This window comes from Microchirus variegatus, assembly GCF_963457635.1.
Source record: "Microchirus variegatus genome assembly, chromosome: 18".
Classification (NCBI taxonomy): Eukaryota; Metazoa; Chordata; class Actinopteri; order Pleuronectiformes; family Soleidae; genus Microchirus; species Microchirus variegatus.
Window position 1 is genome coordinate 13,930,938 of NC_139819.1, and position 72,089 is coordinate 14,003,026.

The 72,089-nt window shown below is 38.9% G+C and overlaps 1 protein-coding gene across 1 annotated transcript; it reads right to left on the reverse strand.

Annotated features, from left to right (window-relative positions):
• Positions 1-1,127: 1,127 nt before the first annotated feature.
• On the reverse strand, positions 1,128-29,986 carry gpat2 (glycerol-3-phosphate acyltransferase 2, mitochondrial; the record flags this gene model as incomplete). The annotated part of the gene is made up of 22 exons (XM_083904593.1): positions 1,128-1,244; positions 4,297-4,352; positions 4,706-4,774; positions 5,761-5,881; positions 10,262-10,384; positions 10,636-10,713; positions 11,188-11,375; positions 13,110-13,213; positions 13,333-13,493; positions 13,743-13,813; positions 13,916-14,046; positions 15,556-15,638; positions 15,860-15,958; positions 17,373-17,552; positions 19,828-19,927; positions 20,406-20,539; positions 22,501-22,600; positions 24,316-24,438; positions 24,849-24,959; positions 25,055-25,125; positions 27,380-27,490; positions 29,915-29,986. 22 exons carry the CDS (start codon positions 29,984-29,986, stop codon positions 1,128-1,130), a joined length of 2,403 nt encoding a protein of 800 aa, XP_083760719.1.
• Positions 29,987-72,089: the final 42,103 nt, after the last annotated feature.

Consider the following 72,089-nt stretch of genomic DNA (forward strand, 5'->3'; position numbering starts at 1 on the left):
TGACCAAATGTCTTATTATTACTGTTATAATAAACATTGTTAGCAAACATATATTATATTATATTCTATCACCTCGCTGGCAGCTGTGCCTCAGCTACACATTGTTTAAAAGACGGTGACGGTGGGGGGCCGCATGTGGCCCCTGCAGCCAGTTTGAAACCCCTGCCCTAGAATATAGTAAGTACAGCATGTGTTCATTGAGTTGCATCTCAAAAGAAGAGTAGCATGAATCCTCAGATGCTGCATCTCAAAACAATGAAAAGATGATGAAAGATCTAACTTCTTTATATAATCCCTTCATCACCTCTTCAGTCTGAACTCACAAACTCAAAGCCTTTGTATTAAAACACTACGGACTCCTGTGCAACTATCATCAATAACATCCTTTCAACACTGGGTGGCAGTAAAGTTTCACTGTCAGGAGGAGATCTTTTGCAGTGAGAGGAAAATTCCCCTCCGATTCTTTACTGTACAGCCATTTGACTGTGAACTGTGAAATCGTTACGAGCTACCGGAGGCTCTGTGTCCCGACATCGATTGGTCTCTGTGTGTTGGCGTCACGAGGTCCGTTGAATAGAGAGACTCCAGAGGAATGAGTCAGCACATGCAAGAGGGGACAAATGCAGAGTGATTTGTTTACAAGAAATGAGATCTATGAGAATGCAAATGTAATAACAACAACTGAAACACACTTGACTTTTTTTGTGTTGGATTTATAAAGAAACATGAACACTTGTGAACACACAGTTAAAGGTGTCAATTTGTAAAAAAAAACAAAAAGCACAACTAAGACGTTTCCACAAATAACAAACGTAACAACTTTAACCTCCGTTATAACAAACACAAGCCGCCACTGAGCGTCATTATCCTACAGCAAAACCTCACAACTGATTACAGAGACCTCATAATCTTTGTCTCCTGTGGCTTTATGCTAATGCTACGACTAAAGATAAACTTAAAATCAATGTCTCATCACTGAAAAATCAAAATGCAATTAACCTGAAGGGAAGAGCGTCCCAGCTCAGCGTGAGTCTTTCTCCTTTTTAACACTAAACACAAGCTTTTCTGACACAAACAGAAAAAAAAAGAGGTCACGCTCTGAAAGACAAACGCGTTGAGTCAACATTTTAATTGTAGAGGTACTGTTTGATGAAGTGCTGCAGCTTCTGCCTGTTTTCCAGCGACTGGAACAAAGGACTGACGAGCAGGAAGACGCCTCCATCCTGACGTTCCTCTGCAATGACCTGAAGAGGAGATAAACACAGGCGCCATCAGAACCCCAGCACTTTTTTTTTTAATTCTCTAACCTTTGTTTGGACATTGTGAGCACGCAGCTTCTCTTATCTTTAGAGGTGGGCTTTTTATACAAGGCCAAATAAACAACGCTGAATTAATAGAAGACCTTTCAAAACAAGAACACTTCAACAAATTTCAAAGAAAAACACAAGTGAAGAAGTTACATAAATAAGACTTAGCTTGGCAAGGTCTGGAATAATGAGAGTGGAGCTTCAGCCCGAGTTGTCCTTTGTTTTGTCCCACAGTTGCATAAACATTAGAAATTTGTCTTGACATCAGGAATTGCAATTATCCAAGAAAATGCCAGATAATAGCCATTTGTGACTGACAATTTTAATAAGAAAGCCACGTTATTTTATTCTTAAAGGCAGTGAATTCCAGCGTACAGACTGATCGGTGCTGCCTTCAAACAAAGTTAAAAGGGCTGAATGGTGGAATGTTACAGGAGGCAATTTATGCAGAAACTTTAATATATCATAGATATAGAAAAATGCAAGATTTATGAAGGAGCTTTTCCATTTTTATGACTGCAGGTCAGTCTCTCTCTATTTCTTCTTGAGTTTTTTCAAGTTTGTGTCAATCAGTGAGGTCCTCGTCCTCCTTATCATTATTCCTTACTGTCGCCTACGACGACAATAAGATAACGAGATGCTCATATTGCTCTCTGCAGGACAGACCATTTGTTACCTCCCTTTCTTCACAGTGTGGAAAATGACTCACAAATGTGAGCATTGCCGCATGATAATCCATCACAATAATCCTCAGTTTATTGTGCCACAGTGGAGTGTTTTCATCACAATGCACAGGAAGAGAAGAACAATATGTATATAACCCGACTCTGTCCTTTGGTGAAAAATAGCAAAACCTCACTGCAAAAATAATATACTACAATTAAAGTCTCTACTTGGGTACAGGCTGTAAAACTCCCTTTGGTCAACTGAAATAAAAGCACTGATGTTTTTAGTAGTCACTGAAGTGGAGCAAGAGATAATTACTTTATATTATGCTTGGCACATCTACAACAACAAATCATACTTGAAAACAGATGATTGTATTTTGTTTATCATATTTATTGCAATAAAAAAAGCAAAATTTTTGCCTCAGAAATATAATTAAGCGGCAACAGAAAAAGTATAAATGGAAGTACAAACACACACACTTGTCCCAGGAAGGTGTTTTGTTATTCTGCACAGCTGTTTAACTTGATAAAAGTTTATTACAGATCATTTATTTTCTGTTTTTAAACTAAAGTCTTTTATACAAATTCAGTGGCACTCAGAAAAGTAATAATGTAGATACAATAGACAATTGTATAATAAATACAATAATGATAGTAATAATATAATATAATGTAATAATAGACAAGTGCTGAATGGAGATAACGCTTCACCATGGACATTAAAGGCATAGTTCCAAGTGTTAAGATTGGAAGTGTGGTTATGTTCGAGCAACTCTTATCAATCCTTTCTCAGGAGCTCTTGGAATTTATCTGTGTTTCATTTCATTGTTTCAAGTCTTGACCAAGACGACAAGAGGAAATTGTTTCTCCTTATCTCATTTTCTTGTTAATGACCATCTGAACTTTGTTTTACTAACACAGCAGACGGGGAAGCTGCATCTTTGTTTATGTAAATGCCAAAAGGTGGAATGACTGTCATTGTGTCCGTCTGTGTTTGGACAGAATAGCAATAGGACGAATTTGCCACATGTTGATAACAGTTGTTGACTCAGAGCAGCTCTGTGTGGAGGCATGTCTGTTTCATTCTAGAAACACTGACAAACCGATGTGTTTCTGAATTCTGCCCAATAGAGCTGGATATAAAGACTTGTTTAATAAATTTTTAAGAACAATTTGATCTTGACTGACTGCAACAAACTAGCTTGAGACACGGGTTTGTAGATTGTATCTCATCCAATGAAATGTACACCTGCTAAGTTTACTGCTTTAATCCGCCATTGACAGCCTTGTCCAATTGGAAACATGTCACTTTGTAAACTATTTACTCCTCACATCAAATTCCATACCGCGCCTATCACCCTCCATCAGCTGAGACTGGCACAGCACAACCCTGTGACCCTTGTGTGGAGGATGAAGCGGTAGAAGATGGATGGATGGAAATCAGTCATTTTATATCACAGCACGTTGGAGTTGTTGATCCTCTGCTGCCTCCATCATTAAGTTCAAATGTGTTGTTTATTTTACTTTTGTTTTTGAAATCCTTCCTTTGGATTGACCAAAAATGACCCAATCTTAGCAACTGCAGCAGCTTCTTTGTCCCCATGAGATGCTGATTCTCTCTTTGTACTTTTTGTGGGCAGAAGAGTGAGCAGTTTACAAACTTCAGTTTCCATTTGTAAAAGCAAGATCAAGCATCATCATCATGTCATAGATCTTATTAGGTGAGCCTTTTGTTAAGTGGCTGAAATCTTCTCTGGCAATGAGAGTGAGCATCTGTGTCTCAAGCTGGTTATTTCCCCTGGTGCCTGGTTCAGTTAATGCTGACTCGTAACAGAACAACATACAACCACACTTTAAAAGACCTGAACTATCACTTACTGACACACTACATCTGTCGGTATCTTGATTCTGTTTACTTCCATATTTCCATATTTGTTATGGGCTAAGAGCCAGGTCCTGACATTCTCTTACTCATTTTCTACTCTGAAATGACTTATACCTTTGGCCCAATGAATCCTGTTTATAGAGTGGAATAACATTTCTGACTCAACGTGACTGGACAGAGTTCACAGAGACCTGTTTTAATAATCATATCATAATCATGTTGCATTCATGCTGACAGTTAAAACTTGCTTCCACAGATTGACATATAGCAATTTTGTGTTGTTGTTGTTTCGTGTTCAGGTTCACTTAACAGAGGAATGCTAGAACTCAACTTTTTGGGTTTAGTTCAACTGTGCTTTAAGAGTCAAGCCTTAATTCTTGGCAGAAAGAGAGATTTAGACAAACACACACACACAAATAGAGAGGCTGTCACTCACCCCCAGGTCTATTAGTGTTCTAACTGCAGTGTGTGCAGCCTCCTCTGAGCAGCTCTCTGTGAGATACGACACAAAGGCACACATGAATCTAAAGAACAGACAGATATCTAATACAGAAAAACCAGGTCAGGATGACAGAACAAAGCCCAAACCAGTGAGACTGATGGGATTTTTCACTGTGTATTACTGAAGGGTGTCATTTGGGTAGTTCCTGATTGTCTTGTATGTTTATAAAAAGAAGAGAACAGGAGGTTGTGATGCGAGTGAGGAAGGCAGGGTGTTTTCTATGATCGACGCTGACTTTTGAGTCAGTGGCACAAGAAAGTTCAGAAGCTTTTAAGGATCCGAGTGTGTACATGTGGATTTGAGGGTGTGTGCCTATGGGAGGGAGATGTCAGTTTGAGCTCACCATAGTGCTGTTTCTTCTTATTTGCTGTGTCACACAGATAGGAGTGTATCTGAGCCACAAACGTCGACTCTGAGGCAAGAAAGACATGAAAAGTGAGGCAATTATTCCAGACACTGTACAGATAAAATCACAGTTAAGTGATGTGCTATTATACACATGGACAACACCACTAGCATTCATTTTGAACAATCATTTTAATGAGGAATCTTTTATGTGTTACAGTATAATATGTAATGTACTAAAATAAGTAAAGACGAGACTAATGTTATATATTTTGTTGAGTTGTGTACGTACATTAGCCAGAATGTTTCCAACATTCTTGAAAATAAAGTAAACATTCAGTACTAACAGGTTAGCCAGTGCGTTGTCTTTTATTTTATTGTGTGTATTTCACTAATGGAACATGACTACTCATTATTGTTGGAAGCGGTTTCTGTAAAGTGGAAAAGCACAGGGGAATCAAATAGTTCCCATGATCCCACACTATTTCGTGATGTCCTGTTACTGAGAGACCCCTAGTAGACATCGCACACAGTGACTTTAACTAGTGCTAATATTGTAGTGTAAACACACAGCTGCCTTTTTGCTTGCTGACCTATGATCTTTGATGACAACGGACTGACTGAAATGATTCAGAGCATTGGGAGAGACATCTTACAGTGACCACACTATATGAAGAAGAAAGAGGATGAAGATACTTGACCAAGCAATGGATGCTGCTATTATAGGAGACCACTGGAGTTCTGTGAGTAATGACAGTTACTTGGCCGTCACAGCACACTTTGCTGTTGAAGAGTGGAAACTGCAGTCATCTGCACTTACACAAACTGAAGGGCAGCACAATGCTGAGGTACTGTATGTGCTCAGCAACAGTGCTTGTGATATGAATGTGGGCGCATGGCTGCTTCCATCAATTATTGCAAGCATTACTATTCAACTAATCATGATTAATTAGAGCAAATTATTTCATTAATTCTTTGATTAATTGTTTTTAGACTGGATGAGAGCCCCGGTGCTGACTCAAACACAGTTTCATAAAGACACTGAAAATATACCCGGCAGAGGTGTGTCAATGAAGTCCAGTGCTGTCGTGGCCCAGCACAGCGCCCTCAGATGTCCGGCCAGCAAACTGCAGAGGAAAAAGAGCATCTCGGGACATTGGCTAGGCTGGCTTATCTGGGAAAGATAGACAGAGACCACAGCAGGAATGGGGGAAAAAAATAGGTTCAGGACAAAGCTAGAATAAAAGTGGATTTTCCTCTACAACCAGCACAGGATAAGTCACTATACAGACAAAAGCTGTAGATGTACAGCTGCAAGATATAGAGGTATATCTCTCTGGTTTTGTGGTGCCAGAGACTTCAACACTCGATCAGGCAGCAGACTTTCATGTGGGAGTTCAAAATCTCCCAGTAAAGTGGTTTTTGGATTTCATTTTGTGGGATAAAACACAAGAAAGTACATTTTGATGTGCCTTAAAACCTGGGAATACAATTTCATAACCACAGCACTACTGACAATGCCACTGCATCGAATTGTGACACACCATGTACAGCACATACAAATTGGAGATACTGTCTTATTTGCCTTGTGATGGCAAAGGAGACATATTAAATACGTTTATAAAAATACATAAAAAAAAGCTTAACTCAAATATATTCACACATATCTGTGACATTCAAACAAGTGTAAATTAAATTAACACAATGCCGATTAAACCCGTCATCTTCACACGACTCTCACTGTGTTTCTCAGTATAGCAGTATAAGATCTCATGTCGCCTGGAAATATTCCCAAGTTGCAGAGAGGAAGTGATTTGTTTTACGTCAAGACAGACGGAGGCACCAGCGAAATTGGCTGGTGATGGCTGCGACCAGATTGGAGCATGACTGAAAACACAAAGACGTGCCCACGAAAAAAGGTTCAGATGTAAATTCCGCTGCTGACAAAAAGAGGCAGTTTGCTGGTATAAACACTTCTTGCCCTGACCCACCCCTGCACTGCCTGTGTAAACACTCACTCACTCAGGTGTGATAGTTTTGCTTGAGAGAGCCCATTTTGAGATGAAGGACACAGCATACAAATGATGTTGCATTGTTTCTGTTCACAGAGACCAAACAGAGGCAGAATAGTAACATCTACAAAAATGAACCAGCACCTACACACTCTCACAATACATGTGCGTGAGAGAGGAAGGGGAGAGAGAAGTCTCTTGATGTTGTTTCTGTGATACTTTAGTTCATTATGCGTTATATATCTGTCTTTTAAAATAGTTAAAGAAACAGCAGAAGCTGTGATTGTCACATACAAACACATCGCACTTCAATGCTGTGGGAGGAGCACATACTTTCAATATTGGAAGATCATGTCTAATGTCGAATAATCTTTGATGCTGTGAAGCTGCCTCACTTTATTAGTGCACACACAGGAAGGATCACATCCACAGAAATAAAAGAAACAGAAAAGACTGCTATACTGACACACAAAAAGAATCACGTGGAGCTGATTTGCTTAATTTAACAGTTATATTATATATTTAACAGTTGCAAACTACAGATTTAAGTAGGTTCATAAAAAAGAACATAACCAGTGTGGGACCTCACAGGAACCTAAGTCATCATTACGCACTAAATTACATGCGGTGGATGATACTTTACATTGCAAAAGGCATCTGCTAATGTTAATTAGCGTTATGCATTATGTTAATTATGTGCATGGCAAAATAACACACACCAAGACTCTGAACCACAGATTAATTCAAATCTATGATAGCTTGATCCCAGCTGGATCTCTGTAAAGTAAAAATGTTTTAAATCACAACCACTCAGTTGAACAGTATGGTTCAAAGGTTCTTGCAAATATGAGTGTGGTTAACTATCCAGCCATGACTGCGTGATAAACACATGAAAGCATTTAATAGTTGAAGTAAAACTTATTCAAAAGCCGAGATTGGACCATAAGACCTGGCTCAAGTGGATCTGCACCTTTAGTCAAATTCTTCAACAATCGCATTAGTGATTTCTTTTCAGTGCGAATTAGGGAATTTTTCTGTTTAAGTAGAAAAGGTGTATAGTACACACACATACAGTTAAGTGGAGGATGCCCATATCACGCTTACTGTGAATGTTATTTGGTATGTGACACCTATTTCTGTTCTGCATTTATGCGTTTAATATAAAGATTGTGTTGTTGGTTGCATTTAGTAATAATGGGGTCCATAAAACTGGGGCTTCATGAAACCACTTTATAAGTGGGTTCAATAGTGTGTACTGGGCTATTACAATCATATAATATGCAAATATACTCCATGAGAATTTATATTGTGCAGTGCCGCTGGTGTTGTATAAGTGTCTTGTATATTCTGGTCATTACACAGCCATACAGAAAACATTATTACATGTTCAGTCTCACAAGGGATGGATTCCCACATCAGCAGAGCACACAGAGTTTGCAGTAGATTTGTAGTTTCCCACTGAATTCTATACATTCAGTGAATCAAAAACCATCCTGGGAATGCACAAAATAGGACTGTAACAATAGATTAATCCTTTATTAATGGACTACTAAATTAATCACCACCTATTTTGATAATTGATGAATCGATTTGAGATTTTCTTTTGTTAAAAAGTTGGTGTTATTAATGTGAATATATTTCTTTGCTGGTCTATGACAGTGAACTGTTTGTGGATGTTGTCATTTTTAGGTTTAAAAAACACTTTTCAAATGTTTTGTGGACCAAACTAATTGGTAGATACATTTCTTGAAATCATTAGCTGCAGCAGTGAGAAAAAAACCAAAGTGTATTTGTACTTGTCAGAGAACAAAAACATAAAGTTATAAAGCTTAGGGGTGTTTGAGCATAAATCTTTGAAACGACACAGGAGAAGCAACCTCAGGTGAATTACTGTCAAGACCACCTTAAGTGATATTGTGAATTTATGCAGTCAAGCTGGTAACAGGCAGTTGAGGAGGAGGTAAGGGAATACTGGGTGCAGAGGAGCAAAGGCTTCGGCAGAAAAAGAGTGAGTGCACTGAATGGAGCAAGTTTAAAGATTAAAGATGATAAGACTAACACTGGACAAACACAGTTGAGGCAGTTTTTCAACAAACTAAGCTGAAGTTGAGGGGATTTTATGCACAGAGGTGGCAAAAAATGTACATTTACATTTCATTATGTATTGTATGTTTTGGGTAACATCTACTGCACGTCTGTCCGTCCAGGGAGTGGATCCCTCACCTGTGGTTCTCCCTAAGGTTTCTACCCTTTTCCCTGTTACAAGGGTTTTTTCCCTGGTAGTTTTTCCTTACCCTGGTCGAAGGTCTAAGGACAGAGGATGTTGCCAACCCTATGACAAACTTAGACAAACTATGTTTTGTAAACTGTGGGTTATACAAATAAAGATTGATTGATTGATTCCATATAATTCACAATAGTTAGTCACAGTGTTAGATATATTATATTAATATATATCATATATAAGTTTAAGGAGTGCGTAACAGCAGCATGCAAGGAGGATGGGAGAAATCAGAGGCTGTTTAAAAAAAAAAAAAAAAAAAAAATGGAGATGGTCCACTCATTGCATTTTTCAAGACACCAAAAATGTTTTATAGATGCAGTTTTTCCTCCATGAGGAGTATGTAACAGGCAAATAAACAAGATTTACACCTAAAATTAGGAGATATAGAAAAGCAATCAACTGCCTCGGCTGGTAGAATGGGTGGTCTAGTTATTGTGGTTCCTCTGTCAGTCCTGTGCATGTGTGACTGCGTCACTGGGAGAGTTTAAGGCAAATAGCTGTTTTGGATTAGACATGCATGATTGAATGATGAGGCCAGAGCATTACTTCCTTGATTCCACAAGGACCACAGACCACCAAGCTGTTGTGAACATTGGTACATGTTTTCTAATGCAACAACTGCCTAGCATATCAAGTACAATTTGTTTGAACTTGATTTTAGGAAAAAAGAAAAACAATATCTTGATTAATGTTCTGGCACTTTTCCACTACACAGTTCCAGGTTGTGATGTGGCTCGGTGCTCGTGACCACGGCTTTTCCATGCTGAGTTTGAGATTAATGCATGTCTTCAGAATTTTTAAGTCCTTTTTAACTGATCGACAGTTAGCCATTGTTCCGTTTGATTCCTGTGTCAGTTTTTTTTTTTTTGGTTGGATGTCATGCTCTTCCAGTGACGACACTCTGACAAATCAGTGGCCAGCAGTCTGTCGACATCACGTATAGTATCGAATAGGCTCACTTGGAACCTCACCAGAGCAGGTACTAAAAAAAGTAGCAGGTACTATCGTTAATGGAAAAGCAAAAAAAAACCACCCTGATCTGATCTGCTCTATTAAGTGTTAGGTCCAAACACCTAACTGCACTTTTATTGTTCCTCTTTTTTAATTCAGTGTTCAGTGTTTTGTGGCTGCTTTCTATAGACAATTCATTTTCATGTGGTGTTTCTTGAATTTCTTATATTTTCCTCTCCATCCAACCTCAGGTGATTCTCTATGGGATGTGAGGAAGCCAGAGGGGCTCAGCAGCATTCTTTTGTACCTTGTAGGAATGCAGGTCCTGCTCTTCACAGTCAGAGTCACTTTGGTAAGGGTCGTCAGAGGATGTCCAGGCCAAAGCACCTTCCCTCTTCCAGAAATCACAGATAGGAACATCCCTGGGAACCTATGTAGGTTGATAGAACAGGCAGCATAGTATGTGAGCGCAATGTTTGTATTGTTGCTGCAGAAAACAAATCACGATGAAAGTTGTTGGTTTGATGACCTCAGTTCAACATTACTCCTACACCTATATTCCTGGAATAACGAAATAACATTGAGGCAATGATAGTTTCATAAACAATGCTATTCTTAAAACTAAGTAATGTTTCAGAACGCATTTCATTTTTTTTTTTATTTTTTTTTAATAAAACTTACTTCTTCCGTGATCAGGATTCCACAGCGTACCAGACTGTCAATGGCATCGAGCGCAAAACCCTGTGATGATTGACAGGGCTGGAGAGAGAGAGAGAGTAGAGGTAAGCTCAATGGTGAAGAAAGGAATGAAGTCAGCTGACAGACTGCATGAGGTGCGTGGTAGAGATGTAGCAGAGAATAATAGATGGCCAGAGGGGATATCAGATCAGGAGCAACATGAGAAATAGTGTTAGAGGCATAGCTGCAAGCAGAAGAGACAAGAAAGAGCAGCTTCCAAAGGGAAAGGTGTGCAAAACAAAGACAGAAATTGTATTTCTAGTTCAGTGTCCCTAAAGTTATTCCGATGGAGCTTGCAAATACACAACCACACAAATAAAACAAAATCTCTCTCACACACACAAAACCCAAAACACCTCAAAAGAAAACATGCCCGTTCAGCTTCATTAAACATCCACTGAATGAGACCCAACAGGTACACGTGTGTGTGTGTGTGTGTGTGTGTGTGTGTGTGTGTGTGTGTGTGTGTGTGTGTGAGAGAGATTTGAAACTCACTGGCATGAAGCCCGGAGGCAGGAGATGGCAAAGCTGCAGGGCGCGCTCAGTCAGCTCAGACTGGCAGAGCACCACATCAAAGTCCATGTCACCTCTGACCTCCACTCCATCCATGCTGTCACTCTTCACACTGCTGCTGCCAACCACACTGACAGCAACCTCGCACAGCATGGCAGACACTGCACACGCTGAGGACAAAAAACAAGTTGTTCATGCACATACACTGTAAGAAAATGTTGAGAAGTATTCAAAGTAACCAGGTCAATATCTAACTATATACTGTATATATCAGTCACTTTATTAGGCTCAATAAAGTGGAATTAGTGGTACTTCTACTTCTCTCTCCTGATAGAAATAGAAAAATTGAATTACATAACTTGACTGTGTCTACACGCCTAAATACTTAGTTGCTGCCAGGTGATTAAGACATTTGTGTTCACAAGCTGCTGACCAGGTGTACTTATTTAAGCAGCTGGAGAATGTATAGCTAATCAAAATAACACTTGATAGAGCCCTGTGTTATATATGATTTCTACCATATACACAGGTGTTGTTTCTTGCATTATAGTTTGCATCTTGCTCTTAATGTGAAGGTGGTAAAGTCTCAACATCTGTGTTTTTCCTTGAGGTTCTGCGTCCACACTGTTTTATAATGTTAAACCTAGAGGTTCACTTCTGAACACAAGTCCTTAGAGATTAGGAGATTAAAGTTTATATGTCCGCATATAAGTGTTTTTATATGGCTATATAAGTGCCTCAATATAACTGATTTAACTTGTTTTTATTACTTGTTGACTAGCAGTACACAGCCCACTGTGCAGTGGCTTCAGTCCACAAACACCCAAACAGGTCATGCAGGAATAATGCGTCATCCTAAAACAGACTTAATTCCAAAGACAAAGTGGGTTCCTGTGATTTGGAACAGAAAATGACTTCTACCTCCTCCAGTAATGATATTATTAGGCTAGCGACGCTTTCACCCCAGCCTGTCCGTCAGCATGTTCACTACAATCTGAATATTTGACTGAAACAGTATCTCTTGGCTTCAGGATCAGTTCATAATATTTATAATATAATATAATATTTAGTGAAGATTGCAGACCTAGGATTCCCATCACTATTGATTATCACTCATAACTCATGTATGTGGTGTTCACGTCTTTCCTCAGAAATGAACACCAAATCCTTTGGCACTTCTGCCAAACCCTGGATTAAATCAAAAATTAAATTTTCTGCAGGTATCTGCAGGTGTTAGGGAATGAAAAGATAGTGGTGACTATGACTGGAGAATAGTTCAAATCGACAACAATACAACAAAATAAAAACAACATCAGTCTCTCCACTGTGGTCCTCTCTGTAAATTTCATGAATGTATGGAGTTTTGAACAAGCTTTCAATTAATAACGTGGTTGTGCAGCTCATTAAAAGTGGACTGTAACATGGGAAAGGCCTGGTTTGAGGTTTTTGAGTTTGCCAGCTGACATACAGTTCACTTATATGTTTCTACTGCCTGGTTTCCATAGATGGCCTACTTATGAGTGCATTGCTTATTTATGGTTTTGACATGTGTCTACACATCACATCTTGAAATTTAGGGTAAAAAAAAAAGCTACGAAGAAGAACTGACAGTTCAAACCAATGTAAAAATTGCAGTTCCACTAATGACCTGCCCACGTATCAAGCAGGGGGAAAACATATGACGCATGCGCTGCACCCAGACATAGCTTGGTTTGCCTTACACATTAAGATTAAAAAGTTTTAATACTTCCAAATGTCATCTTTCAAACTAATTTTCTATAAAAACATGCCAACAGTCAGAGCCACTGCCAAGGCCTCCCACAAAAAATAAGGTGCCTGAAAAACAGTGATCCTTGAGTGTTATGACAAAGTTTTCTCAGCTACACAAAATGTAAGTTACTTACCACCAACAGCTTCTGATATGAAGGTGTGTATGACAATCTGGGCCTGGAGGGAAAGGTGAAGTGTTGCAGTGAGGGAGGGACGAGGCACAATGAAGGGGTCTTCCCTACAAGTAGAAGAAAACTAGATGATAATGGAGGAAGAGGTATTTCTGGAAGGGGATTGGGCATTTAATAAGCAAGCGTTTGGGTATAAGCAGCTTATCTTGGTTCACTGAAAACCAACCTGGATGGCAGTGCAGCAATTATGAGGTGAGGCGCAAGCAGAGACAAGGAATAGTGAACAACCTCCACTAGATTTCCCCCAAAGCCGACATCTTTGTTTCTGAACAACAGTTCCTCTGTGAGCCAAGTGACATCACGACACAAGACAGAAAGTCTAACGCCCTGCGGAGAAGGATGGAGAGGTTAAGCAACAAAAACAGATATGAGCATTCACCATCTGGTGATACTGTTTAGAGACTGCTGAGTATGACTCAGAAAATCACTGTCACACTCTAATAAACTAAAACAATTTCCAATTCTGTTTATGGGTCTCTTACTGAGTACAGATTGAATCCTAAGAGATTTTAACACTGGCATCACTGGGGGGGAAATCACTCAACAAACATGACAGCACAAAGATGATGCCTGTACCTTGCGGTGTTTGTAAAGCAAAAGACTGGACATCAGACTGGTGGACATCACAGCCATGCAGGAAGTTGCCGCTATAAACACAAGCACACACACATAGAGATAATGCAGCACAATTTGCATGACATTAAAATGACAGCTTAAATTCATCAAAGGTTTCATAATCCTGGACCTACAGAAGACGAGGTGGAGGATGATGGCAACACTGAGAGTATCTCTATTTGGAGGAGTTGGCTCTTTAAGCTCAGACACACAATGAGAAGGCAGGAGCCATGACATCCGCCTCCGGCCAAATGCTCTGATGGTTCTTGAGAGAAAAGTGAGATGAGAAGAGAAAGACGCCAGGATGAATAAATAGTGATCTCACTACAGACTTAAACTTTGTGAAACTTATTATGCATAATATTTAAATTTTACTGGACATAATTTTTTATATTTTTTATAGTCTATAGTGTTTTCTTAATTTTTTAATTTAATAGCCATTTAATGTACTTTATATTTTAAAGTTGTCTTGATTTAAGTGGTGGAGTCAATGTATTACTGTCTGAACACTCAATGTTGATTCTCCTCCAACTGTGTCAGAGCTGTATCACGATACATACAATTGTTTGACTGAAATTGTATGAGCTAGCGCTGAATGTGATCTGGCCACAGGAAATGTAACTTTATATGGCAGTCACTACTCACTGTGACTGTTTATAAGGATATGTGCTCAAAAAATAAATACCACAAAAAGTAGTAGATTCAAATATGGCAGTGAGTAATGAACAAGATGGAGTCGTTGGATGAGGAGCTGCGAGGCTCATGCCATGATGGAAAATGACCAATTACTGAACAACTTTTGTGAGAACTTCAGTTTGCATTTTGGCATTCGGCCTATACATTAGCAACTTCCTCCAAGGGATGGGTGAGGCACGGAAAGGACCCATTTCAGATTATGTGATAGGGTGTTTTGGCTTTAAGGGGACTGTTATGTGCCATGTTGTTATGTTTTGAATGAATCGCAAAGACAGTTATATAAGAAATCATGCGAGTGGCATGTGTATATATTACTATATATTAGTGTTTTTTTGTCAAAGCTGAATAAAATGGAATGCTTTAATTTAATTATAGCACATGGAGTTGTTACTTCACAACTTCATCCACTGCAGCCACTTGGTTGAATGTTTGGCTAATTGCCTGTTGCAGATATACTGGTATTCAACCCTTAATGGCTCTGGTGGGTGTACTTTAGTGCAGTGTTTCACTTCATTTAATGTGGGTATTGGAGACTCACCTTTTAAAGATGACAAACCATTGCAACCACATTTAGAATATAAATCGTGACAGAAGTAGAAACCTTTCTGATTATTTTTACTGCCATATCTAATATTATTTTGAATAGGTAATGAGTTACATGTTGCATGTGGTCTACTGAGACCAGTGCTTGTTGTACAGTCTTACAGCAGCAGAATAAATGACTCATTGCTGTAGTCTATGAGTATTTCTTATATGGCCTGTTTCCCTCTCCCTAAGAAGAATTAATTTTTAAAGAGAAGCCACACTGCTCATCAGGACCCAAGCAGAGTATGTTATTTTGCTGTTATCTTTTCCACTGGCATACATGCTGATGATAATTGGACTGGAGTCTAAGAGGATAAAAACTCTCATCAGGGCTTCGTATCTGTGCCAGATTTGTGGTTTGAATGAACGTTTATCTTCAAAGTTTAAAAGTATGCAACTTTTCAATTTCAAAGACGCAAGATAAAAGACTAAAAAAAAAAAAGTATCAACACTCACTAGTGCATATAGGTATATACACAGGGGGTTTAATTACCCATTGTCGAGGATAACAGGCAGCAACAGGTCCTGTAGAGGGAGCCATTCATCTACTCTGCACCTCCCTGACTCACACATCTCCTACACAAACAGAAAAATGCATAGAAAAAGGAAAAAAGATAAAGGACAGAAGGATAGAATCTGGGAAGAAACATTTTGGTTAAATAGCTCACAGCTCCAATGACGTGTAAAGGTGTCACAACTTGACATAATAATGTGTTTTAAAGGTCACAAGACTCAAAAAAACAAAACACTAGTGCACATAGACAGGTATTTTATAATCAGCTCTTTCTGGTGTGCACCTTGAGAGAAAAGGGCTGAGCGAAGTGGATCCTCACACTTCCTTCTGGTCTCTTCCAGAGAACAGACCAAAGCCACTGAAACACTGTGCTTAAACTGACCTGCAGGGACAGATAACACACATAAGTCCCACATAAAGCAGAATAAGTGATTATACCATAATGAGGTCTTCCCCTTTGGAGGTAAAATTCCAACAACAATATCACTAATGACTATGATGACCCCCCCCATGATACAAAACAAGTCGCAGAATATGTATAAGTACATGAACTATGAGCACAATAATGTGTGTGTACTCGTTCTGAATGGCAGAACAAAATGATAAGGCAAGCACCTTATGGTGATTAAAGAAACATAAAACCCACTGTCAGTATAATACATTGCAACGAGACAAGATTGGGCGTGAACTGGGTGATGTGGCCTAAAGCAAGGGCAAGACAAAAGTCGTCAGCTAAATAAAATTAAATGCAAAGCTTTAACTAATGAATCAACACCCGACTGTGAGAAAACTGTTTCATACAGCTGTGAAACATGAATCTTAACGTTGAGCATGAGATCCTCACTGGCAGACAAAATGGAGACAACAGTACTCACAACTCTTCCACTCTAATGTTAAGTTAACAAGAAAGAAACTGCTATTATGATTATTTATTGTCTGATAACTATTTGGGGGGAAATTACTGAACTACAGTTCTCACAGTTTTTGTGAACAGGAAGTAAATAAAACATGGTGATTTGCAAGCTGTTTCATTTTGAAAGGTTATTAGGCAGATTTATGAGCACTTATTAACAAATGAGTGTCAGCTGCACAAAATGTAAGGAAGATATTTCAGCTCAACTACTGAAGTATGAAATATATACTATACATGTACATTAAAATCTGACTGTCTTATGATGACCTTAAAGGGACACTGTATAGTATTTATGGGTTTAGATTACCCAAAATCCACTTTTGTATACATATTATGTGCTCCTGCATTGTCTAGTCTCTGTATAGTTTTTGTTTCATTTTCGTAATGTTTCAAAAAGTCATGTAAAATAACATGGTCGTGGGCCGCTACTGCATTGCCACGACGCCATGTTTCTATGACGAGGACGACATTTGACCGGCTGAGGATACTGTAGCGCTCAGGGAAGGGAGGGGGTGAGCAGAGGAGCAGTTCGTTGTTGTAAATTTCAGCCTCTCCTCTAGATCTCACTATAAACTACTTACTTCACCTTTTAGTCTCATGTATGGCTCTAAATTGGATACTAAGAATTTTAAAATAATGGGTTTTGTATCACGGCTGTTGCTGCTCCAACAGTTGACCATCATGATAAGCTGTCTTAATTATGGTGCCTAAAGAGAAACTTGGGAGACTTAGTAGTTTTTAGAGCATGTACCTGTCCAATACGCCTCATACAGAATCTCCCGTCCTCTCTTCCTGGTAGTAATTTCTCTCTGCTCTAGTGTTATTGTTACAAATGGTTCCTGTTAAGTGTGTGTGCTTCAAAGTGTGTGCTTGCGTACATCACCTGTATGTTGGTTACGGGCACACGGTCGTAGGAGATGCCCACAGGGACCAGACTGACATCGGGGACAGATCTCTCTTTGATGAGCTGTCTGATGTGAGCCAGCCACTGGCCACCTTGGCCAGACTCTGCTGACACACCAACACTTATCGCCTGGCCCTCATGTAGCAGCTCACGTACCAGCTGAGCACAGAGGACAGAGAATGGGAAAGTGGAAATGTGGCAGGTACAAAGGTCTGAAAAGCCCTGGCAGCAGGGGTGCAATTAACATAAAACACCTGCCATGCATTTAAAAAATATAAATAAGCAATCCAAAAATCAGAGCTAAGAGAGCACTGAGAAAGAAGGCAGAATATAAGGACAGGAAGAGAAAGGGACAGTGGTGGACACTACATGACATTCAGAGATACTTTCCTTGCCCCAAGTACTGTTTTCTCCTCACAGATAAGAAAAATTCAATTACCATTGAACAGCAGCTAAACAGGCATACACTCAATAAACAATAAAGGTCTATTAACACTGAAATACATCCAACAAACAAGGCTGCTTTCTCATGCATAGCCAATATGCTTACTCACATCGATGGTCAATGTAAAAAAAATTACTCTTGCTGCAGTCATAAACAACCTGCTCATGTTCCACAGTGACTGGACTCTTGTAGATTAATGTCAGACTGAGTCATTGTATTGAGCTGTACAGCACAATATTGATCTTCATTTAGCTTCTCTAAATGAAATACATCTTTAGGCAAAGTGATACAAAGCACAAAGGTCTCGCTTAATACAAAGGCAGAAAGATATTAATGATGAATGACCATTGATCATTGATAACAATCAAGTAAATAGAGCTACTTAGACAAGGGGCTCATCAAAGGTACTTGAGGAAACTGTGATGCATACAAAGGAGAGGAGAGAGCCTTTAATAATCATAAGTAACTTAAAATTAAGGTGGAAACCCCCCCCCCCACAAATTGCTTAAACCAAGGCAACCTGCTCAGATCTGCCAAACCCACACAATCAAACTAACCACTTTTGTTTTTCTTTCTATCGTCCTCCCCTCATTGCTTTGTCACTCCAGCTATCTCAATAGCTTCAATCTCTTTAGCAAGACTGCACTCCCTTGGTAGTGGTATGAGAATGAATGAAGAGTGAGTAGGGGGGAGATGCTGCTGAATGGGTGAGGGGGAAAAGGACAGGTTGTATTCTGATAGAGAAATCGACTATGATAACACGCCATTATGGAGCGCAAAGAAAAGTGTGTCTGTGAAAATTAATCAAAGTGAACGCACAACAGACAAATTGCAAGGACAGGCATGATTTGCTTATGATGCAATTCTGTACAATAACCTGCTGTCAACAAATGTTTTAACATCATGTTTTCTCATTCTTGGCCCAGTGTAACGATCTCATACACAAGTGGACAGGCTGTTTCTGGTTTCACTTTGACTGCTAATGAGGAACCGCTTCAGCAGTCAGCTCCAACAGCTCAAATGATATATACCAAGAGGTTGTTTTTATGGTTGGTGACGGACAAGGGTACATGAAACTTGAATTAATTCTGACTGTTGAAGGGGACATTTGCATATGTGAAAACAGTTGCTAAAATCCTTCTGTGCCTCAAAGAGCTTTGCAAAAAATATGCAGCTGTTAATTCAAGTCTCTTCTCACTGGCGTTGGAGATGACACATTTAAAACAGAATTAGAGTTTTTGATTGACGTCAATATTATTCACAAGCTCCAATTGAAGATAACGAATATAAAAACTAACTTGTAACCCTGAGTAGCTTTTAAAAATGAAATGCATTGACAATGTAAAAGGGACTTCTTTGTTGGTCTGTTTGGTCAAGGCTGAACTATCAGGACTGTAACAAGATTTATCCAGAATAGATTCCTTACTTGCAGCCACATTTGACTTACTTTTAAGTAAGCCCCTTCCACTAAAGACACATGGAGGGATGCGGAGGAGGAAGGAATGAAGGAAATATATGAAGCATTATATAAAGCAAAATCCCTCTCTGCTGACGGCAGGCACAGCTGTCATTACTCCTCAGACACTAAATGCACATTTAGTGTTTGATTTCCATTAGCAACAACTGTATATATTTTCCTTCTTTTTTAAATTATTGTTGTTTGGTTGGTAAATGTAATGGTACAACTTTGGATTACATATTAATGTCTTATAATTTAAAGTAGAAGTATGTTTTTAGGGTTTCTGGAGATGATGTCAGACAAAATGTGGTTATCTGATTCTCTTCCTCTCTTAAAATCCATTATATGCAATAAAAATGAACATAATTTTTACATGGTCTATTTCTATGGTTCTACAAATCGGTTATTATTATTTGATGTTGAATTTGAAAAAAAACAAAACAAAAAAAACAAATACAATCTAATATTTTGGTGTAAAACTCAAAATTGTGATACTATTGACATGAGCCTTCAGATAAGGTCAGACTTACAGAGGTCATGAAAGGCGAGTACAGACTGTCCATCTCAGCTTCCTGCTCAGTCAGTGCAGACAGTGGAAGGAGGACCATGCCTACTCTCTGCAGGATTGACCTGTTGGGTAATTAAGAGGATATTGGTAGTATCATATCATATATACAAATTCAAAAGACTATAGATGTGTGCTTATATATGTGTTAATTTGTTTTCGTACTCTTAGAATAAGCCTTTTAAATGTACTTGCCCCACCATATTTCTATAGCACGCACAATGGACATGCATGAGGAGGAAAGAGCAGAGAGAGTGAAAGAGTGGAGAGATTTGGGAAAATGTGTTTCACAGCTTTTCTGGTATGCAAAGTCCAACACAGTTCCCTGACTCACTTGGGAAAGGAGCACGAAGTGCAGAGCAGTCCTCAATTTGTTGTACTACCTTTAAAATCGAATTGACTGGCCTTAAACGGGTGTTAAGGATTTAATTCCTGTCAGAATGTTGTCTTGTGTTTTTTTTTTGGCTGGAAGACGCTGGATGTTGACTTGTTTTCACAGTGCAACTTGTCTGACAGCTTTCATGTGTCTTTGTGTGTTTATACCTTAGGGGGGAGCTGTAAACCTGATGAGGACAAACCGTGTATGGAACTCTCAGGTTGTGACAGAGAAGCACCAGAGGGATGAGAGCACAGTCCATGATGCTCTGACGCACATGGACATAAACCAGCAGAGATCCCTGAATAAAAGAACAGAGGGAGTTTTTGAGGAACAACATTCTTTACATTGCCATTCATTATGGCAAACAACAGCATACTTTGCTGACTAGAGTGCAGAATAGGAGTGGTTCTTAGTATTTCATATTAAATCAATATTGTAATCAGACATCACAAGCTTCAGAGGGAATCCACAGAACACAGTCAAGAAAATGCATGTTTTATTTAAAACCAGACAAACGTTCTGTTTGTACACTCTTATACTTAGAAGTCTGAGATGCAGGCAGAGATTGTGGTGAGGTTGTTTTTGTGACAGTGTGTACTGGGGGAGGTTCCAGCATACCATGCATTTCTTCCCTAAGGTCAACAACAGCTCTGTCATTATATATGTGGCCTTTCTGTGAAGGATTTTTCATTTAAGACAGAAATAAACAGCTGCAGCCACAAACTCAATAATATAATTAGTGAAGTCAAAGCAGCCTGATAAAACATTATTGTTCTTTTATAGATATGATAGTTTTAAGAATTACAACAAAAGTGCTGACAAAAGAAGAGCCACAACAGTAATAGCCGAGATTATTGCTTGGCTCTTTCGAGAGACAAAACATGTTCTTTGCTTATTTCTTTTAAAGCTTTTACTTTGATACTAACTTGTCCATCTGACAAATATGTCACCAGAATCAGAAATTATCTTTAAGAGTTACGGTGACGTGATATATATATTTAAGTTTGTATATTTTATGTGTCATAAGCACGACTTTCTTGATTAGGTTTTAAACCGGGCGCAGAGCGGAAGTTCCAATTAACGCTGTTTTTTAGTGTGTATCTGCGTCATTACCTCGTTTATGAAGCCCTGAAGGCTCGAAACAAACAGTTCAGCCACTGCTGAGAACATTGTGTTTTATTGTAATCTCGGGCTCAGCGAGATCTCTGAAAAAACCCGTTCTGGTTACGTAAACAGCAGTTCTCCTAAACAGCGGATCGTGCTGCTCCGGGCACTAGTCTGGGCACAATCGGTTGTGTACATTGAACCGCAGAAGAAGAAGAACGTCCGTTTTGGAGGTGTTTCACGAGCGACAGTGTCTTCTGACTCTGTGTCTCCGGCTCAAAGTCATAAAAGGGACTGCGGCAGGGAGTCGTGACGAACCCTTTTTTTAAACATTGTTAAAACAATGTTTTGATAATGAGTAGCAGTGCATCCACCATTCCAGACGGGGAGCTGCGCTTCTGAGAGCTGGTGTGCTAATTACGTCCCTTCCGGGTATTGGCCAATCACAACACAGTCTGTCTTCTGGGGGTGAGATTTCAGTCTGAAACAGCGCGACTGACGAGAGCTTCAGTGAGGAGAGATTTCTATCGGCTCGTTTCCAGCAACTAGGAGGTTTTTGACAATAAAAACAAGTTAATGTATGTAAGTAGACCTCCATAACATATGTGTGATAGGGCCACTTTAAGGGAGCTTTAAGTGAACTGATGAACATTCCGACAACAATTCACTACACAAATATGAACAGATTATGCGTTTGAGAGTAAACTATGATGGAAAAGACAAATCCAGAACAAGGCCAATTTTCTCCACAGCCCACTTATTTTCACGTATTCACATAACGTTTCTAGAAAAAATAATAGATAAGAAAGGACACCATTCAAAGGAAAACCCTGAACACACTTGACAAACAGCTGATACCCAGAGAAAACCATCTGCCTCAGTGGAATGATTTCTTGCTGAATTTGCCTCAATTTGTGTCTGTAATTCATTTATGCCAATTTTATGCCTCTGCAGCATTAGCTTTATTTACTTGTTTTTATTCAGTCAACCATGAAATTAAGAGTGTGGTCTTCAGTAAAATAATTAAGTATAACTTGACAAGTTAGGAAAAACTCCAGATAAAACAAGTTCCATAATACTTTACAGGAGCAACTGAGACTCCAGTCATGGACACATATTAGGATATTCTGGATAAGCATGTGTATATTTATATACCTCTTGTGAGACTGAGTGCAACGCAGACAGATGGTTGAGGTTGACTTGAATGTTTCCAAAAACAGAAGATAACATCTTCAGCATCACCCAGCCCATGAATCTAGGTAGAAAAAGACAGAGGGTATAGAGGCATATAGAACAGAGGTAAAGAAGAAAAACATGTAATGACAATTCATTAACGTGATTAGTACAACAAACAACTCCTAAACATTTTGAGCAAAGGGGAGCTGTAACAATGAGAATGAGATATGAAAACATGTAAATGAGGCAGATGGAAGTCAGATATTGGGAGATTAAGAGACATCAAGATATGAAATAATGTAAAGACACAAGGAAGAAACAAAATGTCAAGATTAAGTCAGAGACAGAAGTTTCAATAAAGCTTCAAACACAACATCATCAGATAAAACCTCAACTTTTTTCACAGAGATGGAAAAGATGGCGTATCCATGAAAGGTAAATGTAAAAGACCATGCACTGGAAAAGAAGATAAAAATGGGATATGGCAGATAAAAGGAGGAATGTGCGGATGAATGTAGAAACCATAAAATTATTTAACTTAATGCAAGAAGAAGTAAATATTACTACAATAACCGAAGGAAACACCACCACATATCACACGCTAAACAAGATTATGCAGTAACTGTCAATCATGTTGAAGAGCATTATAAATGACAGAGAATCAAGCACAAGTAGGTCATAAATGAAACACTGGCAACCATAGCAACACCAAGCAACTGCGAAACTGTACAAAAAAAAAACAACTTAAAAAGATGTGGAAGATAAAAAGCTGTCTACCTCAAAGAAAAATAATTTTCTTGGTCCACCTGGTTTCTCTTCAGGGCAATGGCAGCTGAAGCTGCTGGCTACACTTGGTCTGAAGGACATGTCAGGTACTCTATAATTTGGTTTCGATAACAAGCATGTCGAAATTCTCCTTCTCCAGTTTGTTGATTTCCCTCAGTCCACTGATTCACACTGAGAGTTTTTTTGGAAAAAGACTAAAAGCTGCATATTAAAGCTGCTTATTTATGGCAGTGGCAATAAGGATGGATGGATAATAACACTGGTTTACAAAAAAAAATTGTAAGAATGTCATTTCAACTGAATTGGACCATTTTGCACCGCTGAATCCAAAAATGACATCCATTTTTCTCAATCAGGTCAGGTTTTTATGCTAATTTGATTTAGAAAAGTCTGATCTTCTGACTAAATTGATTACATTTTTGTGACATTATCAGTTGATTTTCGTTAATATTTCTCATCCAAAAAAGGTTTTAGGAGAAAAAAAAAAGTTTCCTAACACAATGGTGTATTCACCGCAGATGTAGCAGAATACGTCAGGCTTATTTTTGCAAGATCATCTAGTCGAAGCCATTTGTAATCAAAAAAATGAACAACTTGGCATGGCACATGCAAAATCTTCAGAATTTGTTTATATGCAAGAAATATAACATAATTTTGCATCACATGACGTTAAAATAACCATACATACAAAAAACATTCTAAAACAAATATGTAGCTTTGTTCAAAAAGTTGACCTGATTGAGCAAATCCAATGTGATTTTTGGATTCAGCCCATCAGAATTATCCTAAATCAGCTAAAAAAACCCCATAAACAATAAATTTGGTGTTGACCAGTGTAATGACCTCAAATATTTTCTGTATATTTCTTGTTTGTTCTTTGTGAAAGGTTGGCATAGTTCACCTTAAGATCAATAAACCAATTTTATACAACATAAACAATACGCAACAATCTTTGAACCTCACCCTTTGCCCTCCACTCATCATGTACACTTGGAGAAAAACACAAACCGTAAGAGGCCAGGAGAGATGCAGGTCTTAATGAGAGGGAGGAATGGTGTGAGGCGGTTAATCTGCCCTTGGCCGTCTTGCCCCGCAGGTGTTTTCTGCCCTGCTGCAAGCACCTCCTTAACCCTGAAAATACACAGTCACAGGACAGCAGGGTTAACACCACACAAAGCCTCTCTTGTGATGCACACAGACAAGCAACCACCTTCCAGCAAGACAACAACATCATTCTCATGTTGAGGGGTTACATAAAGGTTAAACTCAATTACACTGACAGGGAGACAGCGCCACATACAAACTGAGTGTAGGACGGAGATAGGGAAAGTGTGATAACAGTCTCAAGTTATCACATTTTCCTTCCTTGATGATAGCCTTCATTTAGTATAACTGTGTGTCTCTTATCTCCACTCCACCTTCAGTTTCCCTTTCTCCTGAACTCCAGTAGCCAGTTTCCTTTTCTGTATCTGTCTATCATTCATTTATTCTCCTCTGGCATCTCTTCTCCCATCCTTCTCCTCCTCATTCCCCTTACGTACCTGTTGCTCTGACAGACTTGCTCCAGTCTGTTGACAACAGGACTCGCATGAACCTTGCACCCACTCACAAACAGCATGCAGCAAACCCTCCGCACAAGCCAGCCACGGAACCTATGATAGAAAACACACAATTCAGAGGCAGGAAAATGAATACGATGGGACTTTCACATTTACTGTATGTGTTTAACTGAATATTGTGTGACTACCTGGTTTGTGTTTCATTGACACTCAGCAGGTTACGAAAACCAAGCGAAGAGTTTTGTCCAAGCTTCTTGCGCTTAAACGTGACAAAAATACATATACATACAGATGAGCTCCACTTGTCACAACCAAGGTCATTATGGAATCAGAAATACACTCTATACATTGTTAATGTGGTAAACGACTATTCTAGCTGCAAACGTCTGGTTTTTAATAATAATGTGTACATAGGTGTATAGAGGCCCATTTCCAGTGTTTTTTTTTTTTTTTTACATTTTTTTTTTGTTTTGTGAGAGCATAATTATACAGAGCTTACTTTCACTCAGGAAAAAGTACAATAGCATTTCACAATTGGATCTTTTTTTTTTTCCATTTCCAGTGTGCTAATGGTACATTGTGTTTGCTAATCGCGATAGAAGGCTATTGGATGATTAGAAAACCCTTGAAAACACTTGTGCAATGATGTTAGCACAGCTGAAAACAGTTTTGCTGGTTCTTTGACGAAAGCAAAGTTAGGGCAAAATATTAATTTGAATAAAAATCATTATTTCTAATCTTTTCAATGTCAAGTATATTTTCTATTCATTTCGCAATTCTTTTGATGAATAAAAGTGTGAGTTTTAATGAAAAACACAAAAAAATTGTATAGGTGACCCCAAACTTTTGAGCGGTAGTGTATGTGTATGAAGTTGATGCAGTTGAGGAAACATATCAGCTTAAAACAAAAGTGATTATGAAAGCTAAGGCTGACCGAAGATAACCCTGGACAGTTGTATTTATTGGAGGCTTCCTTGGTGAGGCAGAAGTGTTTTAATGTACTGTGTCTCGTGACGTATTTACGGTTTTAAACGGCACATCTCGATCATATCTGCTCCACTCGTTTACGTCATAGTTTGTCCAAGGACGGCTACACTTTGTTTCACGATTAGTTGTGGTGGTCACTGGAGTTAATGGACTTTATGTTCTCTGACAGCCTGAACATCTGTTTATTTATTACAAATTTTATCATCACCGATTGACCAGTGTAATCGCACATCTCAGATTTTGCTCATATTGTCAGCTATAGCATTTACCAATACAAACACACATGCAATGTATGCATTAAGTTTATTCTGAGACCAGGAGGAGCTCTCAGTCAATTTGAAACTGTCTTAGTGATTTTAGCACTCTCCATCCTGGAAATGACAGGCCAATATTAAACCTGGCCTTATTTCTCTCCTTGTCTGAACTCGTTTAAGTCAAAGAACATGCTGTCTTTAGCAGTAAATCCAGAGAGACCCCTATTAAGTGACATGGTGACCCATTTTCTGCCACTACTGATTGGCTTGTTACGTGCTGTGTCTATTACTACATTCAAGTGGAACATGGAATCACAACATATACATTGTACATTCTGAGCTTAAACTCAAAGCTTTCAGAAAAATTGAGAATGAACAGGTTGCGAGTGTGACAGGGAAGTGCTCAAATCAAGTTTTTCTTGTGAAACATTGGAACACTTATTTATACACTACCATTCAAAAGTTAATAATAATAATTTTGCCCTTCAAACTTTGCTTTCGTCAAAGAACCAGCAAAACTGTTTTCATCTGTGCTAACATCTTTGCACAAGGGTTTTCTAATCATCCAATAGCCTTCTATCGCCATTAGAAAACACAATGTACCATTAGAACACTGGAAATGGGCCTCTATTCACCTATGTATATATTGCAGAGTGTATTTCTGATTCATTTAATGTTATATTCCTTGAAAAAAGGTGCTTTACATTCAAAAAATAAGGACATTTCTACCTGACCCCAAAATTTGAACGGTAGTGTATAAATAACTCAGTCAAAGAGAGAATTAAGTCGATTATAGTATGGCTTTGCAAAGTAAAAAAAAAAACCTGATCAGCAACAACATTAAAACCAGTAATGGGGTTTTATTGTGGTGGCTGACTGGCACAAATAACAACTAAATTCCTTCAAAAATAAGGACATTTCTAAGTGACCCCAAACTTTTGAACTGCAGTATGCAAAAGCAACAGCCAGACAATCTTCCATCACAGTGGCCCCAATATCAACACACAGTTATCTGTGTATTGATATCTCTTATGGTGCAGAATGTTGCATATTGCATCTAGCAACGGACTGTAACTAAAAAAGCTCAGAGTGTTTTTTTCCAGTTCGTAAATCAGTTTTACTATAATGTGGCCTCTGAAGCAAAACCAAATAAAGTCTCTGGATGGTCTCAAAACAAAGCCGACCTCTTTCATTTGATTAGTCTCACTTTCTGCTATCCCTTTTTTTCTCTCCTTTCTTTCTCTAATCTTTGACCCAACACTCCACACTCACCAGGCTGTCCGGGGTGCACTGGTGGCAGCACTGACCCACAGCTGGTCTGAACTTGCCGAGACAGGGAGGCACAAGCGTCATCTTGTTCTTGATTGTAAATTGCCATGACAACTGAGAAGGAAGGAAACACACAGGGACTGAAACCACATCTACTTAGGCAAGGTAAGGAGAGAGGGCAAGTGAGAGATACCTGATGGGTGACAGAAATATTAATGAAATACAGTAACCACTCCATTTAATCAGGTTGTTGTTTGTTTCCTATAGTAAACAGATGTTTTTTTTTAAATGCATACAACATATTTCTATTACCGGGGTTAGCGAGAAACACAATTCCTGCAGAACAAAGATTATCCCGGCATGCATATGGATAAGGAGATTTCAGCTCATTATTACATACAAGCATACATGTGTTCGACAAAGACTGTGACAGACATATAATAACTGTGACAGCAGAAGGAAGAAAGGTCAGTCCACCAGTAATGCATCGTTACACACAGTAATGTCATGACAAAACAATGCATTGCGCAGGTCATAACACAAAGTCTCTCCACAAGTTTTACGTTACTGCTTTTTCTCCATACTTGAGCAAGTGCAGACTCACCCACACACAATAAACATGTGATACCCCTAAACAAAGATAGAAAAATGGGGACAATCTGATCTGAGCTTTACTCCTTTTATTCAAACATTTACTGTCGCCAGCTTACTGCAACAGTAATTTGGTGTTCACTGATGAGTCTAGTAACCTCCCAGTAACTGAGCATGATTAAGAACTGACCAGTAAACTGACAAATAATTGCACCATCCATAGTGTTATCTTACTGTTGGAGAGCTACATTTGATTTCGCCGGCTCTTCAGGGACTATAAAAGCACTAGAGAGTTGAAAGAGAGAAAGAGTTTACATGCTGTGATTCTCTGATTTAATAATGTGTTTGTTATGATTTCTGTGTTTCTTGCAGACCAGCACTCTGAATGTAATACAGGGCCCATATGAGACACGGTAGACAGGCCAAATGTACTGTGCACGTCAACCACATGTCAACTTGATTGCTGGTAGGCTGCACAAATACTTTTTCTGATAGGCACTCCCAAATAATACAGATTATGATGTATATAGTTGCTGTCCCTGAAATAAGTGTTAGCCAGGATTAAGGCAGATTAACCTTTTAAGACAAAATTAGCTAATGATTCTCCTAAAATCAGTAGTTGGGTTTCCATTACACTTAGAAATGCACAAAACCTAAATATCGCAATTGAAAACTGGTAATGGAAACCTCTCAAATATCTCTAAAACATTTTTACGCTGTCATTAGGTAGTTTTTCAGATGTGTCGATATAAAAGTTTATGACAAAAGTGTAATGGAAACACTTTTTCCACATTTACACATCACCGCCCATGACCAGTTCACTTCATAGAAGATGGTGCAGTGTATGTGTGGACAGAGTTCACCCACAGCCTTTGTCTTCTGTTGAAAACAATCACAGCAACAGCAGTAGTGGCAATCGAGATCACTGTTCCAAAACCATGGAAACACAAAAATGTTTTCTGCCATCTTCCTCAAAGTGGAATCTTTCAGAGAAAGATGGGATGTTGTGAGACTAGAATTACGACTCATAAGCAAACCACCTTGAATGTAAAGACCTGCAAGTAGTAGTTGTACTTTTTGTAAATCTTAGAAATATTGCAAAGCTTCAATTAATCAATTAATAGTTCTAATGACTGTGCTATTTCGGGGGAAATGTATAATAAAAGAAGGGAGAATTAGAAACAGTAGAAAGAGTGAATATCAGCATGCAGTCAAACATTTATTATCATATGGTTTTACTTTAACATGAAAATCAGCTGACAGAGCCTCTTTGGGGATTAGTCAATGCCCTTTCTCATTAGGTTAAGGTGAAGACCTCTTTTCATTGTACGATTGTGGGATGTCTGAGATGCAAGTTGACAGTTGTAAGAAAAAAGTGGTTAAATCTCTGATTATCAATAATGAAATGGTGGTCCTAGATCACAATCTACTGTAAAACACTGATGTCTGAGTTGGAGCTTTGGCAACAAAATACAAGCTAGTGTGAATTACAAAGACAAAAACCATGAAGACATGTTTTTAAAAAAACAAGAACAATGTAGATGGATGACATCGGCTGATCTCAAATCTCTGCTCTTATATAGTTTGCCTGCTTACATCATATTGCCATAGTTCACCACACATGCACAGCAAAATCAGACCAGATAAATAGTCTGAAGAAGATCCTTGGACTTTGTTATAAGCTTATGGTCTTATGCTAACTTATGCCTCTTGGGTCAAGCTCAGGCAGGTTTCTAGATACCTACAAATCTTCCTTTAAAAACTCTTGAGTATGACTGACACATCACATCCTGGTAAACAGAATTAAGCACATGTCCGTGCACTATTCATGCTCTCCAGTGAAGAAAAAAAAAGAGTTATTTAAGTAATAAGTGGGAGAAAAAAGTAGGGGAGACTCATGCAGACATGAGATAATGTGCTTACATATCATGCAGATAATGTGCTTACTGTGGGTCTGTTGTCTTGAATTGGTGGAAGAATCATGTCTCTGTTTATCTTGTCATTCTCCTCTTGCACCATGGTGAAACCCCCTGCAGACTTCTACCCAGAAACCTACCACAGAAAAGATTGGGACAAAAGACAATATGTTACAGCACCATTTCCGGCAGTCTTCCGGAATCATCTCTTCATTTAAAAAAATAAACACATATTCCCAAACAAATTGATTTCATTGTCTATAAAGAAGGGTTGGCAGCCGTCATCAATCCTTCATTTAGTGCCCAAAGCTGCAATTTACCCCCTAAACAACACTTTCACAAACCACAAAACGGTCATACCCTTCATTCCTTTCATGCTAAGGTAATGTATCATCTTGATGTTGACTTCATTGTGTAGGTACCTCATTGTTTCATCTTACTGAGATTGTTAGTTTTCTGTATACAGGTAGGAAAAAAACCCCAAGGACAACAGAGCCTCTATTACGTGGGTAGAGATGAAGAAGAACTCCCAGGATGTGCTCAGCAACATCCAGGTGGAGAAGGGCAGACACTCACTAGTGGCTTATAAATCATTTCATGACAAAAATGAAAATGAAAAATGCTTTTACGCAGCTAATGCTGACTTATATGGCCATGGAATTCATACAATTGAACTTGGAAGTTAGGCCACAATATAATGTGATTAAAGTGAAATTGGTTACCTAATTGATATTACGTCAGAATTCAAATGAGCAATCGTGTGGATTTAATGCAGATCAAGAGCCTGTGCATGGTCTCCAAGGAGAGAATTAATAATATCAAAGCCACCATTCCCTTCAGCCTTATGCAAGGTTCACATCCTGTCGAACCAACTCTCTTGAAATAAATTGTTCTCCTGCTAAATCTTACGTGTGCAACCTCAGGTTCAGGAGTCTCATTAGGTTCAGTGGGAAACATTTTCATTGCATCCTGCTCTGTTGATCCCACCCTGCCCCATTAACTTGGGTAATTAAAACTTAATCCTTCCCCAAGGGGAGATGGTCTATTTCCAGTAGCAAAAGTTCCCACATTCATTATCAACTCCAGTGGGAACCAAGGCATTGATAGGAGGTTCCCAAGACCCTGTGATGTTTTGCAGGTACTAGGGTGAAGAAAAAGCCAAGGCAGCGAAACAGGTAGTAAATGGGGTAGCTCCATACATCGCCCAGCCAAAGAATGAGCAAACAAACTCTAATAGGGTTATAAGCTACTCCACAGGGAATATAAGACCACATGAAAACAGTTCATAAACTTGTTCATAAATCACATTCCAAGTCACACAGGTTTATCTTCCAGCATACAACATGTAAAATAATTGCACAGTGGTAAAAAAGAAACATCACACAAACATACGTTCACTTTACATATTCAAATCTGGGACACATGTTATTCCATGCTTATATTTAAGCTTGCATTAGAACATCCTGTGTATGAATTATTGCTCACACCTCCCTTTCCCAAGCACATCAGGGAACTAAAGTGCCCTTGTATACCAGAAAGGATGTAAACACTCATAACTCGCTAACATTTCACACATCGGCCCTTAAAGTGATCAGTTATACTCTTCCATTAAAACATTAAAATAGTTTTGCTCATGTGATATCCAGGACCTAATTGGGCCCATGATGAAAAAGGATTAAAAATCTATAATGAACTGCCAGATCTGATTAGGTTGCAGATTAGAGCATCAGTAAAAATGCTGTCAGCTGGTGCAGCTTAATCTATTCTCAGAACTGCTCAGTGATAATTCTTGTCTTTTGATGCAAAATGAGCCAAACATGGGAAGTTAACAAATTGACAACACATCTTTATATCAAGGTCAGTATGAAGGCCAGCTGTGATTGTGGGAAGACCTGTGTAAAGCATAATTTGTCTATTTGTGAAGAAAATGTGAAATGATTCATTTGAGTTTCCATATTTTTGTTATAATTAAAAATATGTTACATTTATCTCAAGCCGTTGCCAAACGACAGTTAATTAATAAAGCTGTGTAGTTAGGATGTCTGTATTTAAAATTATTAATACTGGTGGATAACAGACTCACAGTGGTATTGCAATACAATTAATGACATCAATATAGAGTATGAGCCAAATGACATGATGGATTACCACCATCCATTGATTGATAACTTAAATTGTGCAGAGGCTTCTTTTTTTGTGCTTAACACAGTATATCATTACAGGTCAAACATAATAGTGGTCGAAGTTTTCTGACAATAATAATTTGTGCATTTGCATTATGTGGTGTAAAAACATAAAGCCACCGTTGCCAGAAGCTGAAACAAATATTTGCTGCCCGTTGATTGTGAAAGTCTCCTCAAACTGAGAAGAAACCTTTAAAAATGATAGGGATATGAGATAATCAAACGGTATATACTTGAGCCTCGTTTTAACAGTATGTTTTTCATATGCTTATGGGCCTTTTGAAACAAACCAATTAGGAACAATGATTCAACAGACTGAAGAGGCAGTCGGATAACACCACTGGGAAATTGGGTTCTGGGTGTAAATCAGACCGATTTGAAAATAATGTTAATACTGTAATACTCACACCATGCATCAGTGGTCTATTTAACCCCCCCCCCCCACACACACACACACACACAAAGAGACACACATATACACAGAAAATCAATTTGTGAATCAGTAGCTGTGCGTCATAGACCCACAGAGAACCATTGATTTATCAGAACAAAGGGAATTCTTTACATTTACTCTTTGCTCTCTTCCTGCCTTTTGGTTTTCCCTTGTCGTACTTCTAGGTCCATGGTGCAACAATTTTAAACGCAACAGTGCTGCTATGTAACTGAATTTTACATAAAAATGTCAATTCAACTTGGTGCAGTATCATACTACTAATAATTAATAGCAACAATTTCTATAAGACTCAATAAAAAAATAAGCATTAAACTGTTGAAAAATCAAGCTATACAGTAAATAACTCATAGGTTATGTACTGGATCACTCCTCAATACAAATAAACGTGCTTATTTAAACACAAAATGAAGCAGTTTAATGTAGTTTATGTTGTTTAGTGGAAACAGGACACCTGGAAAAGGCTGCAAGCCATGCTGTTACTCATAATAAAGTAATTTATTATCTAACTTAATGCTGTAGTGTGTAAATATAAACAGAGGTCTGTTATATGTAAACCATTATGAAATGAGTTCACATAATGCTGATTAAGTTAGACATGTCCACACACTCTCTCCGTATTCCTCAATATTGCAGTGTTTAGTTTTTGTGCCAGTGCTAACAAAGAGTGATGCATTATACATCACAACTGATGGAGGGAAATAAACTGATGGAGGGTAATACAATGAGAGGGTAGCAAACTAAAAGATTAAGGCTGGCTTTACACGACAACGATCTGAACACAAACCGCAAAAGTGGCGTTGCGTTCCCACTTTTTATTTCGCGTTTAGAGCGTCTTTGGGTGGAAATCTGCATGCACATGGTGACGCAAAAGTGTGTGAAATTTGATGTAGTATGCATGCCACGTGGCTAGGTGGCACTGTGAAGCACTGTCATACAACAACAGGAGGCGCGCATGCGCTGAAACGTCCTTCTACTTCTCTCTAGTAGCGCTGAGTAGCCTCAGGCGTAATTGCTGAAATGACTCCTGGATAGGTATCAGAGCAGCTAAGGTGACTTGAATGTCCGACTGATGGATAATAATTCGACATGTTTGTTGTTGTTTGGCTGTACTGCACATGGATCTGACGTCAAAGCGTACAGGACGTTAGCCAGCGTGAGTAGCTCAGAGAACACTTTTGCGTTTTCAACCCTTTAGATGGGAACGCCGTCTAAACGAAAGGCACATCTGATAAAATATTTTGTCGGTTTCACCCGGGAGCGTTGCCGTGTAAAGCCAGCCTAAGGAGGCCCTGCTCCTGCTCTGGCAAGGCTTCAAACAAGCTGAGCCGATACTAAAATGTAACGTCAACAGACTGCCAGCCACTGATTGGTCAGAGAGCGTCTTCACTGGAAGAGTCATGAGCGTGGCGACCAACAAAAACGCACCATGGTCCGTCGACGAGGTGCAGACGTGCCTGTGTCGGTAGCTAACAAGAGGATGTCAGAGTAGTTTCCTGCTATGATGAGGTAATATAAAAACAGAGTAAAGTCAAGACCAGCAATTGAAAGAGAACTTTATGTTAAGAAATGGACCCTGGTTCTCTGAAACATTAGTGAGGTACTGAAACGATTGTTGAAAGAAAACAGTTGGAATATGGACCTAAATTCGTAAATTCAGAAAGTTCAGCAGGCTCACTTGAAGCTTGGGGTAAGTCTCTGGGTAGTCCAGAAGTGTTATTTGCGACAGAATGGAGCTTGAAGATTCAAAGTCTAATGACCAAAATCTGTAAACCAGGACCTAAGAAAATCTGAACAATATTACATTTTACAATCCATTATTATGTCACCCATCAGCATAGATGTGTTAGTCAGATTGGTGTGGGGGATAGACCACATTAGACAGGGTGCATCTTTTAACTGAGACATATTATGCAAAATCTACTTTTTAATGATTTTAATACTTATATTTGGGACTCTGGAGGCCCAATGACTCACTCATGTTTTTGTGGTCCGCCTCAGTCTAAGTACAGGAGATAAAACACGCAATGTTGACTTCTGCACTGATTTTTAAGTCACAATGAGACATTCCTGGGTAGCGTAGCTCTGCTTTGTCCCTAACAAACGCGAGAGTGAAGGCGACTGAAGAGGATTCCAACAGATAAAAAGCATTTTAAAAACAAACTGGAGAAGGCAATTTCTGAATAAATTGCAGAGGGATTGCTGTCTTCTGCCCGAGCTGAAGCCAATTTGGCATGCTGCACTGAATAGTTAGGAACAAGAATGTGCGTGTAACTCCCGTGGAAGTATGTAGAACTAGTACTAAAAAGATAAAGAAGCAAAAGAAAAAAAACATATATTGTAATAGATTACAGCATTAAGTTCAGAATGACAAAGACTTAGAGCCCCATTTAGTTTCACAAATTGTGCCAAAGGCAGGTTTAATGTTATGAACAAGCGCCACAAGTCGATGGTGATGAGACAGGAGCACGCAGTCTCACATGATGTGCAGCTGTGACACAAATAATTGTTGTTTTCCATTTAAGACGACACACAGTGCTGGCACTACTGTGAAAGATACTTTGCTTCTCCCAATTTCGATTCTCAGCTTAATCAGCCATATAACAGTTTACTCATGGAGAGGAGGAAGAGACAGAAGAAGAAGATACGAGTCCTGTAACCAAGCTGTCGAGGATGAAGGTGCCTGTTTTTCTGTGTGCTTTCATTCACAGAAGTGGACTGCAGCCAGAGCTCAGATCACTATAGCGTAGCCAAAACAAGTTAATAAGATTAATTTGTTTTTGACTAATCAAGACTGATCACGTAAGTTTTTCTTGAAATATGACGCAAGTGATTAGATGCAGTTTTTTTTTTTACAACCTTTGACTGCACTCATCTTGTTACAAAAGTTACGGTGAAAAAGATAAAATGATTAATTATGAATTGAGAATGTCTGAGGGGCATAAAAGAGTGAAGTGTTATGACGTTTGATGTGAAAAACACTATACTGAGAAGAATGAGAAGCTTTGGAAAAGAGAAATCACATTGATTTGATCAACAGGATCTGATGAAATTCACACTGATCATTGCTTAGCAGTTTGCACATGAAACTGTCTCACATTTGATGATTTCTACATTGTATTATATTCAAGGGACAGTAAGCAACTCTTCCGGTACCATCACCTCTTTCACCTTAGTCTATATAGTCTAATCATCCAATAGCCTTCTAACGCGATTAGCAAACACAATGTACCATTAGAACACTGGAAATGGGCCTCTATACACCTATGTACATATTCCATTAAAAACCAGACATTTGCAGGTAGAAAAGTCATTTACCACATTAACAATGTATAGAGTGTATTTCTGATTCATTTAATGTTATATCCATTGAAAAAAAGTGCTTTCCCTTCAAAAATAAGGACATTTCTATGTGACCCCAAACTTTGAATGGTAGTGTATAAATAACTAAGTCACGGAGATAATTTAGTCGACTATAGTTTGGCTTTGCAAAGTAAAAAAAAAACCTGATCAGCAACAACATTAAAACCAGTAAGGGGTTTTATTGTGGTGGCTGACTGGTACAAATAACAACTAGATCAAAGTATTGGGGTAAAATAGCATCAGTTTGGTGTATTTCGTGCTGCAGAGCTATTTAAAGTCAGTAATTGTGCTTGATTTCTTTCAAGCACAATTAGTTTCAGTTACGATTATGACTGTCAATTTAGTTTTCTCTCACAGTGTCTACTGTCTGTGCTTTGTTTCCAAGCTGTATACTAGGTCAAAGTATACAGGAAAGGAGGCCATGCAGTTTCAAACTCCTCCCATTTTACCTAACGATGGACCAATGACTATGGACCATCCACAGCCTCATGATCATGACTAATAATTGCCTCTCTTTTTCTATTTTTTGTTTATATTTCCTATCTTCGACATTTTACACTTCTGTGGCTTGTCTCAATTCTTTATAAATTGTATGTTTTTGTAATATGCTGATCCAGTTTCCTCACTGGATGTGAGGGTCTAAGGCTACAGGGTATCACTGTAAAGACTGTAAAGCCCTTCAAGGCGAACCGTGTTTGTGATGTTGGGCTGTATATGTAAAAGTGATTTTACTTGACATAAATTCACAGCTTCACTCGCTGTATGCATTTGTTTAACATGAGCCATTTTATCCTAAGTCAGGCCGTGCAACGACTGGAATTGAGTCGGTCAGGGACTGAAAAGGGAGGAAATTGTATGTCTGAATTAAACTGTATATTTTTACATAAAAGAAGAACTAACATTTGTGCCATATGTTTTGCTGCAAAACAGCAGCATGAATATCCTGCTGTTTGATAAATAACAAGTCGATTAACAATTAGAATAAAAGGTAAGTTTGACTGACTGAAACTTCTGCTGCTGCTTTTAATTCTGTTACTCATCTCTGGCAACTCCAAATGGCAAATGGCTAATGAAAACGACAGGACTGCAAATTATTTTCATTAAAACGGTACTGATAATTAGTTACTTTCCCACTCTACCAAGTGTCACCAATTAGCATAAAATGCTAATTATACATTTGCAGCCTGCAAAGGCTTGTTTTATTTCTTTAACTCTTAAGATATTCAGTTTTGTGTTCGGTTCAATCTGTGAGGCTCTTGGTTCGTTTCAGGTGGGCATTTCATCTACTGATGTTGTCTATAATTAATAATAACAGATTCATTAGTCAAACATATGGTCGATGGAATTCTTCACTGGAATTTTAAGAGTGCATTCAATTGTTGCAAATCACTATTGCACCTACAATCTTTGTATGTATGAGAGCACTGAACACCCTGTCTCACACACACACACACACACAGGGTTCAATTTAAGTGTTATGGATGTGGGAGACAGACTGCACTATGATGTAGAACTGAAAGGATGCTATATTAATCTAGTAACAAGGACTGAGTGAGTGAGTGTGTGTGTGTGTGTGTGTGTGTGTGTGTGTGTGTGTGTGTGTGTGTGTGTGTGTGTGTGTGTGTGTGTGTGTGTATTTATGTTCTTCAGTGATGTCGACCTGGAGATGAATAATGGGAGAGAGAATGGAGTATAATTATCTATATTTATCTTCATGGCCACAAGAGTTATAGAGCTGATGCACTAAATAAGTTGACAGCAGCTTTAAATTGCACCAGGAAGACGGTCTTTTCCTGAAAACAAAAACAGACCTGCTTGAGAATCAGATACATTATATAGCAGGTGAATTTATCTTGAAACCTTGAAAAATGAGCATTTTCAATGACAGAATTATAATTAAACTTAAAATTAAATGTTGCTTGTATATTTTGATTTGCATTTCTCTCTGCCCATCTTGGATCCTCTTAGTTCTTTCATTACCATAAATTAACAAATATTCTGTCTGTTGCTGCTCCATTTGTCCAATAAAATGTCAGTCACATCCTTGTGTGAAACAGTCCAAAGCTGAGGCAGCAGAGGGCCAGATAAGCGGACTACCAACTCCCTTTATGATATAAGCTCATGGATACATTATGAAGCTGCCACTCAGCTTAATTCGCTGCCAACTGAAAGTCTTTGTCTCATATTCATTTTTTTAGACATCGAAAAGAAATAAATTACTCTTGCCATTCCACTAGTTTTTGAGGGTGGTATATTTTGGTGACAAAGTTGGCGCTGTCCTTAAAAAACAAGTACTTCTCAGAGCAAAGACTTCTTTGTGTTGTATGTAATACGTAATGATCCTGATAACAATCATAAAGTTCTGTTAGCAGATTAAGTTTTGCTTGATTATTTGTGTATAGCCACTAAAAGGGTAATGTCAATATGCATGCAGTTTTGCCACATGGTTTGGAAGGATTCTGAGAAAAAAAAGAAAGGAGTCAATTTATTGAGGTCTCATGATCCCGACTTTAACAACAGACAAATCTGATACAATCAAGGCTGAGGGCTCTGTGGTTATATGTCAGAGTGGGAGAGAGAGGCATGTGAGGGTCATTATTGTTCTCAATGAGGGGCCTGTGGGCTGAGGGTGAATATTATATGTCAATTTCAGTCCCCCTCTCTATTCCTATCTCTACCAATGTGGGTGTATGATTAAAGGAACACAGTGGAGTCGATGATCACCTTTTTTGCTAAGCATTACCACTTTTCTGTGAACCCTCCTCTACGGCTAATTCTCAAAGTTGCAATTGTTTTTTAGGGTCCTAGGAAAACACGACCACACGCACCCAGCATAAAAAGTATTTCCAATTTAGAAACAAGGGAACAAATGAACTAAGAGGATGTGAAACATGAGGAAAAGGAAGGTGCTAGAAATTAGGACATTTAAGGAGGCTTCGTGAAGTTGGCTGGAAATATAAATAGTCCTGGAAGTTTCAACAAGACATAGCTTCCTGTTAGTTTTACATCGTCAAGAAAGTTTTACATACAAGAAAAACAAACTTAATTCAAAACTTGTCAGACTAAATGAGGAACACAAACATTAACCCCTGCTGCTGTTATAAGTGGGCTTCCTGGGGTTGGAGCCAGCCCCAGCTGACATTGGTTGGGAAGCAGGGTTCACCCTGGTAAAGTCACCTGCCTGCCACAGGGCCAACATACAGAGATAATCAACCATTCAAAGTAATAGGGCTGTCATGTTTTCCAAAAATCCAGTTTGAGGCTCGATCTGACACACAGTTGCCGTCTTCACTCCTAATACTCCACAACAGTTTTCATGACTTTATTATCTATGTTATACTTTACTTTTACATTACTATAATTACGGTGCAGCTAGCATTAAAATGTTCATAACATCCACACTTGGTAAAGTAGGTCGGAATACATTGACCACAGGACAATGTTCCAACAGCTTTTAACTAAAGTGGAAGAATGTTACACAGTAGATAATCGAGGCAAACTATGGCGTCATTATAGTGCCATATTCCGCGAGCATAAAAACATAATCAGCGAGCAGAAAGACCACTCTCCGCGCGCTCGCGAACACTCTCCGCGCGCTCGCGATCTCTCTCCGCGCGCTCGCGATCTCTCTCCGCACGCTCGCGGTCACTCTCTACGCTCTCGCTGTTTCTCTCTATAACTTCTGCTCGCTCGACTTTGCTGACTTTTGGCACTGGGGGGCGGGTATTGAATAGACGCCCCGTAACACCCCTCCTTTCTGATTGGTCACTTAAACGCCTGGGTCAGAGCCAATCCGAGGCAGAGTAGGGCGGGTCATCATTGCAGTTGGTGGCAGAAGAATGTGATTTAGAACGGCGGACGGAGATGTCAGAGAAAAAAGTGAAAGAATGAGTAGTATAAATAAAATTGACTTTTTCAAAACTACTCATTCTTTCACTTAATTAAAATGAAAAAGAAAAGGACATTTTAATAAAAATGAAAAAGACAAGGAGATTTTAATAAAATAGGTTGATTGATTGATTTATTATTCTTAACATGAAATGCAAATGCATTTCAGTTTAAATGTTAGACACGTTTTGCTTCCATAGAAACTGTTGGAGCTATTTATTTATTGTTATTATTTAGTGCTGTTTAGTTTAGTATTTTTGTTTAGTGAGTAGTTAGTTTTGGTTATTCTGTGCAACAGTGGCCTTTTGATTCACATAATTTGAAGTTTGATTTGAAATCATTATTTGTTTGACAAACGGCCACTACAGAAACTATGGGAACTATGAAAGTCTAGTCTGTTTTGATAACCCATGTGCTTTGATTTCAAGGAGCCTCCATCCTCCCTTGAAGCAAGTTCTTAATTTAAATATCTGTCTGTTCCTCTACTTACTTATTTTTTCTCCGTTCTAAATCACATTCTTCTGCCACCAACTGCAATGATGACCCGCCCTACTCTGCCTCGGATTGGCTCTGACCCAGGCGTTTAAGTGACCAATCAGAAAGGGGGGGTGTTACGGGGCGTCTATTCAATACCCGCCCCCCAGTGCCAAAAGTCAGCAAAGTCGAGCGAGCAGAAGTTACAGAGAGAAACAGCGAGAGCGTAGAGAGTGACCGCGAGCGTGCGGAGAGAGATCGCGAGCGCGCGGAGAGAGATCGCGAGCGCGCGGAGAGAGATCGCGAGCGCGCGGAGAGAGATCGCGAGCGCGCGGAGAGAGTTGATTGAGTGAAACAATCGGGAGTTATAAAACTACTTTTAAAGAGTAGTGAAGCACTGGGACGTCATGTACTTGGAAAAAAAAGTAAAATTCACACACCTTTCGGATTTGCCCACTTCTGTGTACACTATTGCCTAATGTCAAATGTGTACCACTCTCCGCGCGCTCGCGAACACTCTCCGCGCGCTCGCGAACTCTCTCCGCGAACTCTCTCCGCGCGCTCGCGAGCGCGCGGAGAGTGTTCGCGAGCGCGCGGAGAGTGGTCTTTCTGCTCGCTGATTATGTTTTTATGCTCGCGGAATATGGCACTATAATGACGCCATAGCAAACAGTCCTACTTAATTTCTAATATTATTTCAACCTAATCAGGTGGGGTTCTTTTTATTAACAATATTACCTGTGGATGAGAACATATCGGGTATTTTGTGCACACTGTGTCCCTCCACCAGACCCTTTAATATTTATTTGTGCCACTTAACTGTCGCCAACAAGTTTTTCAACCCTCAGGCAAACCCCCATGATCAGCATGTGATTGGCAGTCTCCGGTCACTATGTTTTGAAACATTCAAAGATGCAATTTCAGAGGTTTGTTGATGCCCCCCTGAAGACCTGAAACACACGATGATCCCAGGTCACATCAGTGTCCAGAAGCAGCAGAAGCTGTATTTTCACAGCATAGGCAATTCATTGTTTCTAACACATAAATATTATGAATTGAACATTAAAAGGCCAAAGAAATGCCATGTATTATCTGAAATTAAAGGTAATAAGAGTGAGTGTAATTATGGTATATTTTTACTCTCCTTAGAGAAGTGCAAACATCTCAAAAGAAACACTTTCACAAGCTCAGACAAACAACCCATGTGCGGCTTTATACTGTATATGTATTATAGAGTGGATAGAGGAGGCCCATGAATGTAAAACGGCCAAATATCTGGAGCTGGTGGAGACCTGCAGAGCCAACAGTTGGCGGGCCCGCTGTGAGCCGATCAAGGTGGGCTACAGGAGGTTTCCAGGGCAATCTCTGCACCGAGTGCTAAGGCTCCTTGGTGTAAGAGGAATGCCAGAGAAGAAAACCACCAAAAACATAATCGAAGCGGCATGGAGTAGCGCACTGCTTGGAAACAAGCCAGGGTCTGATCAACCCCAGCTAGGTCGCACAGGTGAGGGTGTCTGATGATCTGAGACCCGAAACACACCATGACCCTGGGTTCATCACTGATGATGTGTCCAACCTGCATCTTCTAGGTGTTTCCATGAACTAGTCTAAAAATATTGAGCCATATCGCCCAGCCTTACAGAAATACTGATTTGATTAATGTCCTGATACATATCTATATGAAATGATGAGCATTTTCCCCATATCACCCAGCTCTTCTGATTTCAACAAAAGAGTGGAAAAAACGATAAAGGGCAATACAACACACAAAAAATGTAGCAGATGTCAAGCATGGTGGTTACGGGCAAAGGTTTCGTGGTTGGTAGTAGGGATGGGAATTTCTCGATATTTTTTTAGAGTCGATTGTCGAGGTCCATGTGGCGAATTATTTTTATTTTTTTTACAGCAGCAGCATCAGCAGCAATGTGGGGGTGGAAACTATTCTACACTGTACTACTTCATTATACGCTCAAAAACATAGCTATAATGCAGCGTAAAGCAGTAAAGCAGCAACAATAAAAATGAGCGGCAAAAAAAAGGAAAAAAAAGCGGACTCTCCGCTGGCACAGTTGTGTCACCACTCGGCAGACGGTTCATGTTTTTTGAACCTGCGCTCGTTAGGTGCAGAGTGCAGGATTGACTGGGTGGGATGCCGTGCCGTCTTTATTTGTGTAGACGGCTTGTGTTGTGCCCCTAATCCTAAACATAAGTGCAAGCTCTTTGGCACTGCACACACACACGCTTGGACATGCACAGCCACTCGAGAGAACTGCTGTTTTGTTTTTTTTCTTTGTTTTTTGTCAAGGTGTGCATGTGTCGATTGTCGATCATTTCGTCGATAAAAAAAGTCCCATCCGTAGTTTGTAGATCTCAAACTCAGCTAAATTAAGCCCCATTTTCTGCATCATTTACTAACTGGAATACCATTTCAGGCTCCTCTTTGTGAATCATTGAAGAGTGCCAATCACAAGACAGTGTGAAGTTCGACCTGCACAGCAATCCTACCACTGTAAAGGCCGTGTAGTGTGAACTCAGCTATTTCCCGGTGGCTTGATCTTAAGAATTGATCTTTTTTACTACATTCCCACCTGAATCCCAATTATGTGCATGAGTGCAACAGAGGCATGATGTAAGCTGGTGTAAAGTAAAAGCAACCTGTTCAAGAGGACTTTGGAGAAAAAAAAACAAGCAATCAATGCTCTTTTTAGCTTAAAGGGTTTTTTAGTTTAAAATCGTGAAAGTGGAGATACTGTAGCTTCAAGTAATGCACACTGCAGTAAACAATAGTGTTGTGCATTAAGGAGCCCTAAGGTAGAATATCTTCACAATAGATTCTTCTTATGCTTTTGCTGAAAGGGAGTCATGTCTTTTCAGGTGTTTATCAATCTGTCCAATGAGACAGATAGAAATCAGTCTTTGCATGTTTAGTATTTGGAGTCAGAGGAAGTTCAAGGGGCTTCACAAATTTAGCTGGTTTTGTGAAAATTCCCAAGGTCAATGCTTCATTTGAAATAGCCAATTTTCATAATTTACAGTTTGGGGAAACTCAAAAAACATGAACAAGTTTAATAGTAAATACTATATGATAACGTAAAAATATTAATACTATTGGTAAACTAGTGGTTAATAAAGAATTAGATCAGAGTACAAGTTGGATTTGCAGTAGCACAGGGTTAAGTTATTTATAAAACTAAATGTGAATTCTAACGAAAAAATTGTCTCCTGTGTCTATACTGTGTCGGTTTCTTCTTAGCAGCACGTTGTACATTATGGTCTTATGCAGTGGTAGATTTAAAGTAAATCAATATTTTGTCTACAAAGGAAAAGGATGCAACATCAAAATGCCTTTTTTCAATGACCTTTACTGGTGTTCCTGTGTTAGGTAATGCTGTAGAATGTGTGGATCCTAGGAAAAATAGAGCACACAAGGTTTATTTTCAGTGAGAGCAGTGGAGTGGCTTCAACAACCTCAACCACATGTACACATTATGCATTTCCTGCCATTTCTGCAAGCTCTTTTGTAATTTGAGTTTATTCCATAGGGGTGAGTATATATATATATATATATATATATATATATATATATATATATATATATATATGTATGTATATATATAAACCCAGTTACATGACTACATTCTATAATAACCTTGTGTTTATAGCATCTCTACTTGCAAGAGAAAAAAAAGTATGTAAGATAAATAGATAGAGGTGTAATTATTTTTCTTCAGGTTCCCTGTGGAGTACACACCTTATCTGGACAACTTGACACTTTCTTTATCACACTCTTTGGCTGTTCTTTGGAGCACATTATGGATGAAGATCATTTGTATGCACTCTCACTGAAAATGTACAGTGTTGCTCGAGATAACTCACATTTTTTATGCACATGTGAATGTCTACACCATAAAAAAAGAAAAGGGGTTAAAAATGACAATAAACAAAGATCTGATCATAAAAGTATCACAAACATAAGTGATATTGCTGAGGTCGCTCTACTGGTGAAAGTCTACAGTTTGATAAATGGCTTTGAAAGAAAATTCAATGCACTGGTAAACACACAGGCGCATATTGCCAATTCACCGAGCATATCTCTATGCACAAACAAACAATAATATTAAAATTTTCATTACATATATTATCATAATCACAATCATTCTTACATCAGTGGGTAGCAGTTTTAGGCCAGCACTGACATCACATTTGTGGTGGTAGCACTGAAAAAGTACACATTTGACATTAGGGAATAGTGTACGCAGAAGTGGGCAAATCCGAAAGGTGTGTGAATTTTAAATTTTTTTCCAAGTAAATGACGTCCCAGTGCTTCACTACTCTTTAAAAGTAGTTTTATAACTCCCGATTGTTTCACTCAATCTTCAACTCTAATTTGCGTGTTCGTCACATTTAACAGTAACTGAACCGATGATTAAGTGACGATAAGACAAACAGCCTCCCTGGGAATCAGTGGTGAAGTGACCCCAGGTCTCAGTGCATCACACGGTCAGAGCTCCACAGTCCACACCGTCATCAGTGTCACGATGTCCGGGACACAGTGATAAATTGCAGCATGTCAGTCTCCTCTCCTCAATGAATCCACACAGCAGCTTGTTAATACAGCGATAATAAGCTTGAAAATGAATGCTATAATGAGCGACGAATAATTAACTAAAACCTGCTTTGTCATAATATTTTTAAAAATGTAAATGAAAAACCCCTCATTGCCTTCTTATTCACATTTTTCAAAAAGTTTTCATATCGTATGGCTGACAGTAGCGCAGTTCCCGAGACGTCACATGACTGCACTTTGCTGAGCTTGTACACAATAAGATTTTTGTCTGGGCTTTTTCTGGCCTTTAGGAATGTTTTTCCTATATGAAACTCCATGGATTAAAAATATAGAATATAAAGATCTATAAAACACTGTGTACATCCTCTTCTAACACCTGTGCATGTGGACTCTCCTTTCTCATAACCACCTGTCTTTTTCAAATTCACAAGTCTTCTGTCTTTGCTTTTTTCAATGTGTCCTCTTTGTCATCCCTCTGACCCTGATACTTTCTATAATTTACTGTCTCCACTTCCCTATTCATCTTCTCCACCCTGTACTTCATATCACATTATCACAGGATGTGGCGTCTTTCTGAAATAGATGTTTGATTCAGGTTTTAACACAGACATCCATCAATACTTTAATGTAGCTGGGTCAGCAGACCCAGGTGTCATGACATATCTGACTACTTAAAAGCTATTTTTCCTCAAAGACTCAATATCTCAAAAGAGTTCCGTATCACTCTTTAAGTGACGCTGAAAAAAAAATGAACCCATGTTGAACACCCAATTATTTTCACAATTGATTAAATGTTTTTCATAGTTGTCAAAAAATGTTAAAGATTTGCTCCTGGTGAGAAAACATTTCACAAATATGAGGCAAAACTTAAACTAGTATTTTCGTGTTCCAACTCACATTTTGTTGTGTTTATTGTCAAGAAAATTATACTGCAATATTTATTGTTATTGAATAATTCCATAGCCTTGGATTAAAATTGACTCTATCATTAAATGGATTGAGTTAATTCAGAAAATGATCAGTATATGAACCAAGTGTTGCCCTGATGTTGTATTCACTAAACTTGTCCTGAGATCAGCAATGCTGGTCAGGTCTCTAGCCTCAGGTTATGGCTCTCAAAGTGATACCAGATTAGCTTGATGAATCACACTGTCTCACACCTTGTGAAAAATGTCAATCAAGAGGCAGGATCATATTTCATGTCATGGCATCACTCCAACTTGATTTACAAAGCTATAGAAACAGAATCATACAACAAAAAGGCTTTTCAATGAGACTTGTTTTCTAACCAACTGGATTACATTGGCTAAACATCAAACACATATTTATGCAATAACCTAATTTCCAAGGATTGTTTTGATTAGGAATGCACAATTCACTGTTAGCATGGTATACGAAAAACGGAAGGACACCCTTTTCACTGCCGCACTGCACATGCTCAGGGTTAAGCCCTCCCCACACTAGAGGATAAGGGGCCAGATTTCAGTCCCGATCTGGCCCTTCTGACAATTGGGGGGTCTTTTCAATTTGAGGCTGGTTTGAACAGATAACATGCCAAAATTATCCTGTAGCGTGACATCATCGGAGTCTTCCCGATATCAAATCATAAGTATTAAACATGTTTGATATTTACGGCTTTAACAGAAATTAGGTATGAGTAGAACCCCATAATAACCAATGAAAGCGATTTGACCGGTGAACGGATGTGGCATACTTTTGTTGAAACATGGCTTCCCAGAATGTGACGAGGATGAATATGGAGCCTGGTGGATGTTAAAGAAAGAGGACAGACCCCAAATCCCAAATCCCTGGAATCGTCAAGTGTGTGGTCCTGCGTCTTGACTGGGTCCTCTCGTTTGTGATTTCTCAGGATTAAAACACTGAAAATCGGTTACAAAGTTCGTTGTGTGTGTGTGGTCTCACAGGTTTTTAAAGTCAAGTCTGATTTTCCTATAGTGTGGGGCAGGCATGAGCTGAAGAAGAGTACCAAGAATGTACATAGTTATATTACCAGACACACATACACAACTGCACCTCTCGCTCTCTCAACGGCTCACTCAATACGAGCAAACACACTCAATAGCACTCCCCACAGATATGTTACATTGACATATCGGGCAGTGCTGAACAAACATCTTAAACCTCCCTGTGGAGCCTGCAGGAGGGGTGCTCGGGTGGTGGTGGTTCGGCTTAACACATGAGCAGCAACACCAGCACAGGGCAGAAGGAGCACTGACGAGCAGAGGAGAGATGTGACAAATTTGCAGCAGCCGTCCAAATTGACAGGGGGTGTAAGTGAGGCGTGTCTTATGGACATTGAAATGCAACTTGAGTTGATTGCCTGAACTGGCTCGCAGGCTCACATCACTTATTATTTTGGCCACAAACTGTTGTCTTATTTGGTACAGATGGACAACCTGAAAACACACTGCTTCCAGCCACAAACCTGTCACGCAGACACAAGAAGACTTCTCATCCCCTACAGTTTGCCTTTTCTTTATTTTCCCACTTTTAAATGATTTCTGTAATCACAAAGAACTCCAGTGCAGCACATTTTCTTTCTTCCATCTTGCTAAGTTCTTCACTTTTGACTAATAACTCTAGTCATGTGTCTGTTCAGTTATTTTGTTCATTATTTCCTATCATCTTTTTTGTACTTTTTGCCTTTGTGTTGCTCACTTTGCCTGTCTCTCCTTCTGTTTCATGCAGGTTTCTTTCCTCCAGGAGCCAATCTAGCTGTGATTGATCCACTCATTTCTTCCGCATTAGAGTGCCAGAGGAACAAACCATAGTATTAACACCACCAATAAAACTGATGATGGTAATAAAGAACCACACTGGCATTATCTGCACTGTTGATATAAGTAATGGAGAGCAAGCTATCTTGGATGGATCTCATTTTCTGACACTTACCCACACACACAAATGATGTACGCATATACACACAGAGGAAGTAGACGAAGTAAAATCTATTTAACTGGGCAATTTATGTGATAATCTGGCCATAATGTTCTAATTCATAAGGTTTCCTTATGGAGACTACCAATCAAATGAGCCTCAATCATTGAGGCTCCCTAGCATCAGCAGGATTCCCAGGATCCTCTTACTACAAAGAGCTGACAGGCAGGAAAACAGTAGAATAAAACAACTGTTAATGAAATGTGGTCCGCTCCGCTTGTCTCAGCACATTTTACTCATTGGGACTAAATCAATAGGGTCCAGGTGATGGTCAGGGTTATCCTCATTATCAATTTGTCTGACTGACAAATACATCCCTTCACAGTTGGCTATAACAACTAAAGCCTGAAATACGTATATACTCAACATTCGATTCTGCATGCACTGGATTGTGTGCGAAAGTTACACTGCCATTTGTATTGTCGAATGTCTTACCTACATTTTAATGTAAAGGATGCATGTAAGTTGTATTTAGTAACCCTGTCCACACAACACCACACCCAAAAGTACATCAAAAATCACCATAGAGCTGAATCAACAGCTTTTTACAGTGTACAGAGACTGCGTGTATTACTGCTGGATTTACTATGCTCATAGTTTTTATGTGTTTCTGGTCAAGCTCAACAATCACAAAACAATACACTTCAGTCAACAAAGACCAAACCCACAACCAGATATGATTTCTGCATTAAATGCATTAAATAAAAGAGTACATGTGGGGGCCTTTTTTGACCAAAAAAAAAGCACTCTAGGAAAATATAATAAAACGCCTACTCTTGCCCAGCAGGTAGACAGCCCTATGGTGTCACTGGCGATCTGATTGATCTGACCAATAATTCCATAAGCATTTAGCTGAGACCAGAGTCGCTGGTTTCCATTGGTCTCTGACTCTCTCTCCTTCAGTGTTTCTACCCCAGATTTAATCTACCGTCTTATTCTGGAAGCTAAATTAAGAGATGGCACTTATCAATAAATGAAAAACATTGAAATAAGTCATGAAAATTTCATGCAGACAGATTTCAAGTGAGTGTACTGTAAATGTCAAGATCTTCAAATGTTGTCATGATGGAAAACCAGGTTTAATGTGTCATCAGAATACCAAATGTGATACAAAGTGTAGTTTGAAATGAAGATGCAAGATTCAAGCACCAGCATCCAGTTTCCCAAGTGCAGAATGATTGGTGTTATGCCATGTTGTTGTCTCTAATATTTCATGAGTACCATAAATTACAGTTCGAATGAGAGGTGAATAAGGTCTTGATAAATTAGATTTGAAACTACAGGTGCATTTAAACTACACTTTATTCCAGCTTTGCAAAACAGTCAAGAGTTGCCTGCCTTCCATGTTACTTCAGATTTTACAGAATGTCACAATATGTGTGAAAAATCACACTCCTCCTAGAAGTCGTTAGTCTGACAACTCCAAACATGCAGACATGATAAGTATATAATTAAATTCAGTACGATAAACTCTCTCACAGTGTTTTCTCTGTCTATTTTAAACAAAAAGCCCATTAATTTACTTTGGGATAAAAACAGCTCAATTCTACAGAACTCCTGAATAATAGTTTCTAAGTTTTCTTCCCAACAAAGCAATTAATAAAACTTGTGTATTCATTCATCCATTGACACGCCACAGAAAACCTCTAATGGGATTTCCTGATTCAGCACACTAAAATTGGGGTCAATTGCTAATGAAAGCAAATAAAATCAAACTAATGCTCAAGTTGTTGCCCAAAGTGTGACTGAATCCATGGTAACATTTTATGTGAGAACCCTTGGCCAAAAATCTTTTCCCCCCTTCATTAATTTATACTCAATACTTCAAAATGAGTAATGACATAGTAGAAACAGTATTTTCTTGTAAAATCATTAAAAAGAAAACAGTAACACTGACATAAGTACTGAGATTATTTGCTATGACCCCCATTTCTCTACATCATCTTTAATACGTTTTATACCTACTTGAGTCAACCAGTGATAAAACCAATTGAATGAGCATGATTTAGAGAGTCACACACCTGTCTACATGTGGCATTTCAATGGTCTCATAGACGACAACGCAAAACTTACCAAATACCAAGTCATGAGGGCAAAGGAACAATGTGCAGAGCTCAGAAACAGGAATGTGTTGAGGCACAGATCTGTAATAGGCCAGAACACTTCGTCTGGACTGATGGTTTCTTCAATACTTTCTTAATGTATGCAGTTTGGAGCAACTGTTTGGCCTCAGATGTCCGAGAGAAACCATTTTATATTATTATATTATCATATAATATTTCCTCTTTACGGAAACTGATCTCACAGTAGTTTGTTTTAAAAGTTTGAAATTTTAGACCATCACATTTCAAAACTATGTTCACATCAGATGAGCTACTAAACCATCAGTAACTCATTTATCATCACATTTACATCAGCCGATAAATAATTCAAATGAACAACACAAAACAGTGCTGCTAACAGTTGACTAACTTCTGGTTTGGAGAAAAGTTATGCCACACATAATCTGGCTTGCCATCTTCTGCGGTGGCCTTGTTCCCTCTGCAGTGATTCACTTTTGCTGTGCCAGCGACAGCCCAGTGACATGTCCAAAATGCCTACGATGTTTCTGATGTCAAAATGTGAAAAATGCCGGTGACTCAGGATTAGTGTCTGGATTAATATGGTAGTAAAAAGAGGTAATTCAAGTTTGCAGCTTTTGAGGAGAGCTGAGTTACATTATGCATTGTGTACACTGTGCTCCTACAGCATAACAATTGGTCTAGAACATAACTGATTAGAGGTCAACCAATTATGTGTTTGTCCTTTGAAGGATAGTAAAGAATAATAATAGATACATAATATTAATAATACATTTATACAATAATAATTTTGTAATAATAATAATGATACACTAGGTTGCTTATCAAAATAAATGTTTATTAAGGGTGGGACAATTTCACTTTTTTGTGTCCGATACAGTCATTTTAGACCATTTAGGAACTATGAAGTTGTTAACAACACATTTGTGCTGAGTCATTTTTAAGACATAATTCTCCAACTGTGTAACAGAATATTGTTCTCCCAAATAGAAGATATAAACAGCCCAGACATGACTCATCTGATTGTAATTTACATTTTTAGTCTGTGCATAGTGAAGCATACGACATATAGGATTTTTGCATTGTAACGTTTTCAACTATCTCATATTCGTTTCCAGTAATTTTGATCAGCATCTGACTGACACGATACCCATTCCCATTCCTAATGTTTATTGAACATTAGGGATGGGAACATTGAGCATTTATGATCCGTCTCTAATCTGCATTTTGTGTGTGCACCACTGAGACAATAAAACTGGCAAATGTTTCTACTGTTATGATTGTGGGTTGAATGTATTTGCCCTGTTTCAAAAGGAGATCATTCTTAACAATCTGTAATGTCTTACTCCTAATATTCAAAAATTCTCCACCCCTGGGCTTGACCAAGTAAAAACCTGATCAGGTAAATATTAAATACATGAACCATTGTCAAATAAAGACTTAGGGCCTGATTTACTAAGATCCCAAATAGAGAGCGCTAAATTGCGTGCCCAAGCTTAAAAATTGCGCCTGCTGCTGGTTTGCATTTTGCGGGTGACCGACTTAGATTGCCACCACGATTGACTACAGGTTCAGAAGTGGTTAAAACTGCCCTAATAAAATGAGGATTTTGCACGTTTTTGCACATGCAAAGCTTTAGTAAATCAGGCCCTTAGTGATTTAGCATCATCTATCAAATTTTTGAGAACAAAACATGCAAAATTGCATAAATAAATAACGATAAACAATAATTGGCATTTGCAATTTTTTAAAGAAAATCTGATTGATTGATTGATCAGACGATTATATCTAATTAAGCAAATTTAAGGCCAATTGTACAAACTGGCCTTAAATCAGGTAGTTTGATCAGGAAGTTTGTTCCTGATCAAACTACATTGAGAAGAAACTAGGCAGCAGAGGCAATTGTTACTATGCTGGTAGCATTAAACTGTGCAACATCACAACTACAGCTTTTGACAAAGTTCATTACGTGGATACTTGTGGCTCTAGGCCACAATAACCAGGAGCTGGTCTGTGTCTCAGTAAAAACAGTGGCAGTGTGGCAGGTCCTTTGAGATCGTCTGTGTTGCCAAGATTTACTACCTCCGCCAAGGAGGTTAGGTTCTCATCTGTGTGTGTTTATCTACAAGTTTGATTGTCATCCCGTTAGTAACTTCCTGTCTAAAATCTTTGGCAGAACAATCAACATTTTTTGTGATGGGTAGGCGATCACTCAACTATGTTCTCATTAAATTTTGGTGAGAATCTACCCACTGTCAGAAAAAATAAAAAATATATAATGGGCAAAACTGCAAAAAATCACATCCCTGTCAAAATTCATTGGATTTGAACGCATGGTCTGTGTAAGCAGGATTAGACACTTTACCATCAGAATTTTCAGAATTTTCATCTGGATTCAATCCAGATTACAGATGTGGCAGATATTAATTTATGGATGTGATAGTCTGTTCAGAAGAAGGGTTTAGGGTACTTCATTTTCCTTCATTTTCAAGGCAAAACAATGTAACATTACCATCTTATTTATTTGACAAGCCAAAAAGACATTCAGAATGGATCTTAGCCAATCAATGGTCAGATCACACTCTGCTGGACCATGCAGTAATTCATTTAGATCCTAGAACCTTTACAATAAATTTGGGCACAGCCCTATGACATCTACACGTTATGTTACCTCTTTAAGCAATTGAGAATGGTTTAGACTGACTTTTGTGGCTGCTGCCTGACTAGTGTTGTCATCTGAATTATTTAGCACATAAATTAGAAGTTCTTAAAAGTGATGCCAACAGCATCTGGAGTAAGTAGCTACATATTTAATTTTTAACAAGGGTTTCTCTCAGCTTTGGTGGTGGGCTGCTGCATCGAGGACGATGTTCGCTTTGATAAATCAGACAAACAGGCTGTGCTGCCTAACATTTATCAAGTATTGCTTTTTTAACTACATTTTTTACATGATACAAGTTGCTTTTCTAAATTTAAGTCAGCCCACTTGAGTGCTTTTGCACCATGATGCTGGAGAGTACACAACAAAGCTGGTGGTGTCACATCTTGTAAGTAAATGCAAACTAAAACAGCAGCCGATGGTCGATTGAGAAAGTCTGTGCTGCCTTCTGTCTCAGATGTATTAATGATGAATTTGTTGCTGTCAGTATCACTGCTCCAGTGTCTCCAAAAGACCCAAAGCCACTGAGTTTGATATGAACGTACAGTATATAGATTAACGAACACACCATCATGGTGCACATTAGAACAGATGCATATAAGCTTGTCCTTAAGAGTCTACAAAACACAATTTGAGTTAAGTGGATGGATAGTTATTCACGGTGAAAGATATCTCTGCCTTCGCTGTGCCATATGGTGTATGTATATATGCTAGTCACGATACCACCTATCCTGATTGGCTGTGGGGTTGGTGAGAGTGCTTGCTTTGATAAGGGGGTGTGCTGTGGCTGAGAGGAAAAGGAATGAGAACAGAAAATGTAAAACATGCTGCAGAATGTGTTCGGTACAATTGGTCACTTCCTGTTCCAAATTAGGGATATAAATAATTAAACATTAGTCAATTCATCAAGATTAGTTAAGACCTTAACAGGGCTCCATACTGACATTTTGCACTGGCTGCGTCTAACTTTTTAATTTCAGTGTGCAACAATTTTAAGGGTTGTCATTTGGTAATTTCCCATATAGATTCATAATTATGTAAATGATTGTAAACAAGAAGAAGGTGCAGGTACATCTTCAATCTTCTTTAAGTCTTCATTTGAAGCACAAATAAAGTGAGTGTACATAGAAAAACACACACTTCACTGGTTAGATCAACAATGAAAATCCTGACTGTTTTGTAGTAGTTACATGGTGAATATAGGGCAGCATACAAACACACAATAAGCAATATAAATGGCAAGGCAGATGTTGGTAAGGAATTCTAAAAAAATTAAATGTAAAAAAACAAAACGGAATTTGGAAAAAAATAAAACAGATTTCATAAGGCCCTACACCCACTAGGGCTGAACGAATTTGAATAAATATCTAATCGCGATGAGTGAAATTGCATTTGCGATAGAATGGTTATTTTTACATAATTATTCTCATTTTCATTTGAACAACATAATTCAAATGTGTGTTACTGTGTGATATTTGTGCAGATCTATGTGAAACAAAGATGATTCAGTCTGTGTAGAATATGATGTGTATAGGTCAGGACAATTTGATCTAAAATGGAAATTTGACAGAAATGTTGGCTTAAAGAAATATTGTGTCTCGTGCGATTGGAAAATTGCAGTAGGCCATGTAGCGATTTTGATAAACAATTTATTAATTGTTCAGCCCCACCCAGTGCGCACATGCACAGTGACGCTCGCACACACACACACACACACACACACACACACACACACACACACACACACACACACTTTTGAGTGGCGAATTCACATACAAGAGTGATGGTGCTTCGCTGGTTAGATAATAAACAGGGAGGGAGATAATGTTGATCCTGTACTGTGTCTGGGTTCATCAATAGAGAGGGGTGGTAACAAGCTAATTCTTTCTACCGAAAATACCATGAACATCCTTCTTCGCGTTATCGTTTGATTTAGAGTGCACACGCTGTGTGTGTAGAGAAGGGGCAGACAAATCAGCAGTTAGTCTGTGCGTCCATGCGTGCGTGTCTGTGTGTGTGTGTGTATGAATGAGAGAGAGAGTCCTGTGGGGCAAGGAGATGAATGAAGGGAACAATCTGCTGTGTTTTTAAATCACATTGGGAGAAATAAAAGGAGAGTCCATTTGCATTAATCAATGTATGGGAAACTCTGGAAATGTACGGCCAAACGCAACCTAACTGGTTGCACTCTAGAGCCACGCTTAACGAATTAAAAAGGTATATTTACATTCCTTTGCATTTCACATGTCTGGACCTCATATACTGATAAGTGTTCAATCTTGGAAGCGGGGTAACTATTTACAACACGAGAGTGAAAGCACCACAGGCTATCCACAGTGGATGTTATGCTTTCCTCAAACTCAAATTATCCACAGTGGCTTGAATGGATGATTAGGTAAATAATTAGCAGCGGTTATAGTTGAACTAGAGTTAATTAAAAGGAACTTATGGTCATTAATGGCGAGTCTAACATTTTAAGTGCTGGTGATAACTCAAAGTGTGTGTGTATCTGTGCATGGGACAAGGCAGTAGCTGCTTCCTCCTGGATATAATGATAACTTTTGTTGTTTGCCATTGAGACTGAGAGACTCCATCCTGACTGCAGGCGTGTGCACACAAACACATTTCCCAACAACATGAATGAATACTAAAACCACCAGCATGAGAGTAAAGTATGCTTCAGTTTACTTAAACTGTTTCTGGCTCCAACAAAAAATACAGAATGCTTGTCGGGCCATACAAAAAAATAAAGGACACCAATAAAAGATACCTGTCGTGTTCTCTCAGAATTGGTTGGGTTAAGACACATATATATGCAGCCTGAGCCACACTCCACTCTCCAACTGTCACTGATGTGGTAATGTGTATTCAATAAACATATTTGTACAAGCTATTCATAATGGTTTGCAAATAATGCAGTTTTTATGTAGCTGTTTATATTTCAGCAGTATTGTACCAAAATGAATGGTACAAATCCATAATAACCTTCAACAGCTTCTGTCATTTTGCACATTTCTGCTCACTGTTCCCTAAAAGGTCAGCAATGGCTGGATGGCTATCAAATCAATGCTGCAATTCCTTGTCAAAGTTTACCAAGTTACACTCAATGCAAGTGGGAGTACCAGGAGATCAATTTTGCATACACTTGGTGGCACAGAGGAAATTTCACATGCTTACCACTGCACACATTCAGATTCAGTCAACAGTTGCAGGCTTCAGGCATGGCTGGGTGTCCATAGTCAAACAACATTGTTACGTGGTGTGTACAAAAAAAATCATAGGTCTGGCCAATGCAGTGGCAACTCCTATAACTATTGTAAAGCATGGGGAAACACACAGTGAAATAAAATGCCACATATGGTGCCAACAGAGGGCATCATGATTCAGGCTCATAAGTTCATAAAACAAATATCCATATGAACACAGATGTTTCCTTCTCCCACAGCACCTAATTAGGTGTGCAAAATGATCTGTTGCCCAGATACTGCAGTCTCACAATAATAAGAGAACACAAATAACTTACCTAAAGAGTACTGCGATGGGATTATGTTTTCTCTGGATCATGTCACTCCTTTAGCAAACTGATGGAGGTCAACGGATGTTCATTTAATACATTTTTACATACTTACTGACGAGCAGACATTTTGACATGTCACAGTGTACAATGCACAAGTGTGATCATTAATGTTACCAAGTACAACTGACCCTTTCCTAGTGCAAAGTGCAATGTGACAAAGGCTTATTACTTACATTAGTAACCTTGGTAAATTCCCTACTTAAACGTCACTCACAGTACACTATATTTTATTTTAACATAAAGGTCAGTGATGAATGATTAGAAAACCTGACCACCTTCTGGCTGAAACTACTACTGTAGGTTGATTCATTCAAGTGATAGAAAGAGTAACATACTTCAATTTTGCTTTGTGCACAATGCAAGCCTGCAATCTGGGGTTGCTCAACTTGGGTCAGATCTAAGATCTTGGCAAAAAAAAATGTATGCTGGTGTCCATGATTTTCATTCAATTTAAAATGGTTTTAAATCAATGGCCTAATAATCATTGTAGAGTAATCATTTATGTCTGTTGTATCTTTATTTGCAGCTTTTGGTGTTCACTTGTGCAAGTTATGAGTGAAGTTATCCATCAGTCACTTAATACAAAGTAACTGTTTCGGAAGGACTGACGGACCTTGTCACTTGGATACTTGAGCGATCAAAGTTTATAGGCAGTTACAATAACAGTTTGAAACATGAACATATGACATATGAGTGTCTGTGTGTGTGCCACAGCACAGCAAGATGAAAGGATATTAAAATGCAGCCGATCAAAATGAGGCAAACCTAATTAGTTCATTTTAGGTCATGTTCAACAGGTTGAAAACTATAAAAGATCCACAGCAGAGTGGAGGAGATTTTGTTCAGTCAGAGTGCCTTACCTCTGCTCAGACCTGCACCTGCAGTGCTTGATGCACACCGTGAGTGTTCAAATAAAGTCAAAGGAGTCAAGTCAAAGAAAGTCAGAGGAGAGGAAGGGAACCATTGCTGATGTAAGGCAAAGGAGGATAAAGGTTTAAAAAATAAAAAAAAAAGTCCTTTGAAAGATTCACCTTGGATCAGGTATGGAAGGCATGCACCAGGACATTTTAAAATGGATCTTGACAACTTTTGACAGCCTTACTGTAAATGCACCAACTTAATCTTGGCAGGTTCTTACTCAAAGAGGTAAAACTTTCCGCTAAAACATGAAAAAAGTATTTTACTCCCTTTATGGCAGGGGAGCCCCCCCGTCAGTATTTCCCAATATGGATTTGAGTATTATGCTTTTCATATTTTTTTCTCACAAAAAGGAGGTCTTGACCGTGTGTCCCATTAATATAAGAAAGAAAATAACCACTTTTACAGCTCCTATAATGACAAGAAAGTAGGAGGACATTAAAGGAGAAGCAAGGGGAAAGAGAGTCACAGACAGTGCAGCACATAGAGATATGGTCATGGGTGCTCACAGTGTAAAGTATCTAGACACTGAGAAGGGAACTAACAAACAGAATTGGCCTTGATTATGATCAGCTCACAATGGCCCTCATTTATCAAACATGCATATACGTGGAACAATGTAACGGTGTAAAATTTGCACTGCATTGTGTGACTGTGTGGATGTGTGATGAAAAACCTGACCACTTTCTGCCTGATTTATCTGAAACTACTGTAGGTTGATTCATTCAAGTGATAGAAAAAGTAACATACTTTAATATTTTTGCTTTGTGCACATGCGAGCCTGCGATCTGGGGTTGCTAAACTTGGGTCAGATTTAGGATCTTGGCAAAAAAAAAATATGTATGCTGGTGTCCATGAGAGCTTATTTTCATTCAATTTAAAATGGTTTTAAATCAAATGGCCTAATAATCATTAAAGAGTAATCATTTCTGTCTGTTATAGGGACGGGAATTTCACGACATTTTGAGAGTCGATTGTCGAGGTCCACCTGTCAAATTTTTTGTAGATTTTTTTTTTTTTTTACAGCAAAAACAGCAATGCGGGGGAGGAAAATATTCTACACTGTACCATTACATTTTAGGCTCAAAAACTTTCTACTGGCACGGGTGTGTCTCCAGACAGCTCAGGTTTTTGAACCTGCGCTCGTTAGGTGTCCACCAGGGTGATCGTGTGGATATAAGGGCATGAATTAAAGTGCTGTCCACTGCAGCCGCATCTGAGAGCCAAACAGAGGAGACAGGAGATCGTTCAGTCCTTCTAAAATGTATGGAATACTTGTGTTTGGTTAGTAGGTTATGCAGTTGAAGAAACACATATATTTTTTTGTATTTTTTTGATGCTTATATTTTTTTCTATTGATCTCTCTTAGCGTGTGCAAACAGAGCGATTTATGTCGATAAATAACTGAAAAATTTATATCTGTTTTTATTCATCAGAATCCAGGGTCTTGGATGGTAGAGGACATGAACACCTCTCTCTACAGGTGGTTGCCTGCCTCTGTGGAGATCATCGCTGTTGACCCAAGCGGTGAAAGTCTCTTTTCATGCTGACAAATCGCCTTGATATTTTGAAATTCTGATGTTATGATGCTCATTTTTGGCTTCTGAAGTTTCTCTATTCCACATCTCATTGTACACTCGAAACCATGAATATATGGGGGTGTGGTATTGAAATTGCAATCATTTCAGCATTTATCAAAAGGCTGATTGGGTGCACACCAGGACTGGGTGGCAAACACATTTTTCATGAAACACACGTGAAACTTGGAGAAGGGTGATATTTACACCTGAATCTGCACCAGTTTCTAGTTGCAACTTTGATAAATGAGGTCCAATGACAGGGAAGTGAGGAGCAGGGGACTGCAGGAGATTAGCATCACCAATACCCACCTGACAGGGGTTGCAAACTAGATAGTTAACTTTTGCAAAGATCCACGATATCCATAGCACACACACTCACTCGGCTGTGAGCGCTGAGCAGCGCACACACAAAGTCACAGACACACACACATAAACAGAGTCACAGACGAGCTGTGGACGTTCAATCTCCAAACAGGCGTTTTGAGAATTTTCATTTAAAAAAAAAAAAAAATACAGTTTCATGTGATAACGGCCAAAAGCCATCATATATCGGCTTACGTAAAACCCTGGCTTGGAGGAGTGTGATTTTCATTGTTTTTATACCGCTGTCAGTATTTTTCTCCTCAGCGAGCAGGCATTTTAAAACATTGACGGATGGGATAACGTCGACTACAGAGGAGGTTGTGGATCAGATTTTCCTGGTTAACTCCTGGTCAATAATGCTCGCCTGCTAGCTGGCTGTAAACTTTGGAATGGATTTCCTAAATGGAGGCATGCATCATTACTCCGTGTCTCATTGAGATACAGGAAATCCATTCCACTTTTTGCAGCCAGCTAACAGAGCAGTCAGAGAATCACCTATGGAGACATGTCAGCAGACAACATCAAAGCAGAGACGGATCGGAAATCTCTACAGGTGGATCGGAAATTTTCGATCCGTGAATTACGCTAGTATCGGAATCCGATACTGATACTGGATCAGATCGGCCCCATCCCTAATGGTGTCAACAGAAATATTCTACACCTCATCACACAACGGTAGACACACCAAGAATATAAAATGATAAATCTATAACATCTATAACTCCAGGCTACAGCTGTAGCTCACTACTGATGCAATTCTATGATTAGTGTCATGTCCAGACTTGAATGCTTAACAGCAGCTGTGTTCACCTACTGTTCAGAATTGGGTCATGCTGGCTATCACACATAAATGCAGTTCCAAAGCACCAACTCATCTCGGTCTCCTGCTGCCCCTATAGATTCAAGGACAAGTGGAGCAGAGGGTGGGTTTAACTCACATTTATTCAATTCTTACTGTGCTCTTATAGAGATTGACAGGATGCATAGCTTATATAAAATGATGGCACACACAGATACCACTGGGAACCAAGTTAGGATGCCCCACAGGAAATAGATAGATTATAGATCATGCATGAGCTCTCTCACACTCACTCTCTCTCCATGGCCTCGGTTTACTTTGATAATAGCAGTGTTTCACTCTCTTGACATCTGCTGACTAGTTTTGGCAGTGTTCCAACCCTGATCTGCTATCCACGATAGGAGGAAGTTGTTCTAATTGAAGACCTGTGACATATATTTGAGATTGATACCCATGAGCTGTTTAGTTAGTGTAATCAATCTGCCGACTGAAAACAGAGGTTATGTCTTCAACTAAGCTACATGTTTGTTTTATTGGGAGCAATATTTACAGCCCAGGAGTTCAATGATGTGGTTTCAATGAGGCTGGAAGCATGCTTGCAGGCTCATCAGCAAGTTCAGCATAATAGAATATAAAGTGTACTTTTGATGTAGATGAAAGTGTGCTTAGTGACAACTAAAGGGCTTTCTAGTGCATTATAGTTAAATGAGTGAAATCAGCAAAAGGAAAAAGAATAGGCTTTGCAGGATAAATTGGACATGTATCCTGCGAAGGAACATTAACATTATGAGTCATCAGAAAATCAGGTGATAAACAGCAACACCACTGATCTGTAAAACATCCATCCTGTGTGTTTACATTTTAGCAGTATACCAAAGGATATCTGTGTTACTCTTAGTGACGGATGACCCTCCTCCTGATAGCTGTGCAAACTCATATAGGCAGGGTACAACAAGAGGAGATTGTCCACACAGTTACAGAAGAAGTGGAAATAAAAAGACAAATAATTGCTAAACTGGGTTTCAGAAGTTAATATATCTCGGTGAAGGGCCCAAGTAAATCTGTGGGTGAAATGCTCTATTGGCTCAGCAAGATTTACAGCTACATTTTTGATCAGTCCTGTTTGGTTTGCAGTATTACCAAACAATGTATATGCATTAACACTGTTGTTTCCCATTAGTCTGACAACAAAAAAGCCTACACATGCCGTTTATTCTGTACCCATCACCGGATTCCATTTTCATGTCTCAACAGTAATATTTGCTGACACCGTTCCTATTCTGGAAAGATGCTCCACATCAGTTATGTTTTCATATCGCCGTATCTTGTTCTGCAGCATTAAAGAGAATACTAGAATTGCAAGCAGCACTGAACAGGCCCTCACACCCCCCCATGAATGTCAGGGTGAGGAGCATCTGTGATGGCACGAGAGCGAGGTCACCACTAATTTATGTCAGAGTATTGTAAATGTAGACCACACCCTGAAAGCTTGATTCAAGCTTCATTATTTAAGACTTCTTCTTCCACTAAATTCCCAGAAGTACTATTACATATAGCGAGAGGTGTGCTGTGAAATGGTGCTGATTTAGAATAACAGCTGAACAATCCTGATTGTTGGATACTGTATGTAATTGCCCACTCAGGTAGGTATCATTCTTTACTGTCTGACTGCAGACAATGCAATGCTCAGCAGAGCTGGCAGCCCTTGGCGACTTGGCTCTGATGAGGTTCTCAAAAACTGGACTGGAAAACTGGAGGGTTTGGCAACTAGAAGCCCTGAGGGCTTTATCAGTGAGAAACATTCACAGCAAATCGGTTCAAATAGCCAATTTATTGAGACCATGAACACTCAATGACTTGCAAATGGATCTTGACCAATCTGGTGTCAAGAGCTGCCACCACAGTCCTATCATGGAAAGTTGGGTTGAAACCTGGCTTTTATTTGCTTTAAAAATATATTTAAAATGCAAAAGCTGTGTATATTTGATTTCAAATGTGCGGCCTCTATGTTAACTAGCTTTACTTAATATTTAAGATGTAACCCGATGAGCTAGATAAGCTTATGAACATGTTTCTCCTGAATAATGTTTCCAAATACAAATACTGGGGAAAAAGCTGATCACGGCCATATTGTCTTCTTGTATCTTGTGCAAATGGGAGCATGGTGGATATGATGTACTGCATCCAGTTATCTGTATTAAACATTTTCATAATTCTTTTTTGGTGATGTTGGATGTGTCAGAGTACTTTCTGTGGATTAATGGCACTGAAATATGCTTTAATTCAGATGGCAACGTTTATTGTCCCTTTCCCGTTTCTCTATGTCGGGATTAATTTATTTTCTCCCCACCACCAGTGCATTCTCTTCCTGCTCTTGTGGGTGTTGTATTAATATTCAGCAAGTTGTTGCAGTAGCCACTCAAATAATTAAGCAGCATGTAATGTTCGAAAAAAATCAGTGTCAAAGGTGTGTTTCCATTTACAATAAAATACAGTCATTATATTATACTACACTGGCACTTCAGGGTTGTCCCCAGTGTTTAGTTGCTTAGGATAAAAGCATTTGTGTAATGAGGAAATATTATTGTAAAGTGCCTGTGCAACTATCCACGGTCGTAAAATCCTATCCCATTGTACATTATTATAAAACACTGGGCAGTGTTTTGGTGTCTTATCAACCTTCACATTTATGAGTATGTTATATCAACTGACAAACCAAGATTTTATTTTATTTGTCACAACCTGAAGCAACTTGTCCCCACAAACGCAACACCTGGCAGTGTCCTAAAGCTACGGTCTGTAATAACGCTTTATCTTCTTTGATGAAATCATCTTCAAGACCCGATAGCCAGCAATAACTTGTAATTGTGTTGTCTAGATAGAAAAGAATGGAATTAGAGAAAGTACTCAGAGAGTGCAAACCTCTGCCAAATATCTCAATCTGCAGAGAGCAGAGTATCTGTCACGAGCACACTCTACACAAACTCTCCCTCTTGTAGACTTGCATCTCCAAAATTCTGCGCAAATGCAATTTTAAAATTGGAGCAGGTAATTACAGGTGGAATATGAACTTCCATCATCCCATGTTCAGAAAAAAAATAAAATAGTGGCAGGCCTATTCCACATCTCCAAAAGTATCAACAACATAACTAGAACAATTAAGCTGCTCACAAACAAGGAGAGAGAGAGACAAACATAACCTCCTTGGTGGAAGAAAAAAGCTGGTGTCTGTAGCGGTAGCAGAGTACTGTTCTAAACATTGTTAGTCATTGGCGGACCTGACTCACTTGCTGACCTGCATTCAAGCGTGCACCGAGCACAGGCTTATTGTAAAGATCGGAATGTCAGCCCTGACAAGAAACACTGACGATCTCATTAATGCATTCAATACAAGACAAGCTTTTTGGACACTCATTAAAGTGCTCTTTCATATTTTATAGAAGGCAATTTAGTATTTTAAAATGCACTTTGAGTGTCTTGAAAGGCGCCTTAAATATAATGCATTATTATTATTATTATTATTATTACTAGATCAAATACTAAATGTTATGTCACAGGACTGAAACACAGAGTGGGTGGATTCTTTCACTAAACCCAAAGGGAGGGCATCCATACACCCTCCTCTCTCACTAGACCCTTTTGTGCACTTGTTATTTGCTAAATGGAATTTCCCATGAATTTGTGCTCTAAAAAGCTTGACCCCTGTTTTATCTTAGTCCATTTAATGCATTGAAGGGCAAACACATACAATTTACTCTTGATGGAAAACATGAGCTGTCAAGCTAGTGGAGGCCAATCTGACTGCATGGAGAGAGTGGATTTTCCACAATAAGCCATTTAACTCAGTTTGAAAACATCTGGGTCTCTGAACTTTGAATCCATTTGTTCCGAACCCCCTGACCCTCCCCTCCTCCGATGACAGAGACAGAATTAATGCAAATGAATAGTGTTTTTACAAACAAAGCATTCCGTTGCACCCTAATGTATCGAGGAGTGTTTTGCCCTGCAAAATTAAATGTATCCAGTCATGCACTGAGAACAACATTTGTTTTGATTGACTGTGTTAAGAGCCCTCTTTCATCATGTTCTTTTTACTCTTATTCACACAAACACTACCAGACAATTTGGGTGATGTGTTTATATCACCATCATGTTTTAGATCAACTATATCTTTTATTGCAGTAACTAAAGGGATAATAAACGAACAGAATAGGTAAATTGCAACTTTATCTATTTCAAGTCTTATAGGCAATAAAGTGTGTTGTCTTGAAATATTTCTTTTTTTGATTTTGAGCTTGGCCACATGGTTGGTTTAGTGGATAGCACTCTAGCTTCTGCAGCAAGTTGGAACAAGGGCCTTTCTGCATGGAGTTTGTATGTTCTCCCTGTGTGTGTGGGTTTTCATCTGGGTTCTCTGGCTTCCTCCCAAAGTCCGAAAACATACAATATGGGGATTAGGTAAATTGGACACTAAGTTAACCGTAGGAGTGAGAGGGAATGGTTGACTCTATATGTGGCCCTGCGATGGTTTGGCAAATTGTACATTGAGTATAGCCCTATCGCCCTATGTCAGCCGAGATTGGCACAGGACTCTCCAGTGGAGGATAAAGCGGTAGAAAATGGATGGATGAATTTTGAGCTTTCAGACAAGTGAGACAAAGTGTCTGCACACAAATGACATTATGTTGGCTAATTTAAAGTAGTTACATATTCAATATTGTTCAAATGCTGCATGAACAAACGTGCAAACAGCTGAAAACACAAGATAAAAAAAATGTTGAGCTTTGGGTTGTCTACTAAGAGAGGCTCATCATATAATTAAATTACACAAAATTTTAGTGTATTAAGTGGGAGCTGCCAGAATCAGTTTTAGCCATGTGGTTTTCATGTACCTGTCATTTTGTTCTGTGAGTAAATCTGGATAAAAATGCTTTACTTATATACTAGCATATATATAGCATATACTACTTTTAAGACTTCCTGTTGTAAGCCGTGTATCCTACTGACAGAGTGTCTAAGTATTTTTGGCTGTTGTCAACACTGGTGAATTCTAAAATTCCGATATGCACCAATGTCATTCACTTTCACAGCCCATTTCAGGGACACCCATCAAGGCAGGAGGAAAGTGTCACACTGCATTACAGAAAACCAGAAATGACAACACACAGTTTTTCCTCATCCCCAAATACGTCAACTATTAAAAACATTTTTTTTTATTTGACTCAATAGACATGTTGCAGATGATTTTTTTTCTTCATGTTTTGCCTAGTTGAAGGCCATTTCATGCCAAGGATAAACTTGTTTTCCATTTTCTTAATCTTTATTCTATGTCTTTGAATTTAAATGTAAGAATAAAAATGTCACTGCTATCCCTACAGTTGTAAACAGAAGCAATATATTAAGTAAATCGGTGTGTTGATCACTTGACCTACTTAGTAACTTTTCTGGAGCCTGCCTACATAGTTTGGACCAAATATTGAAAATACTTGTAACACTGTCTGTTGGTTGAATATCACACTAATCCTATTAATAGCAGTGACTCAGAACCAGCCAAGATAATCAGTTGGGTGTTGAGGCAGCACTTTTGCTTACTGCTTTGGTTTGTTGCCCGTTTTATTTTTAGAGATGTTAATGCAGTTCAAACAATTAAGACTACTGCATGTAATCATCATCACTGGTATGACACATTTGGAGCAGCTGCTGTCTTTGGTATACCTTAGTCGAAAGTTTAAACAGTCAAGATTGGAATTAGTTTTAGGTGGAAGTGTTTTGTTTTTAATTATAATTAATTGCTAAGCAACTCTGATACTCAAATGCTAAGTGTTTCCTTGGAAGATGTTTGTCAATTCAACATTAATTCAAACGCACACAAAAACAACACATAAGCGGCTAGTGACTGGTCGCTTTAAATAGCTGGAGTTGTCTGTCAATGTGTGGTGTGAAGAGGTGACCAAGCTTGTGAGGAAGACTTCTTCCTTCCACCATACAAAAACATGCAATATGGGGATTAGGTAAATTGACCATAGATGTGAATGTGAGAGTGAATGGTTATTTATCTCTACATGTGGCTCTGCGATGGACTGGTGATCTGTCCAGGATGTACTCCGCCTATGGTCTATGTCAGCTGAGATTGGCACAGCACCCCCCGTGACCCTCTTGTGGAGGATAAAGCGGTAGGTAATGGATAGATGTTTTCATTAGTCAATTACAATATGTTTTATCTCGCTTTTTAACTTACTGTTTATATGTTGATTTGAATGTCAATCACACAGGACAAGATGCATTATTGTGAGAGTTATCCTTATATCTTAAATGGTCTAATTGTATGCTTATCACACTTAATGGTGGTCATAAAAATGAAAGACTGAGAAGAAACTCAGAGGGATTTGGCCAGCAGAAGAAAAATCCTCAGCTGAGTAATGAAAGCTAAGACTATTATGACTACTGTGTAATAACTTCTACTGAACTCTCAGTGACCTGCATTAACTGCCAAAATGTGAAGGGGGCACCTCAAGTGGAGGTGTTCCACACTACAATCAGCATTAATAAGGGAGACAAATTTGTCAAAATACAGATACTGATATTGAACTACACTCCAATATTAACTTTCTGTCACATCAGCCCAAGGGCAAAAGAAGATAAAAAGAGCATGGTTTTGAGGTGCAATGTTTCATCAGAGTGACAGAGGTCTGGTTTGAAATATAGCCATAAACTTCTTCATTTTTAGTAGACATGCCTCTGAATGATGACTGAGGTGTTTTCAAAAACAGAAAACTAAGAAACTGCAGTGCCACCCTGTAACTTTCATAGAGAGGGCGAAAGCTCTCAGTGGCAATATGATATACCAGACATAGCTGCCTGGACAAGACCATAGACAGTGTATAAAGAGTGGATGTAGTCTTCCTGTATAAGTATGAATATATTGAATAGTCACCAGGGGGGCAACTCCACTGGTTGTTCTCACTTGATTAACAATGTTAGTTACCATCTTCCTGATGAGTTCATGGACGCAATAGATATTTTATAATATAGTTTTCACTAGCACATGATATCAATTATGTTCCCATTTGGAGGAAAAAGACAATAAAGCATGTCACATGAATGGATGCTGGACAACAGTATCCATTAGTGTGATTGACATAGTCATGTAGTCATTGTCATGATAGGTGCCTGGTTGCAAGTGACATCGGTCAACCTCCGGTTGTAAAACATTATCGTGGCGATGGTCAAACTGCAAATATCGAAGCGCCAAAACAAGAGTTCAGAATTTTTACGGGTGAAGGAGAGATGGTATTACATACCATGCAATGTAGTCACATATTTTAGTTGCGGAAAGTTAGTTATGAACAATCTGTTATTTAAAATGGCATAATGCTGTATTGTAGTGGCACCAATATAGTCAAAAGGGAAAAAACACAGTGAGTGCCAGATGGGAAACAAGGCAATTAGAACCGTGGAGACGCCAGGCAAGAGATTCCAGCGGAAACAGACGGTCTTTTAATTTTTACATATTTGTGTGCACATGCATGTGTGTGTGGGCAAGCTCACCCTGCCAGAACAAAATATAAATGCACCGTTGCTTTAATTCCCCTTTTTATGAAGTAAAAAGTATAGGATTAAATAATGAATGTAACTATTTCATCAATCATTAAATAAACCAAGTTCAATCAACCAATTGTCTATGGAAACTATGTTTTTGGTCCCAAACCACCTCCTGTTAAATATTGATCCACAGTAACCGATGAATGATGTACATTGAAACAGCCGTCATAGTGATTTGCCTTGCAGAAAACTACGATAACTGGTCTTAACGATAACTATGATAACTGGTTGTGCCACAGTTCAGGTAATCAACACTAAAATCCTGTCGAAATCATGTCAACATACCATAGCAGCGCTTGTTTCATTGAAGAGCTGTGTGCAATTTTGTTTACCACGTGTTAGCTAACTCTCTACTTCAGCAACACAGAAAGAAGCTCCTGCTCGCCAGTGGCCAATCAAAAACATTCATGCAGTTATTACAGTCCACCCAGGCAGCCGGAATCATCATAGTTTCAAGTGTAGCTGTAGATATGATGATTCTGGCTGCCTGGGTGGACTGTAATAACTTCATGAATGTTTTTGATGGCCCACTGGCGAGCAGGAGTTTCTTTTTGTGTTCATGCCATCTGCAGGTCTCCCTCTCCAGACAACCTCTCTGATTCTGTAGTCAGTGTTGCCATCACTGGCGCTATGTTGTGTGATGATGATGACTGCATACGCTTGAACATTACAGCCACAGATTAGAATCAATTCTGTGCAACATATTGACAAATTTACTCTCATTAAACACAGTCTGGTGCTGTGACTATGTTTATTTTTTACACTAGTTTATTACAATATTCAATTCAAACAACTTTTTGGACTCTTATGGGAAACAGACAACGCAGCCCATTTTAATGACTTAATCAGACAAGATATTTGCTTGATTATGATGTTTGGGGAGTGCTTTAACTGTGATGAGAGCTCACAGTAACAGTGGTACCTTTAAACTTTTAGAAAGACAAGAAAAATCTGAACATGATGAAACCCACAAAAAAAAAACTGTAAAACATAATAATAATAATATAATGAGCTCATCTACACAACAGACCACGTCTCAGGCTTCAATCACCCAGAGTGACATCCTCAGCTCCCACTGCTACTACAAAGCAGTAAAAATAAAAACAAGGATTTCAGGTAAAGTCTAACAAAAACTGAAGAGGGACACCAAGTGAGAAACAGAAAAAGATTGAATGATTTTGGTGAGTCAGAGCAAAAGCCCCAAGGCTAAGCATCTGGGAGTAATGTGATGATTGGAAAAGAGGTTGAAAAGATGACACCAAAACTACTATGATTATTATTGTATTACATACAGGGATGTCTCTGACGCATTTTCCGTACAATACATTGTGCAGTTTCCTCACACATAAATTTCATCATGGCCGCCCGTTGAACATGACAAAAGATAACTGGTGAGGTGACACATCTGACATTGTATTACGATGCCTCTTTTTTGATCCGATGTCTCTTTCCTCCCAGTCCTGGTGCGCTCTGATGCGCACACAAACACTGTGGCAGTAGGAACAGCTCAAAACACGCATAAACTCATCTTGACAACAACAACACCTGTTAGTGTGTCATAATGTGATAGTGCTTCACAGATATTGTGCGCATGAGATAAAAAAAAAAAGGTTCCTGGGACTTTATGGTCGAAGTTCCATAAAGTGTAAATAATTTTTTTTCTTTGATTTATATATATATGTGTGTGTGTGTGTGTGTGTGTGTGTGTGCGTGTGAATGCCTTCTTTTTTCCAAATATGTTTTTTTATCTTCCTGCACTCTCTCCCTCTCTTTCTCACACACAAACACATAATGACAGCTGATACATCTGCCTGTCCTCTACACACACAGTGCGTGCAGCCTTTATCAAACGAAACTAAGAAAAATAAAATAAAACAGGATATATGTTGGAGAGAAGACAGCGTCAAAGTGGCTCGGTTTGCAAGTTCGGTATACAGCATTAGCTGCAGTAGCACGTCTTTCTATTGGTGAACCCATACATGTCCCAATAATAACATTGTCTCCCTCCGTGTTGCCTGATGATTAGGGTGGCTGGTCCGGGGGAGGCGCAGTATACTCACTACTGTAGAAAACACTACACCACTTATCTACACCTGTGCTCAGTCTCACCTGTCCAAAATGAAGACAGAAAGCTCAGTGTAGAAATCACAAAATACCTTTCTTTAATCTTCTACTGTACTGACCAATTCCAGATAACATTTCCAGTTGGCTGCAAAAAAGCAGAACTCCGAAGTGCAGCGTGCTGTCACCCGGACATTTTGTGAGCCGAGATTCAAAAGAGCTACGGCGACTGCGACACCCAACAATTGTCGCCATTGTACGTCACTATAACTGCACATTGCACACTTTATAACCAATGACTGGAGGCTGATGTCACATTTGCTCCAAACAAGAGCATGAACGAGAGCCAAACAGGTGCTAATGATGCTCCGCTGTTAAACAAATTGTAAGCAAAAGCATGATTCGGTTCACATTTTGTCTTAAGTATGTGAATTGTGATTCAATGAAGTTCTAACGTTCCTGTTTACAGATTTAATTTAGTTTAATAAATGAACATGGAAATGAATTAAACTCGTTTCTTATAACAAATGCACTGTTGTTAAAAATAACGGTGGATTGAAAGTGCATCAAGATGCATAGATAAATGTTTCATAATCAAATCGTGGACCTTGAATTGTAATTGTATGGTGAGGCACGTAATGATTCCCACCACTATTGTATGTGCATAAAAACTTCCATAATGAACACAGTTACAGATGCATTAATATCAAGTAAGAAAAAGTAACAAACCTCAAAAGTGTAAGAAGGAAAATAAACAACACAGAAGCAAAATATGGAACAACATGAAACAGTCAAAGGAAGAAATGGGAGCACACAGGGAGAATGGAGTGAGTGAAGGATGAAGATAAATGTGATCGTGTGGTGGGAGGAAACATGAGGGAGGAAAAGCTTTTTCCAGTTCAAACAATCTGATACCTTAAGAACCGAGACAAGGAGAGTGGGAGGAAGACATCTGAGAGGAGTGGTAGGCACTAAGGGGTATAGAGGAAAGGCGTAGAAGAACAGAACGACAGAGGATGAAGCATGGTTAAAGCTGACATCTCTGATAGCTGAGGAAGATTGAGACAGAGTGACCTCATGAGAGGATGAAAGAAAAGGAGAGAAGGGTTCAGGAGGAAAGCTTGTTAGGCTGGAGACCAAAAAATGACATGGGAGGAAGACAGAAAGATGGGGAATAAAAATTCATGCAGGCAGTTGTTGGACAGCTGTCATTTCAGTAAACAGGGACACTGCATGTTCTCATCTCATTTCACTGCTACAGCTGAGAGACAAAACAAGCAGGCAGGAGATGAAAGAGGGGCATAGTGTGAATCAAAGACAGCAGGAGTGACAGAGGCAGTAGCATCTGACGTCACACAGATTACAAAATGTTATGGATCAGAAGGAGCAAAATCTCAAAAGGCCATCAGACAAGAGTACAAATTAATTTGTGACAAATAAAAGGCGATTTATTTATTTCAAAAAGCCTGTTTTCATTCAACTAATGGAGATGTTGCTGCAGCCACGGAAGGGTAAATGTTTTTGTTTGGTTAGTTGGTGTTTTTTCTCCTGGTAAGACGAGGAGATAAACGATCTTGAAAAGGGATGATAAGCTTTAGACATATTTACTGTATGGCACACAGAAGAAATAAGTGCAACTGTCAGTCATCATCAGAGTCCAACTGTTTGCCTTGAATGCTGGTAACATCCACCTTCTATTGTGAACACAGTTTGTCTGAGGCTGGCTTTACACGACAACGATCTGAACACAAACCGCAAAAGTGGCGTTGCGTTCCCACTTTTTATTTCGCGTTTAGACGAGCGTCTTTGGGTGGAAATCTGCATGCACACGGTGACGCAAAAGTGTGTGAAATTTGATGTAGTATGCATGCCAGGTGGCTAGGTGGCACTGTGAAGCACTGTCATACAACAACACCAGGAACGCGCACATGCACTGAAACATCCTTCTACTTCTCTCTAGTAGTGCTGAGTAGCCCACAGTCCAAAACCAAAACATTCACTCGGCGTAATTGCTGAAATGACTCCTGGATAGGTATCAGAGCAGCTAAGGTGACTTGTCCGACTGATGGATAATAATTCAACATTTTTGTTGTTGTTTGGCTTTACTGCACATGGATCTGACGTCAACGGGTACAGGAGGATAGCCATCTTGAGCAGCTCAACCCTTTAGACGGGAACGCGACAGCGGAGCGTTTTTAAGATTTCCACTCTGGAGGGTGGGTTAATTTTTTTGCGTTTTTGTCGGTTTCACCCGGGAGCATTGCCGTGTAAAGCCAGCCTGAGTTACACGAGAGAGCATTATATTAATAAAATGAGGACAATCGGAATAATTCTAAATTTACAGGCGTGAGTCCACTCCCCGTAATCTGCATCCTGCTTCACCTACTTTTCATCCGTTAAGCGAGTCAGGAAGGGAGAAACCTCAGTATTAAGTGATGGCTCAGAAAAGGTGAAAAACAGAAGAACCTCACAACAGCAGACTTGGTGTCAAATTGAAAAGACAGTGTCAGAGGTTTATGTTAAAAAAGGTGCACGACATGTCATGTATCAGCCTGCTTCAAAACCTCCACCTCCTGGACTAAATGACTATTAAATTATTTTATTTTTATTTCACTCAAATATTTATACTTTTTTGCTCTCGTTTTTTTGCACCAACAACCAAAACAAATTTCTCAAAAGTGA